The sequence below is a fragment of the Zingiber officinale genome, chromosome 5A, assembly GCF_018446385.1.
Source record: "Zingiber officinale cultivar Zhangliang chromosome 5A, Zo_v1.1, whole genome shotgun sequence".
NCBI classification, from domain to species: domain Eukaryota; kingdom Viridiplantae; phylum Streptophyta; class Magnoliopsida; order Zingiberales; family Zingiberaceae; genus Zingiber; species Zingiber officinale.
In genome coordinates, this window is record NC_055994.1 from 124,764,265 (window position 1) to 124,834,697 (window position 70,433).

At 37.5% G+C, this 70,433-nt stretch overlaps 7 protein-coding genes, 1 long non-coding RNA gene and 2 other non-coding genes across 19 annotated transcripts in view; 5 read left to right on the top strand and 5 right to left on the bottom strand.

The window, feature by feature from the left end:
- LOC121979973 (nuclear pore complex protein NUP107-like) overlaps positions 1-149 on the top strand; it is a gene marked incomplete at its 5' end in the record, with an annotated part of 754 nt that extends 605 nt beyond the window's left edge. The window contains one exon of the mRNA XM_042531938.1: positions 63-149. Within this exon, the coding sequence (XP_042387872.1) occupies positions 63-149 (87 nt within the window). The remainder of the gene's footprint in view (positions 1-62) is intronic.
- Positions 150-8,051: 7,902 nt separating this feature from the next.
- Positions 8,052-11,269, bottom strand: LOC121981595. Of its 7 annotated transcripts, none has more exons than XR_006111877.1 (4): positions 10,930-11,269; positions 9,187-10,705; positions 8,893-9,068; positions 8,052-8,253 (listed from the first exon to the last, which is right to left on the bottom strand). It is a non-coding gene; the product is annotated as an uncharacterized LOC121981595 (long non-coding RNA). The 7 variants fall into 7 exon arrangements; XR_006111879.1 differs by having other exon boundaries at positions 9,187-10,424; positions 10,529-11,269; XR_006111878.1 differs by having other exon boundaries at positions 9,187-9,240; positions 10,267-11,269.
- A 7,482-nt stretch (positions 11,270-18,751) lies between these two features.
- On the top strand, positions 18,752-31,408 carry LOC121981596 (rRNA (cytosine-C(5))-methyltransferase NOP2C-like). Of its 3 annotated transcripts, XM_042534192.1 has the most exons (14): positions 18,752-19,034; positions 19,635-19,941; positions 20,306-20,453; positions 21,233-21,370; positions 21,605-21,667; positions 21,958-21,966; positions 22,134-22,255; positions 23,083-23,317; positions 25,911-26,110; positions 28,597-28,697; positions 29,837-29,918; positions 30,111-30,175; positions 30,929-31,044; positions 31,142-31,408. In XM_042534192.1, the coding sequence occupies exons 1-13, from the start codon at positions 18,760-18,762 to the stop codon at positions 31,041-31,043; spliced, it is 1,860 nt and encodes a 619-aa protein (XP_042390126.1). In that variant the 5' UTR covers positions 18,752-18,759; the 3' UTR covers position 31,044; positions 31,142-31,408. The 3 variants fall into 3 exon arrangements, with proteins under 3 accessions (XP_042390126.1, XP_042390127.1, XP_042390128.1); XM_042534193.1 differs by lacking the exon at positions 21,958-21,966; XM_042534194.1 differs by lacking the exons at positions 21,605-21,667; positions 21,958-21,966.
- Positions 31,409-31,735: 327 nt separating this feature from the next.
- On the top strand, positions 31,736-34,348 carry LOC121981597 (uncharacterized protein At4g28440-like). The gene is made up of 2 exons (XM_042534195.1): positions 31,736-32,068; positions 33,912-34,348. The coding sequence occupies exons 1-2, from the start codon at positions 31,828-31,830 to the stop codon at positions 34,100-34,102; spliced, it is 432 nt and encodes a 143-aa protein (XP_042390129.1). The 5' UTR covers positions 31,736-31,827; the 3' UTR covers positions 34,103-34,348.
- A 4,805-nt stretch (positions 34,349-39,153) lies between these two features.
- Positions 39,154-40,011, top strand: LOC121983200 (monothiol glutaredoxin-S3-like). The gene has a single exon (XM_042536156.1). It carries the CDS (start codon positions 39,339-39,341, stop codon positions 39,837-39,839), a length of 501 nt encoding a protein of 166 aa, XP_042392090.1. The 5' UTR covers positions 39,154-39,338; the 3' UTR covers positions 39,840-40,011.
- A 665-nt stretch (positions 40,012-40,676) lies between these two features.
- On the bottom strand, positions 40,677-46,839 carry LOC121981598 (ubiquitin-conjugating enzyme E2 35). The gene is made up of 8 exons (XM_042534196.1): positions 46,655-46,839; positions 46,455-46,482; positions 46,250-46,336; positions 46,072-46,130; positions 41,717-41,758; positions 41,571-41,644; positions 41,019-41,116; positions 40,677-40,928 (listed from the first exon to the last, which is right to left on the bottom strand). The coding sequence occupies exons 1-8, from the start codon at positions 46,688-46,690 to the stop codon at positions 40,891-40,893; spliced, it is 462 nt and encodes a 153-aa protein (XP_042390130.1). The 5' UTR covers positions 46,691-46,839; the 3' UTR covers positions 40,677-40,890.
- A 2,180-nt stretch (positions 46,840-49,019) lies between these two features.
- LOC121981599 (14-3-3-like protein B) lies at positions 49,020-53,899 on the bottom strand. Of its 2 annotated transcripts, XM_042534198.1 has the most exons (7): positions 53,720-53,899; positions 53,325-53,631; positions 53,149-53,236; positions 51,619-51,728; positions 51,395-51,543; positions 49,472-49,530; positions 49,020-49,263 (listed from the first exon to the last, which is right to left on the bottom strand). In XM_042534198.1, the coding sequence occupies exons 1-7, from the start codon at positions 53,790-53,792 to the stop codon at positions 49,261-49,263; spliced, it is 789 nt and encodes a 262-aa protein (XP_042390132.1). In that variant the 5' UTR covers positions 53,793-53,899; the 3' UTR covers positions 49,020-49,260. The 2 variants fall into 2 exon arrangements, with proteins under 2 accessions (XP_042390132.1, XP_042390131.1); XM_042534197.1 differs by having other exon boundaries at positions 49,193-49,530.
- A 1,647-nt stretch (positions 53,900-55,546) lies between these two features.
- On the top strand, positions 55,547-57,026 carry LOC121981601 (putative RING-H2 finger protein ATL12). Its single transcript, XM_042534199.1, has one exon. The coding sequence runs from the start codon at positions 55,741-55,743 to the stop codon at positions 57,010-57,012; it is 1,272 nt and encodes a 423-aa protein (XP_042390133.1). The 5' UTR covers positions 55,547-55,740; the 3' UTR covers positions 57,013-57,026.
- A 2,388-nt stretch (positions 57,027-59,414) lies between these two features.
- Positions 59,415-59,488, bottom strand: TRNAV-AAC. The gene has a single exon. It is a non-coding gene; the product is annotated as a tRNA-Val (tRNA).
- A 104-nt stretch (positions 59,489-59,592) lies between these two features.
- TRNAV-AAC lies at positions 59,593-59,666 on the bottom strand. The gene has a single exon. It is a non-coding gene; the product is annotated as a tRNA-Val (tRNA).
- Between the last annotated feature and the right edge of the window lie 10,767 nt (positions 59,667-70,433).

Genomic DNA, 70,433 nt, shown 5'->3' on the forward strand with positions numbered 1-70,433 from the left:
TCACTGCCAGCTCCCCAACAAAACATGCGACAAAAGAAATTAACTGGGCATATATTTTTCAGGAATTTTTATTAATTGAAAGGGAATGCTCATTACACACAATGGAGTACGAAGAAGAGTTGTCTGTCATTAATTCTCAACAAGAATGATGATAATTTTTGGTAAGCTTTGACTCCCTAGTTATAATGTCTTTCATTATCTATGTTTCAAAATTATGCACGTATTTACTAGATTTTTACTGATTTAATTTTTTTTTGATTGATTGACATTTCTTTGAATTGTTTCTGATGTGTTCCAATCATACATTGTCCAAGTTATCTAGTTTAACTTTATTGCTATTACTTAAATTCAAAATTCTTAGCTGTTTGTGCATAATTAAACAAGTGTTATTCCAATTCCACCCTCTTCTACTCATGTTTCACAAAAATATAAAATCTTTAGTCATATCATTATAGTTGGCAGGACTTTTTGATGAGAGGTTGGAAATCTCTTTTTTCCATTTTCAAAAAGAAGTACCAAGAATACATTCATTGACACTTCTCAAGTACTGATTAATTAAAAAGGACCCCAGTAAAGAGAGTTGGATCGTGGAGCTGATATCATTGTTGCTACACCGGGATGTTTGAATGATATTCTGAATATGAAAAGATTGAACCTCCATCAAGTACTGATTAATTAAATTGCAACTATGAGAAAACTTTGTTGCAATAATTTCTGGTTTGGAATATATTAAGTTCCCAGGAATGATAAATCTATCACTATATGATGTGGTTGAGATAAATAATGAATGTGTCTCTTTTTAAGCATTCAAATTAGTCATCTTATTTCCTGGTGCTCTTACTACTTTTTCAACTATGATTTTTAGTCTTGGTTTACTAATATATTATTTATGTGTTTTTACAGTTTACAAATATCAAGTACTCCAGAGTTGAAATTAATGAAGTGCGGTTCGAGTGGGCTGAATGCATGCTAGATTACATTTGAGTAGGAAAGGTATTTGATTTTTGAAAATTTTGGATGATGCATGCATTTGCATGAAATGTAAATTGCGTATATTGTTCCATGTCAATTTCTTTCTGATGGTGATATTCTAGGACTTCTGCAGCATGTATAATTCTTCTGTTTTTGTTCTTTGCTATAGTTAAGTAGACCAAATGATACTTTTATTTGACAGATTAGAACAGTGGATGTTTTAACTCAGAAAACTAGGCATTTGAAGGTGAAAAGTGGTGAGATTAGGGAAATGAAAGGCGTAAGAAGAATGGAGCAGTATTGCAAGTTGAACAGATTCTGATTCTCATAATTTAATGTAGCCTCAGCTTGAGTTTTGACTCACGATGTTCTACCTTGATGTGTACAATATCTGTTAGCTTTTGATGTAAAAAGAATATTTGTGTATTTTATGGATACTGTTGTAAGAAGAATATTTATGTAATTTGTGAATATTTGTATATTTTATGGATACTGTTGAAAAAAGAATATTTGTGTAATTTGTGAATATTTGTGTTTTCTTGGATACTGTCGGTTTTTCATTGTTTCGAAAATCGAATTTGTGTCGTTAAACAATACTGCTATTACATCGGTTTTCCACCGTTGCAAAACCGGTGTCATTAACTAATATTACATCGGTTGTATACCGTTGTCAAAACTGGTGTTATTAACATATAATATTACATCGATTTTACACCGTTGATGAAACGATGTCGTTAAGTGATACTACACCGGTTAATAATCGATTCGAAAACCGGTGCCGTTAAGTGATACTACACCGATTTTAACCCGATGTCTAAAATGACAGGCCTTTTACATCGCCTTCATAGACATCAGTCGAAAATGTAATAGACAGCGGTGGAAAATCGATGTCTATGAGGGTTTTTCTTGTAGTGAATACAAGTCCCAGAGAATCAGTGCCACACTTAGGTTGCCTTCATAAGAGTGAATCTCCATCAACCCCTTAGAGCCACTTGTCCCGCAACATACAATAAAAATACAAGGTTCATTGGCTCAAACTTGGGTTGATTCCCGGGCATGCATGGCCGAGTGCTCCCCATAGTAGCTAGCCGGACATTTTCCCCAAGATTTCATAGGGGTAAACTTCCCTCGCTATCATGCGTTCATTTTTTTTATGTGTCTTTCCCTAATTTTTTTCATGAGTCGTCAGTTTTGAGTGAATGACTTATCCTTATGCTAAAAAATGGTAAAACTAAGTTACAACTACTAGGCTCTATAAGGTTCGACAGGAGGAATGAGAACGACTCTTCTGAGTGCCACCAAGTTGAAATGGTTCAATTGAAAAGTGAACTTGAGAGTTAATTTGAGCTCCTGCTAAGAGCCGAGTAGACTCTTTCAGAAGAAAAAAAATAGAGGGCATGACTAGGCGGTCCATAGCGTGAGGCTCCAGAAGCAATTACAAACTTTCGAGTCTCACCTCTGACTGGAGAACACATGGAATCTTAGAGCCATATCCAATTTGGATATGAAGAATGCTGAATCCCGAGCCCTCGTCGGAAGCTAGAAGAAATAAAGACTACTCTTACCACTGAGCTAGTCAGCAAGATAGCCGAACTGACGATCAATGACTTTCAGCTTGAAGAAAAGTAACGTCCTAGGATGTCGAATTGGAGGTCTTCAAGGTCGAGTCGGCGAATTACAAAGCGGGGTAGCCCAATCTGCTTGAGGCCTTCTAAGTGGAATATTTGTGCTCTCGAGACTTCAACATGATGCTCGCGCATCAGACCTCCAAGATGTTTGGGTATGATGTAGAAAGAGCCATAAAGCAACTTAGGGAAGCAAGCTACCTGAACGCGGATATCCTTAAGAATTTTATTTGGTGCTAGAATATTTGTAGGACATTCCAAAGGATGCTTTCCTAGACTTTGCTTGATGTGTTTAAAGGAAATTTTCCTTTGGGGTTTCGTCCTCTTGGTCCTGTAAACAAAACTAAAAGACTTATGTTATTTTGATGTATATATTTTTTTACAGCTCCCTTGCCCTTGAAGCTTTTTCCCTAAACATTGTGTCATGTCTTTTTCCATTGGCATGGTATTAATTTATTTGCTCAAATTCGTGTAAGTAGTATTTAAACCGCGACTAACTCGCTTAAGTTGCACTTTGACCGTTTGAAAAACTTTGAACACAACCAAAAAGTCAAGGGCACGAGGAAATCCGTTATAACTCTGTGCTAAGGCTCAAGAGTCTAGAATTGAACCTCCGATCGGGTGGCCAGCCGTAGGACACAAGGAAATCTACTTATAATTGAGTGCTAAGGCTTGAGAGTTTGGAATTGAACCTTTGACCGGGTGGCCAACAAGAGGGAATAGAGAAACCCGCTTATAACTCTGCACTAAGGATCGAGAGTCTAGACTTGAACCTTTGATTGGGTGATTGGCCAGAGGGACAGGGAGATCCACTTATAACTTGATGCTAAGACTTGAGAGTCTGGATATATGAGCGCGTGAGTAAGCATGCTTATAACTCAGCAAAACAGTCCAAGAATCTGGATGTATGGGTGCGTAAGCAAACATACTTGTAACTCGCCTAAACTGCATGAGAGTATGAGACTTGAATGCGTGAGCAAACATGCTTATAACTCGGTCGAACAACACGAGAGTTTAGATACCTAGGCACTTGAGCAACCACGCTTATAACTCGACCAAATGGTCTGAGTGTCTTGGACTTGGGCGTGTGAGCAAGCATGCTTATAACTCGTTCGAATGACATAAGAGTCTAGGACTTGGGTGCATGAGAAAGCATACTTATAACTCAGCTAAATGACATAAGAGTATGGATACTTGAGCACATGAGCCAATACACTTACAATTCGGTCAAACGACATAAGAGTCTGGATATTTTGGCACGTGAGGTAGCATGCTTATAACTTGGCCAAACGGTCTCAGAGTTTGAGACTTAAGCGGGTGAGCAAGCAAGCTTATAACTCAGTTGAACGACACGAGAGTTCGAATACTTAGGTGTGTGAGCAAACACGCTTATAACTAGTCAAACAGTCTGAGAGTCTGTGACGTGGGCGCAGGAGCAAGTACGCTTATAACTCAACTGAACGGCACGAGAGTTTGGGATGTAGGCGCGTGAGCAAGCACACTTATAACTCGGCTGAACGACACTAGAGTCTAGGATTTGGCTTGTGAGCATGCACATTTATTGTAAGTACTCCAGGTTAGTTTTGATATGATCAACCAGGTTAACCTAGATCCTGTCTGTATTTAAACTTTATGTCTAATTGTGCAGAAACTTAGGAACACAAGAAGTCGAGCGGAAGATGCAGTTAGTGAGAATGATGATATGAGAAGGGAGTCGACGGGCTCAGTGCATCTAAAGGACGAGGTACTGTGAAAGAGTACATTGGCGGACTAGAAGGACACGTGCGGCGATCCAAGGAATAAGAAGTCGGGGAGGAGGGTTGCTCAAGGAGAAGGTCGGAGTTGAATTTGGTGAGCTCAACTCTAAATAACCGGAGCATCACCCACATGAAGAAGCGAAGATGACCAGCCTGGTTTGCCTTGTGGAAGACACCTTCCATAGACTAGAAGGCACCTTCCATGAAGCATTGAAGGGGCCTTCCAACCCATAGAAGGCGCCTTTACTAGCCGTTACCCGAGGATAGAGTTTTATCCTAGGCAAATAAAATCTATCCGAAAGAAGGCGCCTTAGACCACTTTGAAGGCGCCTTCAGGATGCGAATAATATTTTTCAGGTGCTATAAAAAGACTCTCGGAATTAAGAAATATTCAACAACTCTTGTATTCATTTCCTAACATATTTCTGAGAGTTCAATGAGTGTAAAAGGCTTCTCCACCTTCAACGAAAGAGACTTTGTAGTGCTTTCTTTTGTCTTGGATTAACAACTACCTAGATTGTAACTAAGTAATTCTTTCGCGTCTTTTATTTTTAGTTGTTCAATTTATTTTTTATAATTATACTACTAATCTGAGTGGAAAGATCGAGAAAGGTTTAGTTTTAATTTTTTTAAAGCAATTCATCCCCCTCTTGCCAGTCCCGTTGTACCAACATTTATAATTTGATCAAACAACATAAGAGTATGGATACTTGGATGTATGAGCAAGCACGTTTATAACTCGATCAAACAGTCTAAGAGTTTGAGATTTGTGTGCATGAACAAGCATGCTTATAACTCGACCGAACGACATGAGAGTTTTGATACTTGGGTTCGTGACCAAGCATGCTTATAACTTGGCCAAATGACAGAAGAGCCTGGGACTTAGGTCTGTGAGCAAGCATGCTTATAACTCGGCCAAACGACATGAGAGTCTGGATACTTGGACACATGAGGAAGAATGCTTATAACTCAGCTAAACGACATAACTCATGAGAGTCTGGATACTTGGACGTGTGAGCAAGCACACTTATAACTCGGCCAAACGACATGAGAGTTTAGGACTTGGGCGCGTGAGCAAGTACGCTTACTACTCAATTGAACGACACAAGAGTCTCGGACTTGGGCACGTGAGCAACCACGCTTATAACTTGATCGAATAACACGAGAGTCTGGATACTTGGGTGCATGAGCAAATCCACTTATAACTCGACTTAATGACACGAGAGTCTGGTTATTTAGGTTTGAGTTGAGTTTGACTGCATTTTTATTAAGCACAAATATTTGACAAACTACATACTTATGCAACACAAGCACACCCTCAAGCCCGATAAGGTTGTAGAAAGTTTGCCCTCAACATCTTGAAGATAGTAGGAACCTGAGATGAGCTTTTGCACCACCTTATATAGTCCTCCCTATTGCGGCTCCAACTTGCTGACATCTCTGATCGGCTTGAAACGCTTCCACACTAGGTCACCGGCTTGAAAGAATCTTGGGATGTCCCTTTGATTGTAATTCTGCCTCATTCAGTGACGGTAAGACAACAACTGAGTGATGACTTTATCTCTATTCTCGTATCAAATCAAGCTCCATAAGACGTCAACCAAAGTTGTCTTCATCATATAGTTGTCTCCGATCGAACTCTAAGCCGACTTCTATGGGGGCCACTACTTCTTCACTATAAACAAGATGAAAGGGGTTATACCTGTAGCTTCTCTTGAGGTAGTGTGATAAGCTCACAACACACTAAATAGTTCATCCACCCAACTTCTTCCAACATGGTTCATCTTAGTTTTGAGGATAAACCACAAAGGTAAAAGCTTGCAAGATGTCATAACTTGAACACCACACTTGAATTTTCTGACCCTAGAACTACCCTCCATTATCCGAGACGAGTTTATAAGGAATTCTGAATAGACATACTATGTTCTGTCATGAGAACTTGATGACTATCTTCTTAGTTATCTTTGCTAGCGCCTCAACTTCTATCCATTTAGAGAAATAATCAACGACCACTAAAAGGAATCTTTTTTGATCAGGTGCCCTTGGGAAGGGTCCTATAATATTCATCCTCCATTGGTCGAACCGATATAAAACAATTAAAGTCTTCAACACAATTCTGTGGAGTGGTGTGGAATGTTCTGGTACTTTTGACACGATAAACAAGTGACTACTAATCGAGCCGAGTCTACTTGTAGAGTGGGTTAAAAATATCCGACTAGAAACCTCCCGAGTGGATTCTACATGAATCTTGATGAACTTCTTGTAAAATATATTGTACATCATCCAACCTGATGCACTTGAGCAAAGGGCGAGAGAAAAATCCTCTTATACAAGTTATCTCCAACCAATGTGAATCGACCAATCCTCTTCTTGATCATATGCGCTCGCTCCTGATCGGAGAGTAAAATTCCTTACTGGAGGAACAAAATTAAAGGTGCTCTCCAGTCACTCTGAAATTCTAGCTTGACCTATCTTTTAATGTAGCTATCAACAATGTTTGTTCGAGGTCCTTGGAGATGTAGTAGGAGTCTACTATAGACAACTATTTCGGTGTTCTCAAAAATGCATTTAAAGCATATCTTAGTGAATCCCAATTCGTTACTATTTTTCTAAGGTTGTTGAGTCCAGTTATCGAAACTTTGAGCTACGAGTGAAATTGAGCCACCTTCTCTCCCTTTTCCATCCGGAGGTTTGTTAGCTGATTTTGAAGGATATACCGTCTTGCTAGCTTGTCCTATGATGCTCCTTCATAAAGCTCCAAGAACTTCTCCTAGATTTTTTTGGGATGAGTTTTAGGTGTCGATCTTGTTGACTTCTTAGGGCGGTAGTATGCTTATCAGATGGAACTCTGCTTTGTCGTTGATCATAAAGTCAGCCTATTGCTTTTTGTTCTATTGAAGCTTTTCTTGTTCTCCTCCATTCTCATCCCTAGGTACTCTAAAACTATATATTATTGTTAGTAAAATGTTGGAAGTGGTTTTAAAGTATACACCCATTTTGCGCTTCCAAAGTACAAACTTTCTCTCGAACTTCGGTGGATAAATGCTCAATTCAACCCTTTTCTTGTTGCTTTAGTCGGCAATTAGTCCTTCTATAGTATCCAGGCTTTGATACCATTTGTTGGATCGGATGGACTGACTAGAGGAGGTGAATAAATGACCTGTAATTAAAATTTAAAAACTCTTGTGCTTCTAGCTTAGCAAAGACACATAAATTAATTAATTAAAATAAATGACAAAAAAATATAAAGGAAGCATGATTTACTTGCACTACAAGAAAAAAGTTAAAAGATAACACTTTTATGCGTTATCTATGTGGCTAAACAAGCGTTGTTAAAAGTATTATTCTTAAAAGGTAAGTCTGCTCAAAAATAACACTTAAAAGTGTTGTCATTTTTTTAAAAAATGCAACGTTTTTACAATGCTTAAAAAGCATTGTCATTTTTTTCCAAAAACAACACTTTTGCAACACTTAAAAAGCGTTGTCTTTTTTAGCAAAGATAATATTTTTTTAATGGTAAAAAATCATTGTCTTTTTTAAAATATAACTTTTTAATAAAAGATAAATCTATTTACAAAACCATTGTCTATTATATTTACACCACAAATTGTTTATTTAAACCCTTATAAATTACACCAATTAAAATGTTATGAAAGTACAATTGATCAATTAAAATACCATGAAAGTATAGTACAACTAACCAAACTAGAAATGTGTCATGCAATTCAAACATAAAATATGTATACATAATCTACAAACTTTGGATCAATGTTAAGTCTATACAAAAGTAAAAAACTCTTCTTGGATTGAATCTCTCTGATAATATTACATCTTCTTGGAAAATATGAGTACCCTTCTTAGCAAAAAAAACTCCACTTTCAGTTTCTTTCTACATTCATCTGCAAGGAAGAAAATTATTATATTAGAATTAAAATGAAGCAACTCACATAATCAATACATTAAATTATTACATTATAATTAAGATGAAGCAACTTACATATATCACTAGTATGTTTGAAATAATGGAATTGCTTTGTTTAAATTAGGACCATGGAATTTAGAAGTTTATCTATCATTGAGATGTGAGACTATCTTATTCTTACCAAGATTTTTTAGATTCTGCTCTCTACCAAAAAATACTTTCTAAGTTAGGAAGGAGAATTCTTGTAATTGATCACAATGATCATGATTGGAACTTGTTGACTATCTGCAATGCCAACGAGGTTCATGAGAATCCTTTGAAATATCTAGCTTGGTTCCTGTGATTGGAAATAAAAAGAATCTCTCATATAGTTTTATGTATGCTAACATAAGATCTGTTTCCATGTATATGTAAACAAGTTTCTGAGGACATAAGAAATCTAGCAACATCATTTGTATATTTTTTCTGTCATAAGATTTGGAGTTAATTCCTGCAATACCAAACAGTAGCAATGAGCGGACTCCATCATAAAGTTGTTCAAATAGTTAAAAATGAAAACTATTACTAAGCAATACAAATAAAATAATTTTTTTATAAGATTTCCATCTAGGCATACTTTAGTTTGCTTTAGCGATAGCAGATAAGTAGCCATGAAGCATGCCACGCCATCCACTATGTCCTCTTACTTAACAAGTACATAATCATCTTGGTTAACGTCATCCTTCCCATCAAAATGCTTATCATCCCACAAATCTTTAGCAGTGACCACATCCCATGATGCATTATCATCACCTACGAAGAGGAGTTATTGGCAATCAGTCACAGAATAGAACATTTCAAGTTAATGAATAAAACGAGTTCTAAGAATAAATTATTAGAAAATAAATAGGCTGAGTACAAGTTAGCTTACCATGAATATTTTGGTAAACAGATGTTTGGATGTGTTCATGCTTTTCAAGGAAGTCTGGTGATTCAACTCTAGATTTTAGAAGTGCACATAGCATATAATACTATAAAAAAATAATATGAGCAACTATTTCTTACCATGAGCAGAATAGCAACTGACAAAATTAATATATATAAATAATTTGGTGGAATATGATAAAATATCTACAATTTACAAGTTAATATGTTGTCATTAAATAATAATATCTATTCAAAATTAGCACAATAGCAACTGACAATTGTGTCAGCAGAGTTTAAAACATGAGGCTAACCAATTAGAATATGATAACAAATAATGTATCAGAATAGAAATGTCAAAGTAAAGGAGAGAATATCTTAGATAATGAAAATAATGTCAAGGAATAAATTCTTACCTTCTTGGACAACTACTGTGCAACATATAGTTAAATACATAATTTTAAATTTGTTGGAAGAGGGATATACTGACATAAATGTTCAAATGTGATGCACTAAGAGAAGTATTTAAATGAATAAATGCACGAAGGTCATTTCCCATAAATTAAAAACCCAGAATCAAATCATAAGGATTTCTCCCCGAAAAAGCTTCCTAGCTTGTGGTTTCTTTCCTAACATTAACTTCCAACTAATAGCGACAAGTAAGTTGAAGAGGAAATTAGATTAGATTGTTTCCCCCCATTTTGCTTTAAGTGAGTTCCATTTATCCTTATTTCTAGAGCAACAAACTTAGAATAGTGTTCGTCGAATATCCAAATCAAAATAATCAACGGTTGTACTTCTCAGTTTCACTATATCAATGCTACCTATTATAATTGGCATTAGATTGCAAGGGTAAGCTAAAGGCCAAATCAAGCATAGTCATTCAGGAAACAAATCAACAATTTTTGTGCACACATCATGTTGCAACATAGATTTATCTCAAGATTCATGTTATTCAAAAGAAGAATGCTACTGACAAGTAAAATATTTGGATACAAGAATTAGAATAACTAGAGCAAGTACAACTTCAAAGCATGATTTTCATAACCATTAGCATAATAATGTAATGAAAAAAACCAACACTTACCACAAACACTTTGCCTACTTAACATAGATTAACTCTCTGAATGTAGAATGGGTCAAAATGACTTATAGATCCACTTGTGTTCTATGAATGTAGTTCTGTGCAATGAACTCCAGCAATAAATTTCAACAACTAAATCGTACGTCATTCCTCGCCAGAAACTAAATTTGAAAAAGAAAAAATGGGAATAATCTGCATAGTAAAGAAGCCTTACTAGTAGGACATGAATGCAATTGCAAGGCCACTTTAAGTGTGAGAATTATACCCTAGATATCAAATGGTCGTAGACAGTCGGAGAAGCGTTAAATAGTAAATGACTACCCAGAACTTTCTCGAGGCATGCTTTAGATTCAGATAGAATAACAAGTGTGAAAGGTGCATCGCTAGGCGATCTCTTCTTTGGCAGGGGGATATAGCTCACTCCTCGGGCAATCAAGAATCTCTAGATCATTTGGCAAGCAAAAGAATTCAAACAAGGCAAGTGAAAAGCCACAAACAAGAGAAGAAAAGGGGCGACCTGGCCAATGGAGATGAGGAGGAAGACAAACAATAATTGAATTAGCTAACTGTGCCAGTTATGACACAGATCCAAAACAACAAGCCCAAATCTCAACAAGAAAAGGAAAAGCAGACATCTATTCTTGTATTGAAGAGCTTCTTAATTACCGGCAAGACCCCTTTGTGTGAAGCACAGCGTCGCGGTGAGGAACAGCGTCTATGTGAGGAATGTCGAGACCCCTTTGTGCAAAGGACGGCTTCGCGGTTAGGAACGGCGAAACCTCTTGTAACCCTTTGTGAGAAGGAAGCTAGGTCATGGTCAGCGTAGAGGAGTGGCGGAGAAAACTAGGTCGCTGGCGGCGAGGAGTGGTGGAGGAGGCAAGGTCGCGGGCATCGCAGTAAAGTGGTGGAGGAGGCATGGAGGAATGTTTCAGCGGAGATGGGTTTTTGTGGAGTTTCGGTGGAGATGAGTTTTGAGGTAGGTTTTGGAGTTCTCGCAGAGGGAAGGTTTTGGCGGAGGAAGTTAGGTGTTAAAAACATAGTTATCATAAATATTAAAAAAATATTTATTGATAATATTTTTTGAAAAGTGTTGTCTTTGACAAAAAAAAAAAAAAAAATATATATATATATATATATATATATATATATATATATATAAACAATACTTATTTGAAAAAGTGTTTTTTTTTAAATATAGACAATAATTTTCATTAAAAGCGTTGTAAAAGAAAAAAAAAAAAAAACAATGCTTTTTAGCATTATCTTTTAAGTGTTGTGTAATTGTAATTTTCTTATATGGTTGGTTACACCTAGGTGATCGTTAATTCAAGATAATAAAAAGCTCACTAATTAACTCCTTCAACAACATCAGAGGCGGAGAATCTCCTTACAACAGTTGGAAGCTCAAAGAAAAGATATAGAATTGCTAAGAACTGGTGTGTTTTGAACTCTTAGCTTTAGGGCACTATTTATAACGTTCTGGTTACAAGTGACCGTTGACTGGCATTGGAGACACTTCATATCACTTGGAGGTGCCTCCAACTAGATAAAACATTATCCACATTGCAACGACAATGTTTTGATTTGGTAGCTTGGAGGCGCCTCGGTTCATCGGAGGCACCTCGATTGGCGACTTAGAGGTGCTACAATTCATAAGAGGTGCCTCAGTTCTATTGATGTGAATTTCCGCTCTTATCCGTGCTACAACGTCTCTTTGACATTGGAGGCATTTCAAGTATTATTCATCCGAGACGCCTCCAAACAACTGAAGCACCTCATGTCTCGTTTAGACAACTTCATCAGCTAATCATCCGAGGTGCCTCAAAACATCCGAGGCACCCCGAATCTTCACATTTCCATGGTCAACTTTTGAGTTGACCATTTCTGAACTCCGCTTGCTTGGGTGATGCTTTGATGATCTGAAGTTGAGTTCATCTGAACCCAACTTCAACCTTTTTCTCAAGCAGGCTTCCTCCCCGGTTTCTCGTTCCTCTGACACTCCACACACATCCTTCTTATCCACCGGTGTACTCTTCTACAATTCCTCATTCCTTGGATGCACCAAATCCATCGACTCACTTTCCGCGTTATCTTTCTCACTTGCTGCGTCTTTCACTCGACTTATGTTCCTAACTCCCTGCACACTCAGATATAAGGTATCAAATACACAAGACCTAACTTAACTCAGTTGATCACATCAAAACTAACCCAGAGTACTTACAGAAATTATATTAGAATTATAATTCTTTTTCTTATATATATTTTTAATATTAATGATGAAATATCAAGATGAATGTCTAGCAGATAGTAGTACAATCCACATCATTTTTCAAAGTAAAAAGGTATTTTTGGAGTTAACATTAGTTGAAAATAATGTTTATAATAATATTGGGTGCATAAAAATTATTGAAGGTCATGAAAAAGTAAAAATTATTTTACAAAATGATACAAGCTTATATATTAAAAATGTACTCTATGCTAACAAATTATAGAAATTTGCTTAGCTTTAAAGATATCCACCGAAATGGATATCATATTGAAATATTAAATGAAAATAATATTAAATATCTTTGCATTATAACTAGCTAGAAGTAGATAAAAAAAAGATTGCATGCACTCCCTTTTGGGATGTATTGTACAACAATAAAAGCAATTGAGACAAACATAATAATAAATCAGAAGTTTGTTGACAAGCATACTTCATATTATGACACGACCGACTTTTGTCATCTTGGGGCAAGAATGATGCAAAGAATAATAAATAATTCACATGAACATCCTTTAAAGAACCAGAAGATTCTTTTACCTAACAATTTTTCATATATGACTTATTCACAAGGCAAACTAATTATAAGATCTTCCTCCACAAAGGTTGATGTTGAAGCTCAAACCTTCTTAGAGAGAATTCATAGGGATATTTGTGGAATTATAGACCCACTATGTGGACCATTTCAATATTTCATGGTATTGGTTGATGCTTCAATTAGATGGTCACATATTAGTTTGTTTTCATCTCAAAATATAGCCTTCACTAAACTACTTGGGTAAATTATTAAATTATGAGCTCAAATCCCTGATTACTCAATCAAGGCAATTTGCCTTGATAATGTTGCTGAATTGAATAATTCACAAGCATTTGATGACTATTGTATGTCAATCGAAATTTAAATTAAGCATTCAGTTGCTATGTTTATACATAGAATGATCTAACATAATCATTTATTAAACAATTGCAATTAATTAATAGACCACTACTCATGGAAGCAAAACTTTCATCTTCTACTGGGGTAGTGCCATAATATATGTTGTATCATTGATTTGTGTAAGACCAACTGATTATCCAGTACAACTCGATGTCCCTATAAAATCATCAATTACTCTACTTGTAAATGTATCTAGAATATGCTAGAAGCATAGTCAACCAATTGGCTTGAAAGACATTGTACCTTGAAAAAGAAAGGTATAAGAAATGAAGAATTAAAAGTTACAGAAGAAGCAATTCTAGATGATATAGTAAAAAAAATCAATTAATCATATGTGAATAATGTTGTACCCAAAAATAATAAAATTTTAATAAATTATTTGATATCTCCTAAAATATGGGTCTGTAACAATACAACCATTGACGATATTTTTGATCTAAATATGTCTCTTAACATCATGCAAGGTAATGAAGATCTCGAACCACAATATGTCAAATATTGTAAAGAAAGAAATGAGTACCAAAATGAAAGACGACTATATAAACTGAACTAGAATCTCTATAGAAATGTAAAGTCTTTGGATTTGTAATTTGAACACCTAAAGATGTAATCTTAGTAGGTTATAAATGAGTGTTTATACGAAAAAGAATGAAAAATATGAAATTGTGAGATACAAAGCAACTTGTATCCCAAGGTTTCTCACATAGACTTGGAATTGATTATGAGGAAACATATTCACATGTGATGGATGTCACTACTTTTCGATTCTTGATTAGTTTGGTTGTATTAGAAAAAATAGATATGTGACTTATGGATATGGCCACTGCATATCTATATGGTTCACTTATGATGATATATATATATATATATATATACAAATTTGTTATCCTGCACGACGCCACAGTGCGCGATTGTGCGCGCCGCGCAGGATAACAATTGTTTTTATTTTTAATTTTTTTTTTAATTTATGAATTAAAAAAATAATTGAAAAAAATATAAAATAAAATATTTTTTTAAGAGTTTATTTTTAGGGTTCGGGCTTTGGTTGTAGTATTAAAGTTATTTTTTTTATAGATTTTACCTCTGGGGTTTAGGCTTCCCAATTAGGTTATAGTGTTTGGTTTTAAAAAAAATTAAAATTAAATTAATTTAAGCATTTATTGAGTATTGTAATATGTTAAGGGGATATATTAAGGTATTAAAAATTTATATAAGGAAATGTTTAATTTTTTAATTGATTTTTTAAATTTAAAATATTAAAAAAAACAAAAAAAAAAAACTTATCACAGACCGATCAGTACATATCCTGATCGGTCTGGGACATGCGTCGCGCACAGTCGCGCATCTTAAGTCCCGCAGGATATCATTTCTATATATATATATATATATATATATATATATATATATATATATATATATATATATATATATATATATATATATATATATATATAAATCCCTAAAAGATTCAAATCACCAAAAGCAAATGATGCAACCCCCAAGGCCATATTTTCAATAAAATTGGAAACATATTAAATGAATTAAAGCAATTAAGGCACATGTGGTACAATCGCTTGAATACTTACTACAAGAACGTTATACAAATAATCTTATTTGTCGGTGCATTTTTACAAAAAAAAAAGTTTGAAAAGGTTTTACAATCGTGATAGTATATGTCGATGATCTAAATTTTATAGGGACTCTCAAAGAGTGCAACAAGACTATCAATTATTTAAAATGTAAATTTGAGATAAAAGATTTGGGAAGATAAAATTTTATCTTAAATTACAAATTGAATATTTACCAGAAGAAATATTTGTTCATCAGTTCTCATACACAAAAAAGATACTAAAATGTTTTTATATAAACCACATCCATTGCCTTCACCAATGGTTGTTCGATCACTTGATATTAAGAAAGATCATTTTCTTCCATTCGAAGATGGAGAAAACATCATTAGTTCAAAAAAATATGAACCAGTTAATACTGAACTCGGGGTGACCAGTCCGACCTTGTAAAAATCTTTCACAAGACATTAAGGTAAATCTGGAAGCGCTCATAGTAAGCGACCTAGAAGCCCAACATCCCGTGGTTGCACGACCCATTTAGTGAAAAATTCTTATAAATGGACCGTAACTAGCGATCGAACCACAAATTCCTGGATGACAACTTGGCGCTATTCCACTGCATTGTAGGCCGAAGCCAATCATTGGGTTAGAAGTACCATATCTTAGTGCAATTAGTGTATTATCATATCTCGCCAATTACGTACACCCAGATATTACAATTTTTTGTTAACCTTCTAGCAAGATATAACTCTTTTCTAACCCAAATATATTGGAATGGTGTAAGGCACATATTTTGTTACCTTCATGGTGTAACTGACATGGGGTTATTTTATTCGATAAGAACAAATTCATCTTTAGTAGGATATACATATGCAGATTATCTTTCAAATTCATATAAAAGTAATAAAACTAGATCCCAAATAGATTATGTGTTCGCACGAGGAGACACTACTAAATCATGGAAGTCAGTAAAATAAGCTTTAACAATGACATTGTCAAATCAATATGAAATTATTGCAATGCATGAAACAAGTTAAGAATGTATATGATTGAGACCCATGAAGATATTCACAAATCATTCGGACTAACAACAACTAAGGATAGTCCAACAACTATATTAGAAGATAATGTGCCTGCATTGCACAACTAAAGGGAGACTATATTAAAGCTAAGGGGATAGAACAATGCCTATTCCACAAAAATTCTTCTACATATGAACTTTAGAAGAAATGTGATATTGATGTTCAACAAATTCGTTCTAGAGATAATATAGTTGATTTATTCACAAAAATATTGTTGACGTCAACATCTAAAAAATTACTGCGTAAGATAAAGATGCTTCAATTAAAAAATTTTTAGTGATTGAAATCAAAGAGAGTATCTTTCTATTACTGTACTCTTTTTTCCTTCATTTAGATTTTTTCCACTGGATTTTACTGACAAAATTTTAATGAGGCAACGTTGGATTCTCTATCAATCATCTAAGGGAGGATGTTATAATAGATGATTCATTTGATTTGATTGTTGATTGATGAATCATTATATTTTTTTTATTTTTATACAACTTAATCTACTGTATAAATATGGATGTTTGATAGAAATAAAAGATCAAATAATTCACTTTTCAATTCTCTCATCTTCTATTATAAATAGGAATGTTTGATAAAAATAATTCAATTGTCTCTTTCTTCTGCTACTAAATTATAAGAGGATTCTTGATTCTTTAAATTTATCCTTATTTTACTATTTTATTAAAAATCTCCCTCTTTTACTAAATAACTTTGGTGAAGCCTAAAATGAATTTACGTTAATATCTTTTTTTCTATTCACACTAAAAATAATTCAAAGATTTATTAGTAATTTCATAAGTGAAACAATCAGTGATCTAGAGTTCGAGACTCAGCCACGGTGTATTATTATGAATTTTTCTCATCATTAATTTTTTCTGATTGTTTTATATAAAAAAATATAGTTCTTTTTAATCCAACGTCTTAAAATTGACAACGCTATGATCAAGGAAGCTTGTTAAAAAATATTTTTTTCTTAGGTTTTTTTTTACTAAGATAAGTATAATATTAAATTAAATTAATTTTTTCCATAGGAAAGCTTGTTACAGTAGTTTATTTTATAGGGAAGCTCGTTACATTATTACACTATTGCATGGGTCTGACGAATCTTATCCAAATAATTAATTCTTGATTCTGAAAATCCAAACAATTGGGAATCTTATCCTAATGACTTTACTAATGACTCTACTTTAGTATTTTAATACTAAAATACTTTAATTAATATAATTTCATTATAAAAGGTCAATATAATTTCAATGTATTATATTACACGTGTGTGCACGATCATTAGTTTTTATAAAAAATTTGTGTTATCAACTCAGGGGGCGTTTGGTTCTTTCCTAGGAATAGGAATCGGAATGGGAATCATTGTATTGTGGAATGAGAATGAGTATAAGCATGAATATCACTCTTAAAAGCAATGTTTTGTTAGTTGTATATCTTCTATCGGAATAAATTAAAGTTTTCTTTTTTACCCTTAAAGGAGAATAAGAGAAGAAATTAGATGTGAGAGAAAGATGAATGTGAGAGAAAAATATGATGAAAGAAAATGATGAGAGATAAAGTATTATGAGAGAGAAAGTGTGATAAGAAAGAATGAAGAGAGAGAAAGTGTGATGAGAGAAAATGAAAAAAGAGAGTGTGATTGGAGAGAACATGATGAGAGAAAATATAATGTGAGAGGAAGTATGATAGGAGAGGATGAAGAGAGAGAAAATATAGTGAGAAAATTGAGGCGAGAGAGTGTCATTGAGAGAGATTGAGGAGAGAGAAAGTATGGTGAGAGAAAAAGAGAACAGTGAATATTGTGCAAGAGATTGAGGAGAGAGAAAGTATGATGAGAAAGAAAGTGTGTTGAGAAAAAAAGGAGTAAGTGTGATAAGAGAGATTGAGGAAAGAAAAAGTATGATGAGAGAGAAAGTATGATGAGAGAGAAAGTGTGTTAAGGAAAAAATGAGGAAGTGTGATAAGAGAGATTGAGGAGAGAGAAAGTATGATGAGAGAGAAAGTGTGATGAGAAAAAAGAGAAAAGAGAGTGTGATGGGAGAGATTGAGGAGAGAGAAAGTATGATGAGGAAAAAAAAGAAGGAAGAGAGTGCGATGGAAAAGATTGAGGAGAGAGATAATATGATGAGAGAGAAAGTGTAATGAGAAAAAAAGAGGCAAGAAAGTGTGATAGGAGAGATTAAGGAGAGAGAAAGTGTGTGATAAAATGATGAGAGAGAAACTATGATGAGAGAGAAAATATAATAAGAGAGAATAAGGAGAGATAAGTGATATGAAAGAAAAAATAAATAAATATATTTTGATATTTGATATTAATGGAGAAAATTTTAGTTTTAAGTCAAGGATATTTTTGGAATAAGGGAATATTTTGATTGATGAAAATAGGGTAATGACTCATTGAAGGGGAGGTACATGGGAATGAGTTATTACCCAATTTCAAGGATTCATTTCCTTATTTGCATTCCTATTTCTATAATCCAAACATTAACAATAGGAATCAATAATTCCTATTTCCATTCCCCACTCCTATTACCCTAAATCAAATGTCCCCTCAATATATTCGTATGTCAGTTAACAGAAAGGTGAGCCCATTTTGAAATGTAGGCCCATTTAAGAGCGGCCCCATGGAATTGATAGTAGTCTTCCGCTCTTATGCGTTTCCAGTCGGTGAAAACGCGAGGACTGTCCTCTCGGCGTTGCTTCTTCGCCGCCGCAACAGCTCTGCCGCGACGAACCCTCGTGTCTCACGTTTGTTCCCCTCCAATAGCAACTGTTGCAACCTTGCAGATGGATTCTTCTTCCTCCGCTCCTGCTCCTCCGGAGCGCTACAGTTACAACCCCTCGATTCGTTGGAATCCCGAGGTTGAGGAGTACTTTCAGACGGCCTATGGATCTGAACGCTTCGCACAGATTTCCAAATCGCTGACGTAATTTCTTCGCTGCTCGCATTCTCTCACTCAGCTCTTCGCGTTTTTTATGCTTGCTATTTGTTTTTTATACTTCGCATTTTTGTTTTATGGCAATCCGTTTTGTTATTTGAAATCTAATTCAATGGTATCCGAGCGAGACCTTTACTAGTGCAGCGTACGATGGCGATTTTGTTTTATTTTGAATAATTATAAACATATTCATGCGAAATTGGTAAAATCACTACGGTCTTTCAGGAGATCTTCATAATTTGGCTGTCACTTTAGTCGATATGTTCTGCAAAGAGAAAATTTAAATGCCTAACTTTGCCTTTTTGTATTTGTTCTGCAAGGATGAGACGCTGATTAATAACATTTGAATGGGCAATTGTTCTTTCATCAGCGTTCCTAATGTTTGTGATTGAAGTCTAATGGACTGTTAATTAGTGTTTTGTTAACATATTTAGGAGTTTGTTAGAATCTCCCCCAATTTTTCTTTATTCGAATCAATTTATTTCATTATGCATAAGCGTTGCCTTCCGTGGTTACTGATCCCACTTGAACTTAACTAGTGGGTATACTTCTCCTAAACATGAGGTATTCACAGTTTAATTTTTTTAGGCACCCTTCTTCCTATTCTTGTATTCGCGTGAACTCTCTGAAATCTACAACTGATGCAGTTATTGAGAAGCTAATTGCCATTCTAGATGAAAAAAGACCCAAAAGTAATGCAACAGAAGTAGAAGCATCTGAAGAAAGAAGCCAAAGTGCTTCCATTCTTAGGTGTCCTTATCCTGGTCTTGAGCATGTTGTGTTTGTTAAAGGTTCCGGACCACATATGCTTAAGTATGACATGGATTCTTGCCAACCAATGAAAGAAGTAATCGTGAGTCGCAAATGTGCTGAGGCAGTTCTTCGTGGAGCTCAGGTACATTTTTTTAATAACACAGTTAAAACTTCTTTGGTATCTAGTTATCTTGCAACAGTCATATTTTTGTAATCATTTTCTCCAGTTTACCTTGTGTTCCATATAAACTATATATTTTTTTTTTTTACCATTTTATTGAAAAATATCTGCACTTAATTTTTAATTCAAAATCTAACTTGTCAGTTCATAATGCAACCAATTGTGAATTTGTTTACATTAAAATACCGTTTTTTTGTCCTTTTCTTGTTTTTATAATTAATGACATGAGTCTAACTACAGAAATACCCATCTTCATCTGTTGACAACAAAGATCATGCATGAAGAAAATTATGATACAAAAAAAATTGTCCTGATTGATTTGCAGGTATATGTTCCTGGTGTTTTGGCTTGCAGTTCACATGTTGAAAAAGGGGATCTGATTGCTGTGTCAGTTGCTGTGGAACAGCCAATTTCAGATGGTGGATGGGCTTTTGGTTTTACACGAGGAATTGTTTTACAGGGGTCGCAGTCAGGTCGATGATGCCAATCGATAAACCAAGAACTTTATGAGATTCAAATGAGTCTATAGATTTATCTTTCACTAAATTCGCACTATTAAGGAAAATTTTGCCAGAAAAAATCTTTAACATGGTCTCTGTCCTAATTCTAACATCACTGTAAACCTGGAGTTTTCTAATTGAGTATGCCAGTTTAACATGAATTTCTATATGACTTATCTTTGGTTATTCCAAATGTCAAGTCGTTTTTGAGATTTTACTTAATTTGTAGCAATGCATCTTCAATCTTTTCTTGCCATGATCGATTGCAGTTGATTCAGTAGGCTTGTACATGTGGTTCATTTGTAGTCATTTTCTCTCTGGAACTTTCTTGACATTTACCTATCCGAATTAATTTAATAATTTGTATTTTGTTGTTATCTGTGCTGTTACAAAGTAACTGTAGTGAGTGCATTAATTTGCTTCTGTTTGCATGATTTTAATATTTTAATCACTAAGAATATTTCCTTCCATGAATTTATTTTTGATATTGATTTGTTTGAGGTGACTATGGATGTATGCTAATTGTGGTGGCATAATTTCCAAGTCTTTTTGGTGTAAGCAAATATGAACCTTGTCATGAATGCCTACCTAAGAAATTTTTGTCTACCTGTTTTTTTTGAACGTTTTTATTAATTTTCTGCTCATTTTGTTTGAATCTTGTATCTTCTAATTTAAATTTATTTTTTAGTTTCCTTCAAGACATCATTTATGTAACAGAGTGAATCTATATTTATGCAATAAAAAAAATGCAGATCCTCAGTATCACGAAAGAAATGGCTTGTATATTGGCCAAGGAACTGCTTCATTGTCAAGGGCTTCTATGTTCCGTGTGTCTCATGGGACTGCTGTGGAGATGACAAACCGAGTGTACAAGCTTCCATCATTTTACAGTATGCTCATATATGAATGAATTTTTTCTTCAGTGTTATACTACCAATTATATTTCTCATCTTAATCTAAACTCTTTTAGAAATCTTGTTGCTGTCTGCATATGCCAATTATTAGCATATTGAATTTCATTGTTCTGCGACATGCTGAACTCAAACTCAAAGTAGCTTATCAAACAGAGTTTGTCAAATCATATATTTTTTTGTGACTTTTATTTCTGCTGTTTCTCTGGCTAGATGTACTCGAAGGAGAAATATTTCTGCAAAACTTGCCCAGCATTGTTACGGCTTGTGTTTTAGGTATCAATAAATTTACTTGTTTTCTTTGCTTGTCTTTGATTTCAGAGTAACACTCTTATTTCCTTAGTGTTTCAATTGTTTCTAGTATTTACATTTTTTTTTTGATAATTTTTTCTAAGCAATCCTAGAGTTCTCATTGGATCATTGTGTTTTTGTGAAACAAGAAAGAATACTTATGGCTTGATATTTCATTTATAGGATACTAGCATAAAAGAACTTTGTTGTATCTTGTATTCTTCCTGCTCTAGTTTGTGAACCTCATGGATTATGGAAGGAAATACCTTATGCAGATACTAAAGGTGCTTCTACTGACATTGAAGTAAATTAAAGTATCCAACTTTTATTGCTGGAATCATACTTCTCCAGTTATAAACATCATTTACCTGCTATAGGTAGTTTTTTTATGCTGTGAGTTATCAAGTTCTTTAGTTACTAATTTTTGCAAAGATATATTTATGTTCTTTAGATCCTCAAGAAGGTGAAAGAATATTGGACATGTGTGCTGCTCCTGGAGGGAAAACAACTGCCATTGCAATTCTTATGAGGAATAAAGGCGAGGTTATTGCAATTGATAGATCTCATAATAAGGTCAACTTTCTTGCCCTTGAGTCCATGGATTTCATCATGTGGTTGGGTATGATTGACCTTATGCAAGTTACACCAGTTATTGGTGCCTCAAGTGATAGCCTAACGCCCTGGTGCTGATTGGTAACTTAGAGCATTTCTTTGTTTAGAGCTGTCACTGAATCTCCTGATCATGTTTGTTTTAGATACTTAAGCTTTACATTAAGGGTATAGGATTATCCTGGATTTAGTTGAGGATTTTCCTAGACTCTGCAGTGACAGGTTCAGAGATAATTATCTGTTGTGGTACATAAAGTTAATTATTAAGAAACTAAGTAGTTTCCTGCTACTTCAGGATATCACTTTGTATTTATTACATTGTAGGAGCTATAAATAATCAAGTACATGGATCAGAAATCTTTTGTTCATATATTTTTATGTTTTATTACGGAAAATGTTACTCATCTAAATGGTGGATTTTGTTCAAACAATGGCATGGGAAACTCATTAGATTTCAGAGAGATTGTGAAAGATTTAAGTGCTTCAAAAATTTTTGGTTCACATGTTTGTTTAACCTAGTACAGCATTTTTGATGAAACCTCTGTCTTATCTCGTTTGATTTGTGTCATTAACATTTGATGTTTTCCTTTGACGATTATTTCATCTAAAATCTCTAGTTCTTTCTGCCTGTTTTTCCATTGTAATGATATAAATGTAGTTATTTAGCTAATAAATTTTTTTGTTGATCAATGTGACCACTAAATTGGAAATTTATTTGACTGACTCATTCATCCTCACCTTGACTCAGAAGTACGATCACAGTGCATAACCTGTGTATATAACACTTTCAGGTCATGGATATTTTGAAACTGGTAGCCGAGATGGATTTATCTTGTATAAAGGCTTATAAGCTCGATGCACTTAAATCTGTTGTGAATAATGAAACAATATCTTGCACAACACATGTGAACAATGAAGAATCAGGAGTTTCAGCAATAGACCAAAGCTCATCTACTTTTATTAGAGGTGATAAAATCAGCATTGATGTGGAAACATGCAGCATCAATGATTCACCATCACTAACAGGTAGTAACTCCTAACCAGTAATATATCCTGTCATTTGTTTTCTGATGTGTTTGCAAGTGGGATATACACATATACACAACACGCAAACATCCATTTGTCAATATTTCTTCAGCAGTTCTTCACATACCAAGGAGTACAATATTCTTGAATTCCCAATCACTATTGACCAGGGTTTCAAGTGTCAATCTGTATTGGTTAGCACAACCAGCATGTATCATTTTGGTCACCGGCCCCTACTGATGCTATGTCAGCATGAGCAAATGATATTCTGTTCATGGTGATACAGTTTCAATAGTATTGACCAGTCATTACTCAGCCGGTACCATCAGAAATCGACTAAAAGAAGAAGGTTTTCTTCTGATGGCCTAACCTTCGATTTTGTTTGTTAGCCATGAGGAGGAGATGAAATACAAAAAAAGAAGGGAGGGGAGGGGAATGGGAGAAGCACCAACATACAGTAATTACCGATTAATTTAGAAGGGAGGGGAGGGGAATGGGAGAAACACCAACATACAGTAATTACCGATTAATTTCGCCTGACGGTTACATGGAGGAGATGTAATACTAAAAAGGGAGGGGAGGTAGAAACAGGAATGCATCATCTAGAGCACTATCAGTAGCAAAGAGGGATGCTAGGATCTAGGAAACCAAAATGTGTCATCTACCTATGTCTATTTTAGCTTTAATTGTGCAGTTCAAGTTCAGCTCATAGTGTCAATCAAGAATGTTGTGGGAAGATTAAATAGAGCATTATTTATTATGTGTTGAAATACTATTGGATTAATCTCAACAGGATGCGATAAGAATCAGTGTTCCAGATGATGTGTGACAATTGCTCTGATATTAAGAAGGCATAATCATTAATTGACCTTATATTTTGTTTCTGGTTACTCCGAAATTGTAACTCATTTGACTCTATAATTGTTACAAGTATATGTTAAGGGGTAAATGAGCTTAGTGGAAGTGGATTATAAGATTAAAACTCATTCAAGTTGATCTTATTACTCTAGAAGTACGTTGAAGTGTGTCAGGTGTCGGCATAGAATGGTTCCGTAACCATAGAGAATGAAACAATGGCATGAAATACTAATTTAAACTTGATTTTGACAACACAACATTCCAGTTGTAAGAAGAAACAGGAATGATAAACAATATGAGTCTCACAACAACAACAATAATAGTCCATGACATCAAATATCTTTCTCTGCATTTATATGTCCTCTTGGCCTTCTTAGCTGGTGATCATATTGAATGATTGTCAACTTTACACCTAATTGAAATCTTTATTTATGTCTGTAAATCCCCTAGATGATGATTTCCAAATGAGCTTGAACAAAAAAAAATGATGAGGAATTCTTTTGTTATTTCAGTAGATTTTTTTTGGTTTCTATGTCCATGTCTATTGTCTATGCTGAATCCTAATTATGGACTCTCTTACCTGAAGTTATGGATGCCCACCGTCTTGTCCTTGTCCATTTTTTAGTTATTTGGTCTATGCAACTGGATCAAAGAGTTTTGTATCATTTGTTTGAGACACATCTATTTCTTTGGTTGAGGACTTGATGATGCTAGACACTAACACGATACAAACACATTTTACTTGTTATTTCCAGAAAAATGGCAATCCTGCTGGATTCTGGAAGAAAGTTCTTCTAGTTGTGCACCTTACGGTGCATTGTCATAATGACTTTAATGGTTCATAATGTCTCATTTAGTTGGGTGGATGAAATGATGAATAATGAGAGAGAGAAAGGGAAGGAGAGGAGCATGTTGCACGATAAAAAAGGTCATCTATGTGCTCGTATCCTTATTCATCCCCCTTCCCTCTTTAGATCTTCCCTATTATAATCCACCCAAGTTGACAAGCCATAAGAATCCAGGGTTTCTAAAGAAGGATGAACATTATCTAGGAGATTTAGGCTGTCTAATAAATTTCATTTGAAACACTTGAAAGTCAGCATTGGCATTTTGATTATACTTCTTTTCCATGTAATATTATTAGAAAAAGTATTTTCTTGTTTTTTTAGAAATTCCAATGTCCTTGAATGATTTTAAATTGTGGAGTCAAGTTGTTTCTAATCCATGGGTTTTTATTGCAGTTAGATTTTAAATTTTTTTAGAGAACTCATTGAATATTTATGGTAATGGAATCAAGAGCCTGCACACTAAAGGCTACTAAAGTACTCCGGCCAATCACTTGACGGTTCTATCTATCTATTGTTTGTTGATTTGTAGTTATATCCAATTAAGCTTGTCTTAGTGATTTGAATCGTTGTATAAGAGAGAATGCCATGCCTAAAAACATAGGGAAGTACAAGTATAAAATGAGGAAAAATCAACAAAGCTTTTTTCTGTATGCTCGGTGACATCTTGTAAATTAACCAGTAGTATTTTATGAAATGGTTGGAGAGGCAAATTAATATAACATATTTAGCTGGAAAAGATAAGGGATTCAGTTTGATATTTGGTTATCATGGATGGAGTTGCAATAATATTTGCATTCTAACCAAATGTTGTAGTGTTATGATCATATGTTCATATAACTTTCACTTTCTGTGAATGTGAGCTTAACCCAGTCAATCCTATTCTTTAGTCAGTGATGGAGAGGCAGATGGGGAAAATCACACCCGAAGGAATAATGGCTCTCGACTGAAAAATGGACGAGGAAGAAATCAATGCACTGGTGGTAGGGCTGTAAAATCAAAAGGTTTTATGCCCAACAGTTTTGATCGTGTTCTTCTTGATGCTCCATGTTCTGCTCTAGGTTTGAGACCTCGTTTGTTTGTTGGGGAGGTAATATTCACTATAAACTCCTTAGCGAAATGCTTCTTGCACTCTGATAAATTTCATTTTCCTTGGTACTTGAGGCCATTCCATGAGCTTCCAAATTCAAAATCTTCACTCTAGACCCATGTGGAAAATTTAAATGGCATGAAGTGTTCTCATAAAGGTTATGTTAAGTAGGACAACAAGTAAAAAAATTTTGTTTAATCAAGCAAAAGGTTCCTCATTTTTTCATGTATGCAAATTCACAAGAACTAGGATTAAGAGAGGGTACAAAGTGGAAATTTTAGGGTTAAGATGGATAACTCCAAGTAGATAAATACAATTTACTCTATCTTCATGTGGAATATCATTGTTGTAGCACCCAAATTTAATCTTGATTGTGAGCTAATAAAGAAGATGACGTCGAGTAGGATAGCGATTAACAAGAAGGGAAAATGGAGAAGTCAAGAAGAGAAAATGTCGAAAACAAATTGAAAACTACTGGTCTTTAGGTTTTACCAAAAAATAAAAAGTTGTATTCAGAATAGAGGATAATTCCTCAAATAACTAAACAATCGTTTATATAGACTCTAGATCCTTAGATTCAAAGGAAGGAAAGAAATCTTAATATATAGACCTCAATTCTTGAGAAGGAAATCAGAAAAGAAAATTTATAACAGAAATCCTAATATGGAGAAATTATCAAAACATGATGCTTATATAGACAAACCCTAACCCATAAATGTCCTTCATACCAAAAATATCCCAAATACCATAAAAATAGAAATTATTGAAAATAACAAAATATGTTCAAATCCTTCGAAAAGGACCTAAACGGTGTTTTTTGGGCCCAAACTTCAATAATAAACGTAGATTTTTAAATTCGGCATGTGTGAGCACAGACAAAGCTTGATTCCGAGTCCCGAGTCAAAAGTTATATCCCTTTGAAGATTGGGTCCTCCTATGTTAGTCCTGCATCAGAAGATTTTAAAGTTTAGATGAGCAAGGTACTATTAACTTGAGGTTAAACATTTTGAGCTAATGGTTGGGCCTAACAAGTTAGCTATATTTTTTCATCTAAACGTATTGTGACAATTGTTATCAAATCAAGCTGTTGGAAATGGTTGCATCCATGTTGGTATAACCAATATTGAGTCTCATGTCACATGACTTGAACTCTAGGTCAAGTTTTAAGCATAAGCATGGGAGATTGTAGGCATCCCAGTGTAGAGGCGAGTCTAATATTGCCCTATTGTCACATATTTTACTTTTAATATCTGGTTGTTGTAACTATGACTGTGTCTTTAATATTTAGATATTTGCTTAGTGAAGCAACTTTGTACAGCAGAATACAAGTTGTATTCTAGTATTGTCATTTTTTAACTAATGCCTTTAATCTTTTTTTTTTTTCACATGCACACAGAAATATGAATGTATGAAAGACTACCCTCATCATCTCCCTCTCCCTCTTTTGTTGTCACTTAAGCTTTTTATAGAGTGCTTAAGATTTTTGTTGACACAAATCCTGCTCATAATGTTCTCACATGTCCTACCAGTGACATGTTAGTATTAATTTAACTCTTCTGAGATTTTAATGTTATTAGACATTGCCATTGTTCTGAAATTTTAATAAGGCATGTGTCAATTTATAACCATATATATTCAATAATCATGGATTTCTCATTTCAGAATATGGTAAAATAGAAAATAATAATCTTTTTTAAGCAACATTAATCATGCCATAATAATCTCTCAATATGCTAAGGTCAATTCTTGAAAAAAAAAAGGGTTACAAATCCTATGTATTAATTTTCACAAACCATTTAAAATTTAGAACTTGAATCAAATTAATCCCATTCAACTGTTTATATAAAAATAAATTACAATTTATGACTATTAATCTCAATACATACTGAGTCAATGCTTATTATTAATTATTGAAACTAATTAAATGCTTTTGATTGATACGTCTTTCTTTGATGTGTGCCTTCCCCACTTTTTGATGTGCAATTTGATTGTAAGGATTCAATTTGGTAATCAGTTTTTCTTAACAATCTCATGGATAAAGGGTATATAAATAGAGACACACAGTATGTAGTTCATATTTTAAAAAAACTGTAAGCGTGTCTTTTTATTTTGCAAATCAATTATTTGAATTATTACTCTATGCATATTTTTTGTTTTTTCTTAAATGAATATATAGCATCAGAAAGTCCACTAAAAAAAACTAAAGCCTTTTAAATTTTTAAATATAAAATTAAGTTTGATTCTAGATTGTATTGTTTAAAAATTAGTTACAACTATCTCTAAGTATGCATGATTAATCATTGATGATGTATTGATTAAAGTTATAAAATACACATGTATGGTAAATTTAATTAAGTTTGAATTCATCAACTTTTTTCCTATACATGCTTACAAGCAATTTATGTGACGACTAGTTGTGTCTTATTATCGTAGATTTTTTACCTTTAAATTTTTTAGAGCAAATTCTAACATAATGCATTTAGCAGGAAACAATGGAATCTCTGATAAATCATGGGAAGTATCAAAGGAAAATGTTTGACCAAGCTATTCGACTTGTTCGCCCAGGAGGAGTGATTGTTTACTCTACGTGGGTGCTTTTTCTCAGTATATTCTGTAGTTTGTTAATTTTTTTTATTGCAATAGTATTTCATTAACCAAATAATAACTTGTTCGTCCAGGAGTGACTAAGCATTTTTTATAATGTTAAACTACGTGTCATGATTGATATTCCTTATGAACAATATGCTAAACAACCTGTTCATGTTTTGGTTATCAAGTGGATATCATATAATCTCTATATAATAGCTAGAGCCTCATTTGGCCATGAAACTTTGCTAATTGCCAAACTATGTTAGGAAAGTCACCATAACTGTGTTTGGAAAACATACAGAAATCTAAATTCAAATTCTGTGATTCTGAGATATTTGAAAAAAAATGTTGACAACAAGATTCGTTGTCTACAGCTTAGCATATATGGCCATTGCAACTTGCAACAACTTTATAACCTTTTATTGATTGTAAGCATGTAGTCAGTTGAACTACATAATTGGTTTTGATTCTGCTGAAGAACCTTCATAATTTGTTTTGGTTCTTCTGCAAGCTACATGAAAAAGCATGGCATCCCAGTTTAGAGATGAGCAACTTATCATGTACTGCAAGAGTGCAAATAACTTTCTTGGTTAACTTGGACCCTTATTGCTATTTCCAATGTTTTCTGTTGGAACCAATCAATACTTCATTCATGCAAGGAGCATCTCTCAGTGTCACGTTAACATTTCAATATCTTTATTTAGTTATTCTGTTGTAGTGTGGTGAGCATGCCTTTGATGATTTGGTAAAGAATATAGGCCATCATAAGGCAATGCTAAGCATGTGCTACAATATTACTTTTGGCACTTGAATAATATACATCTATCTGACATGCTGTGGCGTTGTTTTTTATTGCCTTTAAGCCAGTTTTCCCCTCACATGCTCCTTTAATCTAGAGACATAAATTTTGTATGTGCATGATTATATGCTTGAGATTATGAATTATTTTTTTGTCATTTTTGTATAGTTAAAAGTTATTAACTATTTCCAATGATAAGCCTAAAATTTGGCGGAACATTGTTCTTATAAGAGTATGTTATATATAGGTGCTGCTATATATATATAGGTGCTGCTATTGATCTTGATGCAATAAGAAAATTCTTATTCTGTTGTTGATGACATTAACTTTCCTTCTAGGTGTACAATAAACCCAGGGGAGAATGAGGCTTTGGTACGGTATGCTCTAGATAAGTACAAGTGTCTATCTCTGGTATCACAAGTAAGCTTAATTTCATAGCCTACTCCTTTTAGCATGCTTAAGTAGGTTTTTGTGCCTAAATTTTGCTTTCTTGTGAAATCAAGGCTTGTCATCTTGGGCCTTGGATAGCATGATTAATTTGACAATTCTGTGTTTGTGTCAGTGAAGTCATGCATTGCATTTTGGTTAATTGATTATTTTGACAATTTGCAGCACCCAAAAATTGGAGGAAGCGGTATAGTTGGGAGTTACAAACCATTGGGGGAAAAATATGCAGAGTAAGTTCCTTTCTGTTCTGTTCTATGGTTACATGTCCACGGTTTCACAAATGTACAAATTAATTTTTTTTGTTACATAGCTGTACTCACTCTTGGGCACCACTGCAGTTTTTTTTTTTAATTCGATTCACAAATAGATTGAAATAGTATGTAACTTTGATGCTGCTTCTATGACTATAGATGTTAGCAAAATTTGTGAAGCAAGGATGCTTAGCACATCCATTGCTGTTGATGTACGCTAAATTAAGTGACCTGTGAGGTAGCCATCGTTTATATTATGGTTCCTTTGCTTGCACCATCATCCTTACTAATGAAAATTTTAATTTGGTAAATGGATATTGGGATTATAATGTTTTCAGAGTAATTTTGTTGATATTGACTCTATAAAATTGTCATCTCTATGTATTTTTCAGCTTTTGATTACTTAAATTCTCTTTCAATTCTCTATGTGAGATTTCTATTCTTGTGTGATTTTTTTTCTCTGTGAGATATTGTTTTGGTGCTATATTGTATCATTTAAGGAGAAATAAGTGAAAATTTAAAAGAGTCGAGACTAAATGGCTAGAATAGATGATCCCATAAAATGCACAAAGACCCTATATGGTGCTTACATTGGCCGTCTTTTGTAACCTTCCCTCGCTTGTAGTGTGTGTGTTGAGGGGAAAAAAGTCATAAAAACAGTATATATTAGAACCACTAACCCTAACTTTGTGGCAGATTCTGATTAGCTTTTGAATATGTTTATTCTTGCAGGGATTGGCTAACAGAAAATGAAGCTGAACTTGTTCAGAGGTTCGATCCATCGTCGTCTCTCGATACAATTGGGTTTTTTATAGCAAAATTTAGTGTCGGCAAGAAAGATTTTTAAGGTAAATATTAACCTATTTCATATCAGCTTTGCTTTCATGACTTCCAAGTTTTGTTTTTCGTAAACCTGCATCTATGAACCAATCGAATTCTGTGTAGGTCGATGCTTCATCTGTTGATTTTTCTCCTCGCCCCAACTAATCTATCCAACTAGCTGAAAGAAAACCTTGCCATGAAGGATCCAAAGTGTGCCAGATTGTTGCCTAAAGATGAGATCATTCGACATCTGAGTGTCCTCACTCTGTTCAACATTTTCTAAAATATTTCTTTATTTCAAACTAAATTATCATTCACACACATTGTTTTGGATCTTAAGACCTACTTCTGTTGTTAATCATTATTCAAAAAAAAAAAAATTCAAATCAATTCTCATCTGTTCAAATATCCACATTGAACTGTATAGCTCACATCCACTACTGGCAGTAACTCTTCAAATCTTCATATGATTTTCCTTTCTGAAAGAATTATATTAATTATTACTTTAAATATATTCTAATTTATAATTAGACAATTATTTCCAATTAAGAAGTGTAAAATCAAATCGAATAAAACAAAAAAAAAATAATCTAATAAAAACATATTAGAATGAAAATTTAATACTACAATTAAGGTGCGAGTAATAAGGAAGGTATTGGTGGGCCGTCGTGGGCTTTGGGTTCTAAGGGCCCACTTAAGAGCCTTGTCGAATGATTAATGGCGATGGCGTTTGCCACATCGATGATTGATCGGGACGAACGAATCGCAGAGGATTTGGTAGTGGTCTAGGGTTAGGTTTTTTGGTGGCCATGGCGACGCAGCAGCAAGGGGCAGCGGGAGGCGCGAAGAGGAAGCCGGTGTTCACGAAGGTGGATCAGCTGAAGCCCGGGACGGGCGGCCACACCCTCACGGTCAAGGTGCTGAAATCCGACACCGTTGTCCACAAGGGCCGCGCCGCCGCCGCTAGTCAACTGCGTCCCACCAGGATCGCCGAGTGCCTCATCGGCGACGAGACCGGGACTATCGTCTTCACGGCTCGCAACGAACAAGGTGCGTTCTTTTCGCTTTCCGGGCTCTCTGATTTGATTCGTGTGTTGCCAAAACCCTATCGCTTTCCGCGGATGACCGTGCGATATATGCCAATTTTGATGGAGTTCGGCCTTTATTTTCCCTAAAAGAAAATTCTTCATTTAACTATTCTTGGAAGAAGCCTGATTGAGATGCAAAACTTGGCCATGCTCTCATGAATTCCACTGTGTCAAGTAGTGTAATTTATTGGTTTACTAATAGTTTCAGTCTTGAAATTGAAAAAGGTTCCATCTTGCGCATATGGAAACTTGAACTCAGGGCTTATTTGAGACGGTAACGTGTGTAAAATTAATGATGAGAAAACACAGCCCATATAGTCTTTGGATATACTGAATAAATCTGATGAAAATGGAGGAAAGGGGGTTGCTTTCCATCATCTGATTGTAGGTTCAATGCGTTTGCTGAGTCACTCAATAAAGAGCAACTTGAACAAAGCTAATGGCAAAAGATAGATACCAGTTATTTGGGTCAGCTGAAAATGTTAATAACTCATTCGAAAGGGACGATTAGATCTTATATTTTGTTATCAACCACATTTATCCTTTATCAAACTATTGAAAATGTTTAATGCTAACTCTCGATGAAAGATTGTGTAGGATATACATGCATAACATTGCAGTTCGATTGACATCTTCTGGTGACTTGTTACATCTTAGCGTTTACTTTGGCCTCATGGAAATACAAGTTTCAGTCCACAGAAATTTCATTATCCTGTCAATATAGGGTTGCTTAGCATCCCTTAGTTAACATTTATTGTTTTTATCTGAGTAAAAAGTCCATCAAATGAATGGTACATGCATGCCACCCTTGAAAGCTAATTTGTATACCTAATGCTATGATTGTAATATATGACTATGGATCAGGAAAATTCAGTGTAGACCTAGAAGGAATTGTAGTGGACCGGGTAGAAATTGAAGGAAAGTAATTCTCTTACATTCATTAAGTTCACTTTAATTATTTCTTTGTCCACTCTGATTATTTTTGTAATCCATAGTCATATATTATTATGTTAACATCTTAGTTTCTTTTGAGAATAGGCATTCTTTTAGTGTGTTTTTTTTTTCATTATCACTACTTCATCACTCTGACAAAATAGTGTATAATTGTATCATCATATATTGAATAAATAGAATATTGTTTCTCAGCAACTAGTGATATAGTCTTGCATATTGTTCAAAAATGGGATTAGATTCAGTTAGGGATAAAATTTCTCTCATCTTGCATTTGTTTTGTGTGCATTCAGCATATTATCTTCTCATAGATGGTAATATTTTTGTTCTCTTCACACCTGTTGCTGGTGTAGAATGATCAACATTTTAGTTTTCTCCCACAATTTCTTTTGTTTGAAGAATGTATTGAAAGCCTAATTTTATTTTTGTTGGTATTCCATCAATTTGTATTAGTTTCTGTCTTTCTACATCCTTCTTATGCATGCAGAGTATCTTTTTTTTTAACATGCATGTTACATGGTTGCATGCTGGGCAGCAGATCTAGAAGTTATATTCCTCACTATTATTCAGTGTGTGTTTTTGCTAGTTTCTGCCCCCCTAAAGAATTTTGAGACATATTTTACCTGTTGAATGACCCACCTTAATTATTTGGGTCTCACAAGTAAAAAGCTTCACTCGGTTTCCAGCATATTCATTTACTCCTCGCGGCCAGTTTAATTTTACTCGTTGCTGCTTAACATATCAAATCCTTCACTGGCCATTAAAATGTTCTTCACTGCCCAAGTCTCAGTGAAGACTTTCAATATGAGAAGATAATTGCTTCAAGAATTTAATATTTTCCCCTTCTGCTGCAGTTGATTTGATGAAACCAGACAACACCGTCATTCTCCGGAACGCCAAGATCGATATGTTTAAGGGCTCAATGAGATTGGCCGTAGACAAATGGGGGCGCATTGAGGTGACCAATCCTGCTGATTTCACCGTGAAAGAGGATAACAATCTGTCTTTGATCGAGTACGAGCTAGTGAATGTTACCGAAGAGTAACAACTGTACCTCGGAGAGCAATCTCATCTGGTGCAGAAAATGATCACCAGTTCTACATCATCTCCTGGTGACGAAGTTGTAGGAATCTTAGCCTACAAAATTTGCTGCACACTGCACTTGTTTAGTTAGTCCACTACCTCTTGTTTTTTCTTCTTTCAGTTGATGTTTCATGATGCAGTTAATAGATTCTGAAATAAACATAATTTTGTACTTGATTATCCAATTTATTTTAGATCCTTGACGTCATGGTTATGGTGTTTTGCTAGCATTTGGTGATAGATTCTTTCAGATTAAATAATGTAGGATTGGTAGACTGTTTAGAACCGGGTGAATAACATGTAAATAAAATTAGCTTTTCTGACTTCTTACTGAGGATATACATATTAATTAATAAAAATAAAGAACATAAAAGTTAAAGGGAATTTAGGAGATTTATTTTGTTTACAATCTGGGTGATTACACTAACAAACTCCTTCGATAATATTGGAGACGGAGAAGTCCCTTACACGAATTGAAAGTACGATCACTTAAAACGAAATTAGAACATAATGTGATATCGAAATTGGAACATAATGTGATACCTCTAAACCTCGAGCATCATGATCTATTTATAGTCATTGTGCTCAAAGTGCTTGTTTGCTGATGTGGCAATTGCGATAACATCAATATCTGTCCGTGCTAAACACCTTCGACCGCCATGTCATCGCCGGGCCCGTATTCACCGTGATTTACTCCCTCTCATACTCGTGGGGCAGGGGTGAGGGGGCCGCTGGGCGGCAGGACCCGCCTTTTTGCAACTTGTTTGCTGATGTGGCGGCTTTTAGGCGTCTGGAAGTAACACGGTCGATGTCGATCCACTTGGTAATATTATAATCAATGGATTTGGGCATTGCGAGTGTCTGGAAGTGATTCGTGTACTCAGATTCTACTTACGTAGACATTGTCTCGGCAATGGTTCTTGGTGACGTAGCCACCCAATCCAAGTGCCTGGAATCGTTCCGAGCGCTTGGAATGTTTAACCTCTGTGTTGACTATTCTTTGACTTCTACTCACTTGGGTGATGATTCGGTCGTCCGGAGTTAAGCTCATCCTAATATAACTTTGACCTTCCTCCTCAAACAGACTTCCTCCCTACTTCGCTTCCCTTGGATCGTATTTTTTTCGCTCTGTCAATATATTTTTCCATAGCTTCTCGTATCTTGAATATATCCAATCCGTCGACTCTCTTTTCATACTATTCTTCTCGTTTGTTACGTTTTTCGCTCAATTTGTTATGTTCACAAGTCTCAATGGTGACAAAAGACGAATACATTCGCTCTCAACGCCTCCTATGTTCACAAGTCTCAATACACTTAGACATGAAATCCGTAAGGGCTAATTTAACGCAATTAATGTTCACGTCAAAACCGTGGGCTACCAACAAATAATGCTTCTTTTTGAGAAAATTTTTAACATCTTTTGTTATTTATTTACCAGTCTAATGCTTTTATATGCCTTTGTTAGATGAATAAAGCTTTGGAAAAATTGCCTTTATCAGTTGAATGCCTTTCTTTGAACTCATTAAATTTCTATTAAATAAGGTTTATTATGTTGTATTATATATAGAAATAACTTCAAATATATTACATGAAGTTTAATCTTTTGAAAAAAAAATAATAATTTTTCGCGATCGAAAATTATTTGAAAATTTCAACTTGCGATTCAATCAAATCTCAATCATTTTTAAATTGTTAAGTAAATTTAATTGAAAATAAAAAAAAAGTGTGGCCTTTTTTGTTAAAATTATTAGAAGGGCATGTCTTTTTGAGTTTTTTGTTTCCATATTAAATTATGAATCAACTGGTGCATTATAATTGCTATGAAATTATAATTGTTATAAATATTATAGTAGTTAAAGTTTTGTAACCTAAATACGATGGTAAAAAGTGAATATGTTCGCCCCAGTACCCCGTCAACTCATCTTAAGATCAACATGGAAGAGGTAAATTACGGACGGCTACTAACCTTTGGAATAGTGACTAGCATATAAAGGAGATATTTATCTCAGTTTTGTCGAAATTCGAATCTCAGATCTCATGGTGGCAACACCTCATACGTTAGTCACTAGATCGTCCCGAGGGAACTCGTAACTGCTAAACATGAATGATGAGCAAGTTAAATCCGTGTTGTAACAATTATAAAACCGTAGTAACTACGATTTCACCGTTATTACAATATAAATGTGTATGTGAATAGGATATATACCCTTTACCATATGTGTAATAACTACGAAATAATAATTGTAATAATATGAATGTTGTTGAACAAGTTAAATTCATCTATCCTACATTTAATACTTGTCTTAGAGATATTGGGGTATCTATTATTTTAAAGGGTAGCAAGTGGAATGAGATGCTTTTTAATTAAAAATCATAAAAGGATGTTTCTTTATGCTTTAGAAACAATAGGATGTCATCCTTAATTTTGTCTATAGTATGTGATAGAAGGTGATTCGTTTGTTTCCATTACTCTTGTCAATACATCTCTAAGTCAACACAGAAAAATTAAATTACGAATAACTACTAGTCATTAGTACAGATGATAAGATATAATGGGGAGTCAAACTCGAACATTCCAATTTTTGATCCAAAAACTTCAACAATACTCTATACCTTAACTTTGCATCGCCCCAAGAGGACATCTATAGCCTTTCATCACACTTATAATGGAACAACATGATTCATATAAAATTAAAGATAAGTTTTTTCAAAAAACTATTTAATATAATAAACATACTTAAAAATCTAAACTCAGTGTTTCATAAGGATAAGAGAATATTCATTAAAATAACAATTTAATAAAAAAAAATAGAAGAAACTAATTTTATATTCGCCCCGTTGAGCGAGTTAGGCATCAACAATAAAGTAATAAAATTTTAATCAAAATGCTCAATTTTTTACTATAAAATTATCAATATTCAATCATGCTAAATCTCAATTGTATCTACATTTTATTTCGTAATATTTGGAGAAAAAATAATAAATTTGCGCTATAAAATATTTGGTAAAAAAACATTATGTGCATTTTGCGAAATTGAAATTATAAAAAACATTTTTGCCAAATTAAATTATATATATATATTTTAAAAAATATAAAATAAATTAAAAATGACGAGTCTGTGTCAATAATAAATTAATTTCGTCGTTTGGCCTCCACCACTTGGAATGTATTGGCTCCTAACCAAACACGAGGCTTCATTAAAATAAAAGTCATTTTATAATAATTAATTAATTAAGGAAGGAAGATTCGGTGGTATTAATAAGATCTAAGATATCGTAAAGTCTAAGATTTAGTGGTATATTTTAATTATTATCAAGCAAGATTTGTACATAAAATTTAATAATTAATATCTAAATTTTGATAGAGTGACTTATCGTGAATCGCCAGAGAGACATTATCATGAATGCTGTTGGAGCATGGGCATATCATGATGACGTAGCTATCAAGCCACAGCTTTTATTTGCTTTTATCAACATAAAATTGTACGTTTTATTTATTAAATTATAAAAAATTAATAATTAAAAGGTATATTTACTTTTTAAAACATTCGTATTTTTAAGGGCAAATCGAAAGTAGCCTCAAATTATAATAATTTTTTTTCAAAAAAAAAACCTATGTTTTAAAAATATTCATATTATAACAACTACCATTAACTTATTAAACAAATATCTATTTAATTTGTAACAGCTAATATAATAGTTTTATAGTAATTACTTAATAATTTTTATACAATAAAAATTAAATTTTATTCCATTACATAAGATCGTCTACCAAGTAATTTTTATAATTGTTTTAAAATAGAATTTTTTTATCAATTTAAAAGGATTTTAATAAAGTTTAAATAATTTTGATGAGTGTACGAAGATTATTATGATATGAAAGTATTTAGGATTTAAGATTCAATATTTGAGAATTTAGGTCACACTATTTTAAAATAATTTTAATCAAGTGAATTTAATAAAATTTAAGTAATTTTAATAAATTGATAATAGTATGTATAATTAATTTTATTAAAATAAAATAATTATTTTTTTAATAATAGTGTTAAAGGTGTTCTATTGTCTCCTAACTACTTATGATTTTATGTGTATCATTTTTCATAATTATGAAAGTAAAGATATTTTTGGAAAAGAAAATATCATTTTGACTTTATTTTTTAAAGAAAATGAGTATGACAATTTGGCGAATTTAAGACCTTTTATTTTTATAAGATTAAAATCTTTAAATACTTTAATAATCCTTAAAAAGTTATATTTGCATTAATTTTACATTATTGCACTTTACTGCCTCTCTGTCTATTTATTATTATTTTTATATTAAGTCACATAAAATTGTAAAGTACATTGAAATCATATTAATTAATTAATAATTATTAAATATTTTTTATGAAAAGTATTTAATAACTTTAGATTTAGACTAAGGATAATTTTTTTTTAATATGTGTTTTTCAAGATGATTACCCTTTTAAAAATTTCAAAGTACAATGTATTTTTCTTATATAAATTATTTGGTAATGTTAGTCTACTATTTTGATGAATTGATTATAAAATTTAGTTTTTTAAAAAATTATATAATAATGACGTATGAGATGACGTCGTGAATTCCGATAATGATAAACTCGGCGAATTTCTAATAATCATAAAATTTGGTTGATATTTGTGGACCCGCTCCTCATCCGTGTGGTCAACTGTCGCTCCTCTACGTCAATCGATGTCGGCAATTCGACCCAATTCGTCATCCAGATCCGACCCGATAGGCCCTAAGCCAAACGTGCCGAATTTGATCCGTCGGATCTCTTCGCTCGACCGGAGGATCGGCGCCGACGCGAGCCGAGCGCGAACCGGAGGCGCGGGCCGTTTCTATTTCTAATCCAAAGCCAGCGAACGCCGTCTGAATTCTGTGGGCCGACGTGTTTGGTGTCCCGGCGAGGACGGCCGATCATTCGGAGACGTCAGCGGACGACAAAGAGGTGCAGACAGGTGCATGGTGATGACGTCATTAAGACGGGGAAGCCTACGCGAAAGCAGAACGGATTTTACTCCCACCGCTCGATGACGTCGGAGGATGTTGCGTTGACGTCATCCCGCCGCGCGGCTTCTACTATATTATCGTCCCCACGTTCTCCTTTCCATTTCCGTGCACTCATTTTCTCCTCGATTTCCTGCGTGTCGATTGGCAAAAGGGGAAGGGAAGAAGGATGCAGGAAGCGATCCCGTACCTGTCGGCGCGGCCGCGCTTCCCCCCTCCGGGGATCGAAGCCGCCGACGAACGCCCCCTGTCGGCGCCGGGTGGGCTTTCGACTTCGCCGGCGGATTCCTCGTCGTCCTCCTCCGCGTCGCTCTCCGGCGGCGACGGCGAAGGCGCGGGGGGGATGAGGCGGCTGGTGGCGGAGAATCCGGCGGTGGTGCTGGCGCGGAGGGGCTGCTGCATGGGCCACGTGGCGAGGAGGCTGCTTCTGGGGCTGGGGGTCAATCCGGCGGTGTGCGAGGTCGGGGAGGAGGCGGCGGCCGAGGCGGCGGCGCTGGCGGAAGGCGCGGCGGAAATCGAAGTCGCTGGAGGGGATCTCAGGCGGCCTCTGATTCTCCCGGTGGTGTTCGTGGGGGGAAAGCTTCTCGGCGGGCTCGATCGCCTTCTCGCCGTCCACATCACCGGCGAGCTCGTGCCGATCCTGAAGCAAGCCGGCGCCCTCTGGCTCTGATGACCGTTTTGCCCTTTTCCCCCATGTACTTGCATCACTACCGTAAATCTGCCTCGTGATTTGTAAATTTTGGAGGCGAGATGCGTTTCCGACCATTCGATCTAATCGTAATGTAAGGAATTGGCCTTTGTGATTTTACAAAAATAATATTAAAAAATCGGAAATTAATTTATTTATTTTTTACAAAAATCAAAAGCTTCGCACGTGCGATGGTCGTAGCCGGTAGGAACGGAATCGTGCGACGTGACCGCATAAAACATCCGCAGGCTGATCATTACATCCATGTGGTAGGTGGCAGTTGTCCCGGCTGGCACCGAAGCTGCCCGTCAAAATTGGTTCGGTTCAAATTTTATTTTCTTTTAAAGTTAGGATTTTTTTTTTATTGGAATTCATCCGCAAGCTGTGTGTATTGCTCCAACAGCAATATGATTTTCGTTTCTGAATTTATTAAATTATTGCTATTACTTTTTGTGAAATATAAAATTATTTAAGTAATCGTATGAATTAAATATTAGCTCGTATGTCCAATCAAATCCGCCTTGGAATCCCTATCTTTGTCGGTGTCCAGAGCCAAATAAACTCCACGTGGAATTAAACGTCCCAGTGTGCGAGGAGGAAAGTTTTTAAACTTGTCAAACTCGAATGGAATATACGATTTAATATGGTCGACAAAATTTATGACGAATTTCTTTCCATTAATTTTATCAAAATTAATATCGTTGCTGTGAGGTCACCACGTGCCTCAGCTTCTTGTTCATGTTGAGTAAATGCATGCTTACTAAATCTCATTTTTATAATGAAGCAAAACATTCAAGGCTATATTTTCACAAATGCAAGTTAGGAAATTAGGTTTTAGTGGCATAATAAAGAGAGTAGAGATACAGCTTGAAATTTTGCGATTACACGATATATAACAGCAGCAGCAGAAGAAGGAAGAAGGAAGGAAGCATTTCCTTGACTTGCACTTGCACCTTGTTCAGTGTCAAGGTTTTATATGGATGAATAAACTTCCAAGTGCAAATAAATCACCGCGGCTGTCTGGAGCAATTCTTTATGCACCGGAAGCATAAAGACGTGTCCATTCTTTTGCTGCATTATCCAGTCAATCGGTGAGAGTCAGGGTGGTGAGGAGCTTAAAATGGATGAGTTCAATCACTGAGGCCGTGAATGAAAGAATACCTGTTTCCACAGCTTCTGCTTCGTTCGACTTCCAGTGCTTGGCGATGTTCTCTGAGAGAGGGTCATCTGGATTTGGGGCACTAAGAAGAGCCTGAATGCTGAGGGGGAAAAGTAGTAAAGTGCAGTGTCACTAGAGAAATGAACTTAAGAAATTATTATTTTTCAAGGAAATAAGAAAGCAACTATCAATTTGTGGAAATAAGAAAGCAACTACCTTGTGATCACATTATAGTCCATGAATGCAGGGAGAATAGATATTGAGATAGAGGTAGGAAGAAATCCAAGCTCAAAAGGCAATAACTTTGACCATTGAGTTTTACAAAGAACAATAAAAACTCCATTTTGGAGATAAGCAATAATAAAGTACTTCTCATAACCTTGTTTTTCAATAAAAACATAAGTGGATTCGGTAATTGTTTGTTTAGATTATTTTGATTTGCTTACGAGGCTGCATCATCCAAAATGAAAAAAGAAAAAATGTCACACCCTTTCATGGGTTAAGAAGGTTCAGTATCAACAGATAATGACTGCTAATAAAACAAAACATGTCACCTGAGCAGTACTGTTCTGATTTGGAGGGCTGGACTCCATTTGTCCTTCAGGATGTCAAGGCATATTCTTCCAAGCTGAATGTCGAACCCATTATATTAGATATGCATTTCATATAAAAAGTCAAAATACAAGGTAGAGCATCTTGCCTTGTCAATATTTGGGTGGTATATTTTGGTGAGAAAGCGGACCTGTTCTAGATACAGTTTATAAAAATTAATGACCAATGTAAATAAGAACTATTGTTATTCAACTTTTTAAATCAAAAGGTGAAGAGGAACAAAGCTCTAAAGATGAATATGAGTGACTAAAATGAAAATGGTAGCTCGGTGATCTACTCCATGATATCTTCCATAAGTGATAAAGAAGTTCACACTTTGCCTTGCTGTTTCTAGAGATAGATGTCCAACTAGTTAACACTAGGACACTTCGAGAAAATATGTTTTTTATTTGATGAAATTGAAGCCTCAAATGGTAAAGCAATTCAGAGTCTATATAATTTATTAATTATATTTTTCGCAAGTTTATTGTAGACAAAATAGAATATATTGAGCCTGCTAGAATTCAGTTTAGTAAGAAATTATAGCTGTTCTCTACAACTAGGTTCAAAAGACAAATGAAATTATCATTATTTTCTTATTCTAATACATAATGCCAATATTGTCTATTTGTCTTGTTAATTTCAATTAGCTCATATCTGCAAATTTCCTGGCGCACTAAAAACACAGGAAATTAGTATTAGAAAGCTACCAGATAGACACTCAAAGGGTTTTAATCCTCTGCTTCCCAGAGTTTGGAGTAGAAATGAGCTGGTACTCAATTGGTAGAATTTGGACAAAAGCGACAGTCTCATGGAGATTGTCAGTCAGAGTAACAAACCATTAATAGTTCATTTATGACTTCATGATCATAATCAAGATGAGTTCTGAGAAATATATTAATTCTGAATGCAACAAAGATAGAGAAAGAAAGAAAAATGAAGATGATAGAAAAAGAACTTGCAATGCATTCTGCATTTTGTAACTATAGGTGCTACAATTACCCTCCTCCCTAATACAAGAGGCTTGTCAACAGATGAACTAATTGCTAAAATGAATAATATCCTTCCAATCACAACTGATAGAAGGATAAAAGGAAACACAAGGCAATTCTAAATTCCAAGAAAATAAGGCCCTCTAAACATTCATGAAAAAGGTTTGGTGAAGACAGAATGGCAAACCAAAATACCAGAATGGAAAAAGTACCCATTCTCCAATTGGAGAACTTAAAGCTAATCCTACTTAGTTATATGTTTGCAAGCAAAATTGTTTCATTGCCTAAATTCAGAAATTCACCCACTTCAATCTACAAAGACAAAACCATTGGGGAGAACATTTGAAACCATGGTAATGCAGCATTTCTTAAGGCATATTGATATATTATACATTATACTGACTGCTGAGAATTACAAATTTGTCCATATGGGTTACTGGTTCCACTGTGAATAATACAACAGACTAAACCAACTGAATGGCTAAAAATTTGATAACATTTGTCCCTAAGTACCAGAGCCAGATCTCTACCTGAGTCATGAAGGGCATGAGAGTGTGTTGAAGCTATGATGTACCCTCACAGTCTTACATAATGTGGACAAATGAGGTAGTCAATGGTATCTGTATATTAAGACACTCCTTCCCAATTGACAATTCACTTTGTCTATTGGAACATGCCCCCCTACCCCCCTCGTGTTGCCTCCACCTTCTTCTCTAGCCTCATCAATACACAAGTCAAAGCTAAGCTCGAGGTCCCATAGGCCAAGGTTGTGTAGCTTGCCTCAATTAAGTAATGGTAGAAAGACAGTGGACACACACATCCAGGAGGAGCTCCATAATGCGACGAGGCTCACAATGCTCTTTGCCTGACCAAGCAATGATTGACACACATGGAATTGCCCCAATTTTAATCGCTCACATGAACCACAAAATTCACCATTTTCTGAGAAAAAAAAATCCACAATAAATTTCTAGAAGCAATGTAAACTTGGCAGACAATCAAAACGACCCCTAATTACCTATATCATTAAAAGAGTGCGCCATTTTTAAAACTTAACAGAACAACGTTCCACCCATAATTTGATAGCTGAAATTTCCCTTTGCGCTCCACTTTGGAGTAGCTTTGACCCAACTTTGGTCAAAACTGCTCCACCTTAGAGTAGCTCTGACCCAACTTTCGTCAAAGTTGCTCTACCTTGGAGAAGCTGTGGTCAAAGCTACATCACCCACACTATTTTAAGAGCACAAGCAACTTTGGTCAAAGCTGCTCTAAGGTGGAGCTCAGAGGGGTATTTCAGAATCAAATTATGAATGGGGCGTTATTTTGATAAATTTTGAAAAAGGAATGCCCTTTGACGATATGGATAAAAAAGGGCACCCTTTTGATTTTATGCCAGTAAACGTTTTCTAGCCCTTTTCCTTCCACTCCAAGAAACAAAGGAAAAACTTAATTCTAACATTAGACTAAAAAGCAAAAACACATTAATTTCTTGGATGCAATTCTCATACAAGCAAATCCTACCTTTGAGTATTTACACATCACAATCAGAGACCTAATCAAGGTGCAAAAAGTTGGAATCTGTAGAAGCTGATCGAGGTTCTAAACCTTTAGTAAAATAGTATGAAAAGGATGATAAGGTGTAAAACCAACATGGGTCTGACATACATGTCCCCACTACTTCTGACCAATTTGAATCTGCCATAAACTTAAGGAGAATTAAAGAGATGGTGACAATTTTGGGCAAGTAATTGAACTAAAAAATGAACCACATATATTGTATGCTAACTCTCAGCAGAACAAAAGAGTAATATCAGAGATAATCAAATTAATCCTAAATATCTTCCTAAAAATCATTTAACTACCTTGGATGCTCGAATTATGGTTCACGTAACATTTTGAAGAAATTTAGTCCTAATAGTCACGATACAGGACTCAACAAAAATAGAACATTAGTCAATCTTTGAACTTAAAAGGAATATATCAAGACTTTCAGGCTACCGATTATGCATGTAATTCCAACTTTGACTTCAATATTAGAACATATCTGTGAGAAATATTGTGTTTTCAGTCAATTGAAGACATGTTTAACGTATGTATGAATTACCTTCGTCAAAACATTTTTTAGTTTTTATCTTATTAGTGGGAAGGAACAAACAAATGTGAACAATGAATGAAACAACGCAACATGGAAATTTCATGGGGAATGATTGTGCACTTCTATTGTACATTCAATGTTCAGTGTTGTTGTTCCCACGGGACGGACAAATGGTCATTGCATGGGGCATTGCCACCAAGAGGTCTGGATGTCAATTCCTGGCAACGAAATGCTTGCCAGGTTCTATCCTCCCCCATGCAATGGTCATTGTTCAAAGGCCTGTTACATTAAGAATCACATATATCACCCGTTGGCAGTCAGGTTCCTTGATTCCAGCAACTATAATTACTCCTTTATTTTACTAGAATAATTTTGTTTAATTGGATAGGGTACATTTTTGGTTTGCTTTAAGAAGAATCTGTGTGATCATATAACCAAACGCCATGTCCCAAAATCCTATGACTCTATTTAGTGGGCTCGTGCTGTTATGTCAGCAAGGCCTCTGTAATAAATTTTGAATGATTCTTGTATCAAGTTAACTTCTGATTTTATGGTGGTCTTGCATCAAAGAGTGCCATGACATGAAACAGAAATTAGAATAGTGGGTTAAAAATTAGAAGAACACAAGGCAAAAAAGGCAATGACTATGTCCATCCATGAATTTTGATGACAAAATAAAACATCAATATCATTGTTTCATGACACTGCAACTGTTAGTTTAATTGAAAGCGTACAGTAAAAACATGGCATGTCATATTCATGAATATGGATCCTAATCATATTGTAAGAATAAGTTGGTATATGGCTTTACATGGAACTCAATGGAGGAGAAAACACAGATCCAATCAAACCAAATAATTACGAGTTCAGACATATCGCTAGCTATTGATGTCTGTTTATTTGTTAGGTCCCATCTTCACGAACTTTTAACTAAATCTTGTGGAGTAGAAATGCATCAATATACGAAAGGAGTTACTTTCCGTTTTGATGTTTTTCTCTTAATTACTTGAATCATGATTTCCGTGCAATCCCATAAAGCCTCCAACGTGCACTACTGAGTTGATAAATTTTTAATAAACTCAAAATTGTCCATAAAGAAAGCCATAACTTTCGAAGAAAGAAAAGTTTTATAATAATGGAAGCACAACACCAATGACAGCAGACAGTGTCCCGACTGTTCCAAGACAATAATTGTAAAGTCATGCTTGAACTAAGAAGCAATGTAGGTTTGAAACAAAAGTAGAACTAGTCAAAACTATATATCTACCTATTCTAGCTTAGCTAGATGCTTAAACGTGGTAAAGACAAAAGTCTAAGCATACACAAATTTTGCCTTCTAATCGAGATACGCAGAAGACTAACTACAGAGTATCTTACCTTTGGAGCAGCCATGGGATATTCTTCAGGCAAAAACAACTCCAGCTTGAAAACTCCTCCTGATCATAGGAAAAACAGAAAATAAAATGCAAATAAGAAAATAACTTTAGATCTTCAGATAAAAAAATCACCAAACGAAGGTACTAAATAACTCGTATTTAATCAGAAAAGACGTCACCTTCGTAAGGAGACTGAGTTGGCCCGAGGATCATCACATTGAAGTAGCGCATATTATCCTCGGACGGAGATGCACTGATGCCGGGAGCTGCAAAACGTAAAGAGTCGCAATATCCAAACAGGATAAACAATTCCCGAACCAAAACACTGTAATTCCCATCACCCTAAAAATACCTAACACTAATCGAAAACAAAGTAAAACTTACCGGGTTCGCTAAGGAGTCTTTGCGTTTCCTGACAGACCGACATGATACAAATCAAACCACACATTCTCAGCACAAATAAGGAAAACCCTATTAAAACAACAAACAACCTCCGGTGCTATTTCCCCTATTTCCTGGACCTGATCGTGCCGAATCGGCGAGAGGAGGAAAGGAAAGAACAAAAGGACCAGGAGAGGGCATACCTTGATGATCCGGCGAGGGAGGTTGCTGTTGGCCATCGAGACGACACGAATCGGGTCGCCTGCTGCGCGCTCAAGGCTTCTCTCGCGGATCGATCGGAAGAACAGGAGGCGAGGAATAAGAGCGGAAGGTAAAGGGCAAGTCAAAAGGAGTAGCCTCACCTTGATTGAATCTAGTGGAATGGCGTTCATATAAAGCTTCCCAAAGGGCAAAGGCCAAAGCTAACTATTTTCCACCAGTATTCTCGATTTGGGATGATTTTCGTTTCGCCCCCCTCAAAGTTTTCGCATTTTTCGGCATCCCTGGATCTTGGATTGTTTGCAGGGCTGTAAGCCAACCAAGCTGAATCAAGTTTGATGATCTTCAAATTTATTTAATAAGCTAATTCAGTCGAGTAAAAATGAACCATATTATTAAAATGATTATTAAATTTTGACTTGATTTTTTTTTTTTTTTATGAGTTTGAGGTTGGTTTGAGCTTAGTTTGAGTTTGATTCGTTTGGATATTATTAAATTCTCAATCTAAATTTGTTCGATTATTTGAAATTTTTAAATTTTAAAGTTGATAATACAAATTTATTTATTTATTTAGTAAGTTAATAAAAATGTTATTGATGAATATAATTTATGAGTATTGTTCACGAATATTATTCACAAATATTAACGAGCTGAATATATATATGTTCAAGTTTATTTATTTAGTTAAATGAAATGTTCAAACTTATTCATTTAATTGATCTTCTATGTATTAAACGAACATAAATAATTTTTTACTAAATTGAACATCAATTTTATTCACGAACATTCGATTTATTTATTGTCGTAATCGTTTGGACACTACTTAAACTTTGAGAGGTTGGCCTTAACTAAAAGGTTGTATCCCGTGATTGATTGATCACATCGTTAGGGGTGTGAGAGGAGATGTAGGGGTGCGAGAGGAGATATGATATTTACTCCAACTACTATCTTTTCTTTGTATATAACCATAACAATTAAACATTTATCTTACGATTTTATAAATATTTCTATGTTATTGAATTGCCCCAGAACTTGATCTGATGATAGATAAACAGACGAGTTTCCTGAGTTTTGATATTCACTCAGCATAAATAAATGCTTATGAGGCTCAAGCCATTCGTGATGTTGCGCCGACCAATCCATATACATAAAAAAAAAAAAAAAAAAAAAAAAGTTTAAAATACTTGAATACCTAAATTTTTTAGCTTGATCTTTTATTATATTATTATTTATATTTAAATAATTTTTATTATTTTTATCACTAATTAATTTTTTTCTTTTCTCATATATATATTTATAATAGTCTTACATCACCTAATTAAGATATTTCTATACATTCATATTATTAAAGGATAATGTGCATCTTGGCCCCAAGCTTGGAAGAACATTTATATAGTCTTCCAAATATTTAAGATTCCATTTTCAATTATAACATACTGTAAAGTATTTTTTTCAATAGAATGATAAACTTGGGATGTTGAGCTACCAAACTGTTTGTTACGAATATTTTAAAATTTATCCTAATGATCAAAAAAATTTTCATACCATCGGAACGATGATCCCCAATATTAGTCCGTCTAAGGTCAGGATATCTAGTTCCATCTTAAAAATAAAATAAAATAAAATATCCCCTGGCACTGGCGCACTATATGCACCAATAGTTGGAATCTCGAAGTTGGCAAGGAATGCACCAACCAAGTTCAAAGCACTGAGATAACCGGGCTACTAGGCCGTCGGTTCTGCTCATATTTCTAGATGTATCCGGTGGGCAGACTAAAAAGAATGGCATCCCAGGACCGGTTGGGCCATAAGACATGGATATATTAACTACGAAGAAAAAAACAGAGAGATAATGTGGATCTTTCCACTGAAGATCTTTTGTCTGGTAGGGCTGTTCTCTAGTCTCTCAAGCCTGGTTTGGCCTCTAATGATGTCAAAGACAGAGAGAGAAAAATCGAGTTAAATCATTTTATTTGCTCTAAAATGAAGAAAATCTCATTTTTGAAACCAAAAAAAAAATCAGGTTTAAGGTTAGACTTAATTGTAAATTGAAATTCTGGCTCGATATTTTTCCTAGTTTTTTATTTCTAAAAAAGAATTACGCTTTTTATTTTACCTCTCGAATATTGAGTGATGACAGCTCTGGTGGGATTCTGCTCCTTTTATTTTAACTCAATAAGCTATCGAAAAAACATTTTTTTTAGTAAAAGAATTCATAAAGTCATTATTGTAGTATAATTCTAATATTAACTTATACAAAATTCAATGGAAGAAAAAAAAATCGTTTAATTGAAACACACAGTCTAAATAATACATACTGGTAAAGTTGTTTCCATACCTTCGTAGATATTTGGATAATCAGAAACTTTGTAGTCAGAAAAACTCTGGAAATTAGTGTGACGCTCCAACATATCGAGTTCAACGTTTTTTAACACAAATTTCTAATAACCTTCTTAAATCAAGTTAAATAGCCATGAACGATAACAGGAAACAATAACAGATAATCTAAACACTAAAACAAATGGCATCAAAATGACAAGGATAACCCACGGATAGTTCTTCTCCTGGGGCGCTCCAGTCCATCAGATCTTCACTGGAAATTTTTTTCCAAAAAACATTACTTAAGCGTCCATCAATAGACACTCAAACTCGAGAAAATATTAGGTTTGATGTTTAATCACTTTTTTTGAAACTAAATAAGGAACTCCTTTTTGTTTCGTGTAGGAAGTATCGTTACTCGAAAGAACATATGGAGTGAATTAGAAGAGTACATAAATGGAACGCATTTAATAGAAACCCACCTCTGCGTCTTCAGCTGCACCAGGCTTACCATGGTTCTCCTTTATACTGTCTTCAGTTGCTGCTCAACAGGAAACTTAAGCATTTTAAACTACTCGAAACGAAGCCATCAAAAGATTTCATCAAACACTAGTGTGAAAATGTCAGTTTAAGTAACATAGTGTGAAGAATTCAAGGCCAGTGTTCGATTGTTTTTGACAAGATGAGTACAATTTTGTGGTGGAGTAATGTTAATCGAACAAACAACAAAAGCTAATTTCCCAAAGCAACAAAGCTTAGCATTTCATAATGAAAGATTATCGAAAAAGATTTTTCTAACAATTTCCCACTACAAGGCAGAATCAACTTGCACATCAGATATAAAAACGGGAAGAAAACAAACATAACTGGACGTGCATATGAGACCTAGTACATGCCTCCACATCGACATGCCAATAATAAAGGTATTACCAGTTATAATCCTGGAATAGAAGATCCGAAACAAATTTGTATTGAAGAGTCAAAACTTTGTCTAAATATTGTGGGCTTCAGCTTGTTTCAGCATTTCATTTTCTCTAATATTCTTATTTATATGCATTATATTTGCGGATTGATTTATTATATCAGAAAAAAGGACAATGGATAGATTGATTTTATATTTATACAATTCAAGTCCATCTTGATAGATAAATATGAGGGGAGAGGGAGATAGGAGGGAGAGAAAGAGAAAGGGAAGTAAGAAAGCTTGAAAAGGCAGGAAATACTCTCCGTTACTATTTTAAAGAACAAATAATAGAAATGAGTACACTAAAGGGAGTTAAGATGGCACCAACAGAATATTACAACCATGGTTGTGGTATCAAGCTAAAGTATCTGCCGTGTATCAAATCTGTGGAAATACAAGAAGATATTTTTATATATAATTGATTAAATTATATAAATTAATAATTATTTTAATTGATTAAATATTGAAAAAAATCAATTATTATCAAACTATTTATAATTATTTAGCCTTTTAAAATAATCATTAATTAATTTCTTTTAAAATATATTAACTTTCTTAATTTTAATTAGTAAATAATTAATACATAGTAGTTGAAGTTAATTAATAGTCTTGAGTAATTTATTAAATATCTTGATTAATCAATAAACGCGAGAGAATTCACTGGAGTTCATAAATTGCGACTCCGTTTTGCACCGTTTTGGACAGAAGCAGAGACAAAGGAGAGCTTTGCTTTTGACTTCTTCCTCATCGACAAGGTTAAAAGCATAGAAACGTCAAGACGAAAATGTTCAATGCCACCATCTTCCTCCTTGTGCTACAAGGACAACGTGGTGCGTGTTGGTGGATCCACCCCCACCTACACCTCATGTTGGCCTCTCTACCTTTGCATGACACTAAAGCCTCTAGATAATTTCTATCACCAACACAATAACCCAAACACAACGCGGATCATCCCCACTCCCATCTCTATTTGTCGGAAAATATTCATAAGTGGGAATCAAAGATATCAATTGAACTAAGCAATTTTGCCATAATTTAGTCAATTTTCCCCCTATCGCATTTGATTACAAACTATTAATCACAAATTTAGTATCAAATTTGCCTCGATTAATCTAAATTTTATTAGTTTTGATAGGCTATCCAATTTCTCACTTGAAATTGAATCAACATCAACCTCAATCAAGCTCAGTCAATCGGGATCATTCAATTCTACTAATCATGATCACAACCCTAGTGATCTTTTAATTGATGCAAGTTAATTTGAAATGCTAAGCAATAAAAAGCAACATTCATGGTTAAAAATGGAAAAATATTTAACACAAATATGCTACTTGAGGTCAGCTACGCATCAAAATGGCGCTACTTAACATAACTATTTAGTAGTTTATCATGCAAAGATTCTCTTTAAATAATGAAAGAATTCACAATCATCAATTATTACCTCCATCTTCAGGGATGTCAGAGGTCCACAAGGTAAGATTATCCCTCAATAGTTGCAAGATCAATGTGCTATCTTTGTATGATTCTTCACTCAGTGTGTCCAGCTCAGAAATAGCTTCATCAAAAGCTAGTTTTGCAATGTGGCAAGCCCTGTATTTAGACAATTTGTCTCAGAGGACAAATTAGACGATAAGTATATGCTAATTAACCTTCCGTAGAAATTACCGTTCAGGTGAGCTCATGATCTCATAATAGAAAACAGAGAAATTCAATGCCAATCCCAATCGAATCGGATGAGTAGGAGGAAGGTCTGTCTCAGCAGCTTTTGTAGCAGCCTGAAAAAGGAAACCGCTAATAGTTATAAGCAAAAGAAGTCCATAGGAAAGAAATATCAAATTCACAAGAGGAAAAAAAGGATAAATCAATAATTTCATGAAATGAAGAAACAGCAACAATCCAAGACTATCAACAAAAAGAAAAAAGTGGCAAATCTCCTAATGCATAAATAGATGTGTATCCTCCAGCCATATTATAGGAATCTTAAAGCTATATTACACATTAGGTGATATACACTTCCTTACAGACTTTTGCATGATCATATATGTTATATCCCTAGCAGTTTAGACTTCAATTTGCTTAAAAGTCAAAACCAACAGGATGTGTTAATTGTACATAATTAATAACTTTAAGATCTATAAATTTATGCATATAACTGCATACAGAGGAGAGACACCTATTTCCTCATATTTCTAGTTGGTCTCCAATTACTTAAATATAGAACAAAAATAAATTATTTAAAACAGGGTATAAATCCAAATGCAAAATTAACTATCTCCAAATGGCTTGTCCACAATAATAGTGCAAACTTCAGTTTCTAAGCATAGCAAGAAAATTCTTCATGGCACTGCTGAAGAAGTATAGTGTCATTTATCATAGAAAAAAAGTGGCAAAAGGCGAAATCGCTTGCCCACAGCGCCCCCGCAGCACCCGACCTAAGGCCATCACGAAGGAGGTAAATCACGGCAGCCGAGCGGGCAAGTAGTGGGTGGGGTGAAAGTGCACAGGGTCCGGGGATTTATGCCCCGACAGTCCCACGGTTCAACCCCGCGTTCTCAAGTGGCAAACGAACCACTACTTACCAACTCGGGTGGGGTCATTTATCATAGGAAAAAAAAAAGACTTACAATGAGGTGGATAGGTTCCAATGTATGAAGGGACCTAATAAAAAATAATCCTTCTCCATCAACATCATACATAGTCAAAAACTCAAATGAAAGCATCGGAACTATTGACATTCAAAAGTCAAATATTCTGGGGAAAAAAATTCTCAGATCTATACAACGATTTAATGGAGAAAAGATAGACAAAACTATCAAACGATGTCACAAAGATGCAACATCTTCTGTTGTCTACAGTCTTCCAACACTTGCAACAAAGTTAGGACATCTCTCCGCATATGCCACAGACATCGTTTTTAAGCATGCATATTGACACGATTCATACAAACTTCAAAGATGAGAATTCTAAATATGGTACATGAACAGGGAACAATGCCTACTTTATCATAGTAAAACCTTTTTCAGAACAAATACTTCTAATATATCAAATTCATAAAACTTAAAGTATATCTAATGGAAACAGATCTAACATAGATGTTAATTTGGATGTTTCATAAACAAAAGTACAACATTTAGTCAGTTCAAGCAGTCTCTTAACGTAAAGTAAAATATGGAAGCCGATGAAAAATGAATCTACCTCATACGCTTTGAGAGACTGTTCAGTTACTTCTTTTTTGTCGTCTCCAACTTTGAACTCTGCCAGGTAACGGTAGTAATCTGCCTTCCTGCAACAAACGAGAGAATAAACTTCGGGACCTATGAAAATAACAAACTCTAAGAAACAGGGCAATGGTGATTTCCTATATAACTCACATCTTGTAGTAGAAGACATTTGCTTCGCCGGCCGAAGCAAAGGGGATGAGGTGCTCATCGATCAGCGCAACGACATCGGTGCAAATACTTGAAAGCTCCGTCTCCACCTTATGCCGGTACTCCTTGATGATCTTCACATGGTTCTCGTTCCCCCTCGCCTCTTCCTTCTGTTCGATGGAGGAGAGGATCCTCCACGAAGCCCTCCTCGCGCCGACCACATTCTTGTAGCCCACCGAGAGCAGGTTCCTCTCCTCCACGGTGAGCTCCACGTCTAGATTCGCGACTTTCTTCATACCATCCACCATCTCTGCGGAGATCGGCGCGGATCAGGTCGATAGGGCGACATAGAAACCCAACAGATACGATAACGAAATGGTCCAGATCGGAAGGCCTACCATCGTAGCGCTCGGCTTGTTCGGCGAGCTTGGCAACGTAGACGAAGTCATCGCGCTCCTTCTGCGACGCCATTGCCGATCCAGCGGGAGCTTGTCGCCTCTATCGCCTCCCTTGCCGTGGGCGTGCGGTGAAGACACGAGAAGAAACTGCAAGTGAGCGATGAAAAAAGGTGAAAGAAATCAAATAAATAGTCCTGCGGTCGGGCCGGTAAATGGGCGAGTGGATAAATATTGGATGGTTAATATATAAATATATTTTTTTATTCAACGTAAAGATATTTTTTTTAAAAAAAAACACACCTTAGTTATATTATTATCAAAACAATGCTTACATTGGGGAAAAAAATATTAAAAAGGTATTTTATTTTATTTATTATCTAAAAATAATTTTATTTCAGCACCATTATCGATCAAAATTGTTCTATTGTTAATTAAAACTGCTCCAATTTATCCAAAATAGTCTAATAATAATATAGAATAATTTTAATCAAAATTACTAGCATGTGTGTCCATTTTACGCAATCATGTGTTTGTTTTCCTAGAGTTGTTTTAGGCATTGTAACATGCAACTACGCAACCCTAAACTATAACTCGAATTCAAAAAAGAAGTGATACGACATCAGTTCTAGGATATTTGTTTCCTTATCCGTATTAAAAAAAGTTTAGAGAAGTTCATGGATCAATCGTAAGACAAAGCTATGAATCTATCCTCAAAGACTTTTATGAGACAAAGTTGATAGTGTAAAATCAATAGAAAGGGTACGTACCCTAACTGTGAAAGGGATGGTGTCATCGAACTTCGAATGTGAGTTTTGCGAATAGACTTGAAACCAACGCACACTTATTCCGATCCTATTATTTTGCCCTAACAAGGTTGGAGAGTGAGCTCTACACTCTTTGCTAACCTATTCAAATAAATATCCAAATTTAGTTAAAATTACCCTAAACTGTTATAATAATTTCCATCAAAACTGCTATAATATATTATTAGTATAATAATATTTTGGAAATAAAAAGTAAAATAAGATATTTATTTATATTTTCCCTATTAATGTTTATTATGAGACCAATACAAATTGTTTATTTATGGAATTGGGCCGGCCACGAATCCACAACAAAAATAATATACAATTAATTGGCCCATTTTGTTAACTATAAAAAAATTATAAAATTCTATTTAATCATGCAAAATTTATGGCTCAAGTTGACTAACCCATCCATTCAATTGGCTCACAATTGGTATTATTTTAAAAATAGGGAAATCAACTCGACATAAATTATGATTAAAAACAAATTGAAGTTAATTATGATTAACAATAAATTATAATATTTAGAAGAAGTATTTGGATGTTAATGCTCAAGCATGTGTTTGTTTATGCATCAATAATTATAATAATCAGGTGTGCAATCATTGGATTTAAATAACAATTAATGTGTCCGGGATTATGTTATCATGGTAGGATATTCAAGTTGTCACCCAACTACCCAAGTAATCCCAATTCAATTTTCAGTTATAATATATTTATAGTAATTTTTACTCCAAATGAGGGAGCGCAATCAAAGAATATTGAATTTCTGGACTGACCATCGCTTGTGCTTTCTGATTCATCTTAGTGGTCGATGGAAAACTTTTATGAGCCGGACATGTCACTCCCAAAAGACTAATTGTAATTATCATTTTAAATAACAATTAATGTTTTTAAAATAATTTATTTTAGTTTTTTTTTCTTTTAAAGTTTGATCGCTTAACATTTTAAAAATTGCTTTCGTTACTGATCGCTCGGACCGGAATAATTTTGATCAGACCGTAGCTCGAATCTTGAAGCATAATCATACGGTTGTCTGGAAAGGGTCGTCCCGAGGTGGAGACAAAAGCTCGCATAAAAGAAGGGAAGAAACAGGGCAGGCTCTGTTCTTCCTCTCTCGGGCTACTAACTCCGCCGCCGCCGCCACCGCCACCATGTTCTCCGGTGAACCTTTGCCTTAAACTATCCTTTAGGTTGACGGAGATTTTGAAGGCTATGCCTTTCGTTTCTGCGTTCGACTGCTTTAGTCACTTCTTCGTCATCTTCTATTCGCTCGCAGCCGCCGTCGCCGCCCAGCAGTCGGATGCCGACAGCTGGACTCCGCCCAACGTCGGCGTCTCTTTCCGGCCCAGCGTTGCTATCGTGATCGGAGTATTCTCCCTCATGTTCTCCCTCACTTTCCTTCTCCTCATCTACGCCAAGTTCTGCCACACCAACTCAGCCGCCGCGGCCGCCGACGCTTCCTCCGAGCTCTTCGGCGCCGACGCCTCCGGACATGGGCGCTTCCTTATCGCCGGGATGCACCGTTCCTCCGGCATCGGTAAGACCGTCATCGAATCCCTCCCGTTCTTCCGATTCTCCTCGCTGCGCGGAGTTAGGTCCGGTCTCGAGTGTGCCGTCTGCCTCTCCAAGTTCACCGACGCTGAGCTGCTCCGCCTGTTGCCCAAGTGCCGGCACGCCTTCCACCTCGCCTGCGTCGACCGGTGGCTCGAGTCCCACTCCAGCTGTCCCCTCTGTCGTGCCAAGGTCAAAGCAGAGGACGCCGCCCTGTTCAAGTACTCCACTAGCGCCCGCCTCCTCTTCGCCTCCGACTCCAGCGACGCCCTCGATCTGTTCGTGGAGCGAGAGATCGACGGCGAAGCTGACTCCCTCATCGGCTCCTCCAGGTTCAGCTTCCGCAAGTCCACCGACAGAGCCTCCGTCAAATTAGGGCAAAATGACCACGAGCTGCCAATGCTGGAAACCGGCGACGACCGAGACCGATTTCTCCATAAGTTCAAGCACAAGATCATCGTCTCCGACGTCGTCTTCAAAAGCCGGTGGAGCGACGTCAACTCCTCCGACTTGATGACCCTGAACTCGGAGATGCTTGCCACAGATTGGAATCCGGAGCCGATCGCGTCCGCCGCCGTAAGAAAAGCCTCGATCGACGGCAAGGCGATCAAGCTCAAGGAAGAGATGGAGAAGAAGCGACTGCTCGAGATCAAAGCGAGCCAAATCCACAATACCCATTCCGCCGCCGCTCTCTCCGCCATTCCATCGAACACTTCCTGGGCTGCGCCGGCGCTCACCTCGTCGCCCAACCGATCCATGTCCGAAATCACGAACCTACCGCGGTTCCGGCAGCAGGCGAGATCGGACGAAGGGGACGAGAAGGTGCGACGGGTGTGGCTGCCGATCGCGAGGCGGACGGTGCAGTGGCTCGCCGGAAGGGATCAGAGACGGCCGCCGGAGACCGAAAGCAGCCACCGCGCGGCAGCTGTTTGACGAAACTCCTCACAGAAACATCAACCAAACCCAATCATCATCCAGGAGCAAATCACGGCGAGATTCTGCGAGTGGTTTCGGGTTTTCATCACCGAAAGCCACAAATATAGTTAATTTTGCCTGCAATATATTTATTTTGCACCTCAATTTCCCATTTAATCATTTCCGTTAAATAAATTTTAATTAATTAATTACGCACGTAACGTATAGAACAATAACAACAACAAAAAAATTGGAAGATGCGTGCAAAGCATGCATGCAGGTCACGTGTTTCCCGGGCAAGATCACGTGCCGGGGAAGGAGGTCTTTGTCACGACGCCTCATTAATTAACGACGTGTTTCATGGCATTTGTTTCTTCCTTTTTCTTTTTATTTCCTTTCATATTTTTTTAAAAAAATATATATTTCTGATGAGTTAATTAAAATACAAGTAATTGATGACTAAAAAGGTGAAACGGATGGGAGTTGTTAAATGGATTAGATGTGTCTTTTGATGTCTTCTATCCAATCGAGTTTATATTACAACACCATCAACAAGCTTCTTCTCCCGTCAATATCTTTCTTTATTGTCCATACAAATTTTAAATAAATGCCTAGAGAATTATTTTACATAAAGTTTGTCTTTATTTAACCCTATTGATAATTTAACATAATCTCCTTTGTTTTTTTATCTAGGGCGGTAAACAAGCCTTAAACTCTCTGTGGTGTTTAAGATTCTTTAATAAGATAACTAAATTAAGTCAAATCAAAGTCTAAAATGAAGTAAGTCACTAAATAGTTGTTCAAGTTTGACATCATTCCTTTTTTTAATAAGTTTTAATTTGGGTCATTTAGATGTTATTGAATTCTCAATTAAAACTTATTTGATTGTTTAAAATTTTAAAATTATTTAATTAGTTATTAAACTCGATGATGTAAGTTTATTTGTTTAATTTGAATTTATTTATCATGTTGATAAGAGTTTTAGTGATAAAATGGTTCACAAATTTTATTTGAACATTATTCATGACCAATTTAAAATTTTTGTTCAAGAACATTAACTAGCTATATATATATATATTAAAATTTATTTATTTAGCTTAATAAATTATTCAAACTTATTTATTTAATTGACTTTATGTATATTGAACAAACAAAAATAAACTCTTATCTTGGTAGAGATCTTTTATAAGCACATATTGAGGTAATCTTAACTTCTTTTTTAGAGGCATTAGGTGGTTTGCCTATCAAATAAATCTAAACTTAATTAAGTTTTGTAACAAATATTCAACTTTGCTTCTTGTTGAAAACTTAAAGAAAACAAACGGTTAGGTAAATATACGTTGGCAAGTGTTTGTTTAGTGATATGCAATTATTTTTATTTTTTTATTTATTTAGAATTGGTCGACAGATAGGCTTGTTTAATGCATGAGTTTAATAGTTAATGATGAGCGATTAAAATAGAGAGGATCAAAAGATTTTTGGGAAAGACATTTACCATGGCTTTGCATGTTTGCGAATATATAACAAATAAAGAAAAGGAATCAACGGTTTGATCTTTAAAATTCGAGGATGCTTCGTCCAACGATGAATATGATGAGATGACAAGAAAAAGAAGGAAAGGATCATAGCCACAAAGGTCGATATCATGTTCAAACTTAGATATATTATTATTATATTTTAAATTTAAATGTTGATTAACTAACTTGTCTAAAATTAAATTCTTAAACTAAGTCATATACCAATTAAGAAGCTCTCGTGGATTGTGTAAAAGACTATTTTCATAACTTGAATCCGAGATAACCAAATCACATAACAAAAAAAATTTATGATCGAGTCATAACTCCTCTTCTAATATCCTATCTTTCTTCTAAAAAGAATTTACTTTATAAGATTATGTTATAAAAAAATAGGTCCTCTACATTATAATAGTTTTAATAAAATTATAATTAGAAAATCGGAAGCAACATTAGTTTTTATTTGTGACCTAATTAAAAGTTAGAAATAAGTTCTATTATTGTTCTAATGATGCGGCTCTTCTTTTGTCAACTCTCCTTGCTCAAATTAAATAAATAAATTTATATATATTTTATTTGAGAGGAAGAGATAATCATAGTTGACTTTCTCCGGATTTTGAGCGTAATATATTTGTTCATATTTCCCCAGAACAAGATTTATTTACGTTAAATCTCGATGAATTCCATGCGATACAATAATGTTTTTTTCCTTATCGAAGTGAAAAAATTCATTTTGACATCTTAATTTAGTTTTTTTTTAAACTCCCCGTTACGAGGAGCATTTTAAAAAGGTAGATTGCCGATGGCAAAATGAAAAAAAATTCTATATCACACAATGTTATATAAATCAATTCATAATTCTGGGCCACGACGGCCCATTTAAAGCCGAAATCTGGAAAAAAAGGATGGCGTCGCCCGGACTCGAACCGGAGACCTTTAGTGTGTTAGACTGACGTGATAACCAACTACACCACGACACCAGATGATTAAAGCATCATAGAATTATTTAAAATGAAATATTTAATCTTGCATTTAATATATATATATAACAATATCTATTTAATGGCAAAATCTGGAAAAAAAGTGGCGTCGCCCGGACACGAACCGCAGACCATCAGTGTGTTAGACTGACGTGATAACCAACTACACCACGACACCAGGTGTTGTAACTTGTAAGGGTCGTAGAACAATTTAAAATAACATATTTAATATGCATTTAATATATATAGAAAATAATATCTATTTATTTAAAGAATTATTTCCTTTAAAAATATTTATACTTTCTACTGCTTTTTGAATTGCGTCAAGTATCAAAAATATTTTATGTGAAATAATTAAAATCTTATATTGTTATTTAATTAATGGTTAAGGACGATATATAGAAGCCCAATGTCAATAGTTTTAAAAGTTATATTAAAAAGAAAATTAGCGCATATGGTCATAAGCGGCCTCAAAAAAAGGACAGTTGAGTTTTGAAAAAGATATTTATTAATGAACGCCTCGATGTTAAGTGAATTTCTTTTGAGTCTTGAAGAGGATCTTTGAGCTTTGAAAATGACATTTATCGATGTATACCTTAGTCTCAGACTCAGACTGAGTGAATTTATTTCATGTAGACAAGAGAATTTAAAAAGAAGATCATATTTTACTAATGCATGAAGGATCTAAGTACAAAATTTAAGTATTTGCTTGTGATAAGTGAAAAATATGACTGGTACTCGAGGTCCCTAGGTACTATAAGGCTTCAAAAGAGCAGTGTTCCATAGTTGGCCCAACGCCTTCCCCATCGAGTCCTCTAGGTAATGCTCTTGAGATCAACTTATGACTGACTTGGTAAGATCGTCCCCATTAAGGTTCCAGCTTCCTCACATCTTCAATTGGTTTGATCTACTTCTAGATGAAATCGTCGACTTAAAAAGTGCAAGGAATTACTCTTTTGTTGTAGTTATGGCACATTTATTGATGGTAGGCCACGAGTCAAGCGGTTGCCTTCTCTCAGGTTTTGTTGATTAGGTTGAATTATAGCATCCACTTTGATACGGTTGGTAATGGAGGGGCCCATGAGGAAAGGGTTAGAAAAGTCAAGGTCATATAGCGGTCAAAAGTCAAGAGGACGTGGGCGTCAATAGTCAAGGTGATGCGGCAGTCAATGGTCAGGCTGACGGGACGGTTAGAGGCAAGCAGGTGTGATAGTCAGAGGTTAGATAGACTGGTCGATCAAGGGGGCAAAGCAGTTGGAAGACGAGGGAAGACGTCAAGCGGAACACAAGTCACGGGTCGGCATCAACAGAGCTGTTTAGGGGAAGTCCGATCTACAGGCCTGCGATTCAAAGAACTGGAAGTATAGGCCAATGGGTCGGAAGCGGCAGAGCTGATCAGAAGCAGCCCGAGCTACAGACCTGCGGTTGAAGGCCAGGAAATACAAAGTGCAGGATACAGGTTGAAGATCAGCGTAGCTGTGTCTAGACAGCTAGGGCTGCAGGTCTGCGAGTTGGAGGCCTGGAAATGCGAACCACGGGTGCAGGCCGGTGCAGGGACACAATGGATCGAAGGAGCTAAGTAATACGGGTGCGGAGAATCTCAACGGTCCGCCGAGGAGAGCCATTACATATCAACACTGCGGGCGAAAGCGGAGATTCCTAAAACGAAAAGATGCCCTCATAACCAGTAGTAGCCTGCCAGCTGTCCCCCACTACAAGACAAAATCCATGTACGAAAGCGGAGGTTCCAAAATGGAAAGATGCTTGCACAACAAATAGCAGCACGACAGGTGTCCGGAACTAGGCGACAAAGCCCAGCGTCTAACGTTTTTTCTGACAGGATGGCAGACTCCAAAAGGGGGAGGCATAAAAGGCGAAGAATCCCTCGTATGCAGGTATGCGCACACACTCTCTCGTCACTTTTTTCCATAACTGTTTTCCTTCTTCTTCTCTCTGTTCTTTCTGGGGAAAAAGGACCTGACTTGAGCGTCGGAGGGCCTGATCCGTGGACTTTTTCCCTGGGTTTCGGTCTCTAACGTGAGAGGAGATTGTCTGAGTGTGTGCAGGGTCCTGCAGCAGCGTCAGCCACCCGTGGGAGCCGAATCATCTTCTACGACCTTCCGTCAACCATCGGGACACTTGGACCAGCATCCGTCCGACTCAGCCTCAGGACGGGATCAAATTTGGTGTCGTCTGTGGGAAACACAACAGCCTGATCCGGAGCGTGAAGATGGAGGACTCTGGTCGAAGTTCCAGCAGGAGGATTAACGTCACCATGACCGCGGGGGAGTACGAGCTCTTCAAGGAGGTCAGGAAGCAGGCCGCCTCTGAAAAACAAGGAACGGTTTCACGACCTCGCTTGGCGCCCGAAGCATCTAGAGAGCCAGCTCCTGCCTCCGACAGGGGCTCAAAGAGGAAGCAGCAGGAAGAGCTCCCTCGTGCTTCATTTCGGGAACCTCGCCGCAACTATCGTCGAGCCGAAGCCCGTGAGCACAGTCCAAAGAAAGAGGAGCCGCCGGCGTCGGTGGCGGAGAGCTCTCTACATCCACCGCGGGATTCAGGAAAGGGAAAAGCTATAATCCCTGCCAGAGATCTGCCTGAAGATCCGGATGACAAAGTACCCTTCTCGGCTCAGATCCTGAGGGAAAGCCTACTCAAGGGATATCAAGCCCCGAACATTGGAGAATAGGATGGGAGCAAGGACCCGGAAGAGCACCTGAGGAAGTTCAAAAACGCGGCCATCTTGTACCAATACAGTGATGCTGTCAAATGCCGAGTATTCCTACACACCCTGTCTGGGTCGGCGCGGAAGTAGTTCGACGGATTGCCCCCGGAGTCCATCAATTGCTTCATGGATTTCAAAACGGCCTTCCTACGCCGTTTCGCCAGTAGTCGTAAGTATCAAAAAACCAACCACTGCCTGTTTGCTCTCAAGCAGGATTCGACCGAGCCCTTGCGGAGCTACATCAATCGGTTCAGTCAGGTGGCCAATGACGTCCCCTCCGCCACCTCAGAAATATTGATGAGTGCCTTCTCCCACGGATTGCGAGAAGGGGAATTCTTCAAAGACCTCATTAAAAACCCCGCCCGGAGTTTTGATGACATGGTGGAAAAAACTTCTTGCTACATCAAGGTGGAAGAAGCGCAGGCCGCTAGGAGGAGAGCCGAAAAGGCGATGGCCCCAGGCAACCGACCTGAAAGGAGAGCACCGCAGCTAGCTCAGCCCTTCCAGCGAGGTCAACCCAGGCCTGCCCCTCAGCCTGCTCAGGGAATTAGACCAGCACCGAGAGTTGCCGCCGTACACGTGCCCAGGCCTGGACCAAGGGGAGCGCCATATTGCACATATCATCGGTCCAGGACGCACGATCTCAGTAACTGCTTCCAATTCGCCCGTGACTCCAGGCGAGCTGCAGAGCAGGGCTTGCCTCCCCCGGCGTTGGCGCCCCAAATACAGAGGATGGATGAAGAACGGGCTGCAGCTGGGCGCGCTCGGCAGACCCGACCCGACCTAGCCGACCCATCTAACCAAGCTGGCCTCGGGGAAGACCGAGGAGATGCCGGAGAACTGGAGAACCGTGGCAACGCTGCCATGCGAGAGATCGGTATGATCTCAGGAGGACCCACTGACGGAGACTCAGGCCGAGCCCGTAAATCACACGTTCGGCGGATGTATGTGGGAGCCGTGGGATGTAGACACGAGCAGGCCTCCGGCCCTGTTATTAGCTTTGGGCCTCAAGATCTGGAGGGTCTGGAACTGCCCCACGACGATGCCCTCATAATCAAGGCCGTTATTGCTAACAGCCGAGTGGCTCGGGTCTTTGTGGATACCGGGAGTTCGGTCAACATTTTATTCAAAGCTGCGTTCGAGGAGATGCAGATCGACGCCGCTGAGCTCCAACCTGTAACCACTTCCTTGTATGGGTTCACAGGTAACGAAGTTAAACCCATGGGTCAGATCAAGCTGGCCATCTCCATGGGCACGGAGCCATTGGTGCGCACCCGGAGGAGCACCTTCATCGTGGTGGATTCACCTTCCTCCTATAACGTCATCCTGGGAAGGCCAGCCCTGCATGAGTTCCGAGCTGCTGTCTCCACCTATCATCAAAATATCAAATTCCCGGTTGGCGAGCAGGTCGGAGAGGTAAAGGGGGAGCAGAAGGTGTCTCGAAGTTGCTACATCGATATGGTCCGGGTGGAGGCGCGCAAGAGCCGGCGGACTCAGGATGGCGGTGTACATGCCATCCAGGAGGAGCCTCTGCCTATTGCTGAGGAGCCTATCTCCTGCGAAGATATTCAGTTGCATCCTGACAGAGCTGAGAGCATCACTCGCATTGCTAGTGACCTGTCGCCGGAGATGAAGTCGGAGCTGATACAATGCCTGATCCGCAACAGAGACGTCTTTGCTTGGTCCTCAGAAGAACTGCCCGGGGTCAAACCAGAAGTAGCTGAGCACAAGCTGCATACTATACCCGAGGCCAAGCCAGTCAAGCAGAAGAAGAGAAACTTCTCCGCCGACCAAAATAAGATTATCCGGGCTGAAGTGGATCAGCTCAGGAAGGCAGGACATGTTCGAGAGGTGCAATTCCCGTCCTATATTTCCAACGTCGTATTGGTGAAGAAGCCCAACAACAAGTGGAGGGTGTGCATAGACTTTCGCGACCTCAACAAAGCCACCCCCAAAGATTGTTACCCACTCTCGCGGATCGATCAGGTGGTGGATTCAACTGCTGGCTGTGAAAGGATATGGATGATGGACGCTTATCAGGGATACCATCAGATACCCCTGGCTAAGGAGGATCAGGAGAAGGTTAGTTTCATAACAGCTAATGGTACTTTCTGCTATACTGTCATGCCATTTGGGCTCAGGAACGCCGGAGCTACCTACCAAAGGATGATGGATAAGGTTTTTCGGAGTCAGATCGGGCGGAACGTAGAAGTCTATGTTGATGACATCCTGATCAAGTCCCCCCTGGTGTCCAGTCTGATAAAAGATGTAGAAGAAACCTGTGGGACTCTGAGGCAATATGGGGTAAAGCTGAATCCCTTGAAATGTCTGTTCGGGGCCAAAGGAGGGAAGTTTCTGGGCTACTTGGTGACTGAACGAGGGATAGAAGCCAATCCTGAGAAAGTTCAAGCACTTCGTGACATGCAGATCCCTCAGAATCTGAAGGAAACACAGAAGCTGGTCGGCCGGATAACAGCACTATCCCGATTTATCTCCAGATCTGCAGATCGAGCGGCGCCCTTCTTCAAAGTGCTCAGGAAGGCAGCCAAGTTTCAGTGGACGGAGGAGTGCACACAGGCCTTGGAGGAGCTAAAGCAATACCTGGAGTCCTTACCGTCGCTGTTTAAGCCTGTAGCGGGAGAGCCTCTTTGGGTCTACTTGTCAGCTACCCCTGAGGCCGTGGGGGCTGTGCTGGTTAAGGAGCAGGACAATGTACAACGACCAGTGTATTTTTTCAGTCATCTATTGAAGGGGGTTGAGTCTCGGTATACGGCCCTAGAAAAGTTAGTTTACGGACTTGTTCTAATGGCTCGGCGCCTCCGACCGTATTTTCTGGCGCATCCCATCACCGTCCTGACAAACAGTACTATGGGCCGAGCTCTCACCAAGGTGGAAGTAGCGGGTCGGCTTATCAAATGGGCAACCGAGCTAGGGGAATATGATATACAGTATCAGCCCCGAACCGCTATCAAGGCACAGGCCCTGGCGGATTTCTTGACAGAAGTTTATCAAGCAGACTTGGAGGAGGTCTGGAAGATTTATGTAGATGGATCAGCTACCCATCGGGGAAGTGGTGTAGGCGCGCTTCTGATATCTCCGCAGGGAGATATTATACAGCTGGCTGTACGGCTAAATTTTAGAGCTACTAACAATGAGGCAGAGTATGAAGCCCTATTGGTAGGTCTGCAAGCAGCTCGGCATGTGGGGGCAAGCAAGGTCGTAATATACTCAGATTCACAGCTAGTAACTCAGCAGGTGGTCGGGCATTTAGAAGCAAACAATGAAAAGATGCAAGTTTACAAGGAAGCCTATGAGAAGATGAGAAAAGATTTTAAAGAGGTCACAGTCACCAAGATTCCCAGGGCTGAAAACGAAAGAGCGGATGAGCTAGCTAAAATGGCCAGCTCCCTGACTACTTGGGTACTGGACAGATCTATAGCGCAGACCTTCCTTATAGCTCAGATTGATCTGCAAAATAATCTGGGAGGAGTAATTGATTGGAGGACGCCCATAATAAGTTTCCTCCAGCATGGAATTGTACCCGCCGACCTAGAAGAGGCATGTATGCTCAGGAGACAGGCCCATTCTTATATTATGATTGGAGAACAACTGTATAAAAGGTCTTTTTCTAGACCTCTGCTCAAGTGCCTGAACATGGAAGACGCCGACCAGGCCTTGCGGGAGATACACTTGGGGTGGTGTGGCAATCATGCAGGTGGGAGAACGCTAGCTCGGAAAGTACTATTGGCTGGGTATTTCTGGCCTACCTTGCAGAGGGATTCACAGAAGCTGGTGAATACTTGTTTGTCGTGCCAAAGGTACCAGAACCTAACACACCGACCTACAGAGTTGCTGAGAACTTCTACAGTGTCTTGTCCGTTTGACCAGTAGGGTATGGACATCGTAGGACCGTTCCCGATGGCTACGGGGCAAAGACGTTTCTTGCTGGTGGCAGTAGATTACTTCTCTAAGTGGGTGGAAGCGGAAGCTCTGGCTAGAATCATCGAAGATGCGGTGATCCAGTTCTTATGGAAAAATATCTTTTGCAGGTTCGGCTTGCCTCACAAATTGGTGTCAGATAATGGCAGACAATTTCAAGGGCGCAAGATACAAAAGTGGTGCAAGGGGTTCGGAATAACTCAGGCCTTCACTTCTGTGGCTCATCCGCAAAGCAATGGTCAGACGGAGGTAGTCAATCGAGAAATAGTGCGGGGGCTCAAAGTCAAGTTGGATCACACGGGAGGCAGTTGGGTGGACGAGCTGCCAAGCATTTTGTGGGCTTATCGTACAACACCCCGAGAAAGTACAGGTCTGACACCTTTCCATTTAGTATATGGCAATGAAGCAGTGGTACCTCTGGAGGTCGGGATACCGTCTGTGAGAAGAATGATGTATGATGAAGGGAACGCAGAGCGACGGCTGGCTGAGCTAGATTTCATCAGCGAAATTCGTGAACAAACAACGGCCAAGTTGGAGGCCTATAGACAGAGAATGAGGCAAAACTATAATAGAAGGGTGATCCCTCGTTTCTTCGGAGAAGGAGACCTAGTCTGGAAGCAGGTGAAGCCCTTAGGGGAAGTGACGAAGCTAGCACCACAATGGGACGGACCATACAAAGTCATCAAGAAGCTGGCATCAGGGGCCTATTATTTGCAAGACGCTCAGGGGAAAAAGCTAGAGCGACCTTGGAGTGCTAACTACCTACGACCCTATCGGGTGTGAGGGATATCGACCCCGTTGCTGTAAGCTAGGGCAGCCGAGGGGGCTAGAGATAGCATGGTAGTCAAGCCAAAACTCTAAGATACGTATGTACATGTAAAAATTTCATCGGATTAAGAAGTTGATACAGATCATTTGAAAGGAGCAAAAATATCATCTGGAAAGCCTTGAACGATTTGATGGCGATCCAAAAAGTCTGCGGGGGGGATGGAGCTCAAGAAGCCCTGCGCGTGCAACTGACGGATAACCCCAGCTGCCGTGTATGGTATGGTCGCAGAGAAGCGTGCCCCAGCCTGGGACAAAAATTCAGGGGAGGTCAGGTAGGACATTCGACTTCGTAGGCAACGGTCCTCCTCTCATTCTTGATAGACAGTCAAGGCGGTGGATACTCCCGACAGAACCGCTGGGACTGGGATAGTTCTGCCTTCAGAGCCCTCAGTTCAGCTGCCTGAGTCTCCAGTTGGGCTGCCTGCACCTCCAATCTCTCGCCCCTCTCCTGCAGAAGAGTATCCTTGGACTGTAGTTCCTGAGCCTGATAGGCTAATTGTTGTTGATACCCCGCCTCAGATGCAGCTCTCTCCTCTCTCACAGCTCGGAGCTCATTTTTGACCTGCGTCAGGGATCGCCTTTGCCGGTCGGTCTGATTAGTTAAGGCTTGGATTTCGGCTCGCAAAGCATAGCTAGCTTGGGCAGAGTCGTTCAGCTGCAGCTCTAATTCGGAGACCCTCTCCCGGAGTTCTTTGCTTTCATGATGGAGGGTGTGGAAGGATTGGTTCAGCACCAAAGATTCTGCATGAGTCTGGATGGAAGACATAACCCTCAGCTAAGACAAGCTAATACCCAGTATAAGGTGAAGAGTACTTACTTTAGCCCAGGACTTCGAAAACCTGTCCATCTGGGCTAATGGAGGCGCGTCACCCATTTGATCCATACTCTCTGCCCACAAACTGCCGAGGCAATCTTTCATCATCAAAAGGCTCGTGGGGGTGTCAGGCCGCCAAGCTAGAGCAGCTTCAGAGGGGATGGTGGTCCTGTAACGATGGCGGGCGGAGGAGGAAGGTTGAGAAGGGCCGGCGTCAGCACCAGGAGGAGCAGGAGGTTGTTCAGAAACGGGCTCTGTTGGCGCAGGGTTTTGATGATCGCCTGGGCTGTATTCCTCTGCAGAGCTAGGGGCAGAGCGGAACGCAGCAGGTCGTCCCCTGTAGGGGTTGGGAGAGGCTGCCAGATGAAGGAAGCAAAAATGAAGAGGGAAGGATGTCATAGCCAGTCACGACGGCAGCAAGGGGCAATGTGGTAGTATAAGGAACAGAATCAAGCGTTGATGAAGTCGGACCTGGTCTTCGGCGCCGTCTGTAAAGCAGGGGTTGGTTGTCAGAGTCAGAATCATCAGAGTGAGGCCGACCCTGTGAAGAGGCTGCCGCAGCCCTATCTGTGGCGCCCCGGCCAGAAGAACTTAGACTTGCGCGATGAAGAGCTGCACGACCACGTCCGGAGGCCCGGGGGGCTCCTCGGAAGACGCGCCTGGCCGGACGGCCGATTGGAGTACTACCCCGACCTCGGCTTGGAGCGGCAGGCGGAGGAGAAGCGGCGTGTGGGGCAGGGCTGGGAACAGGCTGAGTCGCTGCCCCGACTGAGGCAAATCCAAGGTGAGGGAGTAGCCTCCCGTCCAGGATTGCCCGACCGCGCCGCATTATTTCCAGGTCATCGAGGGGCAGAGGTAGAACCTCTGACGCACGCCGCAAGACCTCAGCTGAAGGCGCCGCCACGAGAAGTCATTCTTATAGGGAAAGTAATCAAAAAGAAGGCACTCAACACGAACTTACCTAAGGAGCGCAGTGTGTCGGAGGTAGAGTGGCTCAGCCTGAAAAAAGAAAGTAGGTCTTCAGACAGCAATCTCGTCAGATTCAAACGCCAATCCTCCATTCGAGTAGCAGCCGTGGCATAGGAGAGATCCATGTGGAATTCGTCCAGCGTCGGAGTCAGAGGCAGCTCAGGTTGCCAATGCATGGGCCAGTCTGTTTCCTCTAGAAACCGGAGAAAAAAGAACTTTTTCTTCCAGTTAGCACTGGGAGGAGGAAGAGGAGAAAAGAAAGCGGTTTGGCTACGGGCTTGGAAATCAAAAAGATCATCGGCGCGCCGAGCGAGAGCGAAGAAGCAATGAAAAAGGGGAGCTGACCAGGAAACCTCACAAACTTCGCAGAGTATCACGAAGCCACATAGAATCTTTATGGAATTGGGACTTAGCTGACCTAAGGGAATCCTAAAATAGCGACACACCCCAGACAAAAAAGGATGAGGGGGCAAACGAAGGCCAGATACAAATTGTTCCGTAAAGAAAGTAGATGAACCGGGCGGAGGGTCGAAGTACAAGTTCACACCAGTAGGAATGATGGGGCGAAAGCTGGTAGGGATTTCGTAAGTGTACCGTAGGTCATCCCAATCCAACTCAGCGAAAGTTGAAGCGCCTGGGAAGTGTTCCGCCAGCAAGGAAATCCAAGAAGGAGAGGCCATTGCAGGGGAGATTATCTCAGGAGGCAGAAAGAACAGACGAAAGGAGGAAGCTTAGAGAAAAAAGAAGAAGCGCGGCGCAGTCTCAGAAACGATCAGTCGCGGCGGCGACGTTTGAGTACTTCGTGGCGATGGCGAACCGTAACAAAAGGGAGAGAGGAAGAAGATACTTATAGGTATGGTGGAGGAAGGATATTTTCGTAAGTCAACAACGGACGGTAGACGCAGGGGCGGAGGCAGGCAGGGAGCGCTCTGTGATGAGCCTCGGAAATATAACCAGAGGGCATTATGGGAAAGGCGAGGGCTCGAAGCACGAAGCGTCCCCTAAAGGAGTCGCTCCAACCAAGAAAAAAGTATACGGAAGAGCCAGCAGGGAGACAGGTAGTGCAGGTCAGCAGGCTTCAGGGACATGCGAGGCAAGAGTTGGCCCGGGCCGGGCTAGGTACAAAGGCAGCTATCGGAGGAAGAGCTACGTGGCCGAACAAAGCGAGCAAAATGAGCAAGGGCGAGCAGGTTAGCATAGATCTACTAAAACCACGGACGACCTACTAAGGAAAGAAACAAGTTAAGGATGCATGAAGGGGAAGCGAGACAATTATCCGAAATTCAATATGACCATACGATCAAGTACAATCATGGAAGGTTCAGCATCAACACCCAAAAGGTGAACATTACAACACATCGCTCGTCATACAACATCCGGGGGAGAATGCGCAGAATCAACGGAAGCCGAAGGAAGGAGCCCGGGGTCGGCTGGCGCTATATCGGAAGACGCAGGATCAACGGACGCATCAGATGCAACAGCAGGAGGGGCCTGGGCAGGAATATCCCCGAGAGCTGGATCGGCCGTAGGGGGAGGAGCCTCCAAGAGGAAAAATCCTTCATCTGCTTCGAAGGACGGGAAGGTTTCCTGCGGCAATTCCCTGGTTAGGCGAGCCATGTCCAAGAAGGTGGCAAGAGGTGCCGAGCATAGGAAACCTTGCTCAAAGACCT

What these genes read in the sequence shown, in the direction of transcription:
- LOC121981596 (XM_042534192.1), top strand. Translation starts at nt 18,760, where the DNA reads ATGCGTTTCCAGTCGGTGAAAACGCGAGGACTGTCCTCTCGGCGTTGC. An exon ending in CAAGCTTCCATCATTTTACA is followed by an intron (nt 21,371 to 21,604) that starts GTATGCTCATAT and finishes TTCTCTGGCTAG; the next exon opens with ATGTACTCGAAGGAGAAATA. An exon ending in TGATTCACCATCACTAACAG is followed by an intron (nt 23,318 to 25,910) that starts GTAGTAACTCCT and finishes CCTATTCTTTAG; the next exon opens with TCAGTGATGGAGAGGCAGAT.
- LOC121981597 (XM_042534195.1), top strand. Translation starts at nt 31,828, where the DNA reads ATGGCGACGCAGCAGCAAGGGGCAGCGGGAGGCGCGAAGAGGAAGCCG. An exon ending in CACGGCTCGCAACGAACAAG is followed by an intron (nt 32,069 to 33,911) that starts GTGCGTTCTTTT and finishes CTTCTGCTGCAG; the next exon opens with TTGATTTGATGAAACCAGAC.
- LOC121983200 (XM_042536156.1), top strand. Translation starts at nt 39,339, where the DNA reads ATGCAGGAAGCGATCCCGTACCTGTCGGCGCGGCCGCGCTTCCCCCCT.
- LOC121981598 (XM_042534196.1), bottom strand. Translation starts at nt 46,690, where the DNA reads ATGGCCAACAGCAACCTCCCTCGCCGGATCATCAAG. An exon ending in AACTCAGTCTCCTTACGAAG is followed by an intron (nt 46,131 to 46,249) that starts GTGACGTCTTTT and finishes TCCTATGATCAG; the next exon opens with GAGGAGTTTTCAAGCTGGAG. An exon ending in AGCAGAAGCTGTGGAAACAG is followed by an intron (nt 40,929 to 41,018) that starts GTATTCTTTCAT and finishes TGGATAATGCAG; the next exon opens with CAAAAGAATGGACACGTCTT.
- LOC121981599 (XM_042534197.1), bottom strand. Translation starts at nt 53,792, where the DNA reads ATGGCGTCGCAGAAGGAGCGCGATGACTTCGTCTACGTTGCCAAGCTC. An exon ending in ACAAGCCGAGCGCTACGATG is followed by an intron (nt 53,632 to 53,719) that starts GTAGGCCTTCCG and finishes CGATCTCCGCAG; the next exon opens with AGATGGTGGATGGTATGAAG. An exon ending in AGTCTCTCAAAGCGTATGAG is followed by an intron (nt 51,729 to 53,148) that starts GTAGATTCATTT and finishes TTCCTTTTTCAG; the next exon opens with GCTGCTACAAAAGCTGCTGA.
- LOC121981601 (XM_042534199.1), top strand. Translation starts at nt 55,741, where the DNA reads ATGCCTTTCGTTTCTGCGTTCGACTGCTTTAGTCACTTCTTCGTCATC.